Below are 72089 nucleotides of genomic sequence, written 5' to 3'. Positions count from 1 at the left end.
CAGGGATGTGACCTCCCACAGTCCTTTCACCTCTTCATCTGTGAAATGGGGCTGAATACCTTCCCGTAATGGGTTGTTGCAAGGGTCGGAAATGACACAATGGCCAGTGCCCCACACTGTTTAACAAGGAGTGGCTACGTGGCTGGTACAAGGACCTCAGCTCAGCTGTGATGATGTATCAGGGACAAAATCAGCAAAGTCCAGAAGAACCAGTTTAGGGGCGCTTGGATGGCTCAGTGGGTTAAAGCCTCTGCCTCCCAGGGTCCTGGGATCAAGTCCCTCATCCGGCTCTCTGCTCAGCGGGGAGCCTGCATCCTCCTCTCTCTCTGCCTGTCTCCCTGCCTACTTGTGATCTCTGTCTGTCAAATAAATAAATAAAATCTTAAAAAAAAAAAAAAAAAGAAAAACCAGTTCAGCCATTGTCTGCTGCACAGGGACTCTGCTATGTGACCTTAGGCAAGGTCCTTCATCTCTACCTGCCTCAGTTTCTTCTTTTGAAAACGAAAGTAATAACACTTCCCTGGGAGGGTTGCATAAGGATTACACAAGACATTGCCTGGCACATAACAAATCCTCAAGAAATGGTGGATCCATGACTCTGTCTACCTTCAAGTTTGGCTCCACCTGAAAGCCCGCCCTCCAGCCGCCATTGAGCAGGCAGTGGCTGACTGTGGATTTCAGCATGTAATTCCCCAAGGAGCCCACATACCCTGAATTTTTTTCTGAATTACTCTACTGATTGCCCTTCCTGGTTCCATCTCAGACTTCTCCCAAGTTGGTTCAACTTGTCTTAGAAGATAGATAGGGGAGCAGAGCCTCCATCAGGATGAGCCCCCCCCCACATCTGGTGGGAGGAGGGGGAGACCTCCCCCAGTGACCCCCAGCCGGTCCCCTGGATGACGGATAAGGTCATGGGAAAGTCCCCTCACGATCCGTGCTGACACCGGCTCCTCTTCCTCAGGCCGTCCCTCACAGCGGTAACAGGGCTGGTGTAGGGGTGGCTATCACCGCCCCACTTCCTGCGCCAGGAGTTGGGGGTAAAGATAGGAATCAGCCTCCGGACGTATCACAGGGAGCGTTAATAGCCTCCTAGCCCAGTCTCCTCTCTTGACTCCTACCCCTCAGGCCACCACTGTCAAAGTCGTCTTCCTACAATACAAATTTCAGCATCTCATTCTCCTGCTCAAGAACACCCACTAGCTTCCAATGACCTTCAGGGTAAAGCCCACCAGTGAGCACAGCTCCTGAGGTCCTTTGCACTGATCTCTGCCGACCCCCTTGGATTCACGGACGCCACTCCCTGCGCTAACAGCTTTCCCCAGACTTGCTGCACAAACCGCTGGGCATGCATATGCTGTTCTCTTCCATGCCTCAGGCATTTGCACCTGTTCCTCGCTCTTCCTGCAAACCCACCCTCCCTCTCCATCTGGAAAATTCCTGCTCATCCCTTAAGACCTAACTGTCATCACTTCCCCGTGTGACTCTCCTTCCCCTCCCCAGAGTTAGCTACTCCCTCTGCATTTCCATATATGCTTTGTGAATCTTCATTCATTCTTTCTCTCTCTGTTAATTGAGCCCCTGCCATGTGCCAGCCACTGAGCTAGACCCTGAGGTCAGAGAACAAAAAAGACCAGCCCCTGTGCCACCAAGCCATGGTCTGGTTGCTGGAAGAGTCTAGCAGAAAAGACAGGTATACCAATGAGTCATGTGGGGTGAGGATGGAGACATGCAGGGCACTGGCAAAGCCTGGGAGGAGGCTGCCAGGTCCAGGGTTCAGGCTTTCTGCCTGTGGGTGTCCGAGGAGGAGTCCAGCAAGCCCCCAGGGTAGAGAAGTCTTTGCATATATTTTTCTGGCACTTGCCTGGATGCTCACCAGTAGAAAGAGAGGGGCCTCAGTGCTGCTTTAACTTGTCGGTTTCCCTTTCCAGCACAACTGCTGCTCACTGTCCCCCGCCACTCCACAGTTATGTCAGATGCCACCTCTGTGTCCCACACAGCAGAAAGGGAGAAAGCCCCCTCCTCAACTCACTGTTGAACAAGCCACTGCAGCTTTGGGTGGCAGTCTTAAACACTAAGTATCCCAAAATGGACCCTTCAACTGGTACCTCTAACTTCTCTCTACCAAAGAGACTCTCAGGCCAGCTGGGAAGCAGAAGCAATGGGTCACCCACCCAACAGCCATTTCTCCTTCCTCCTTGGGCATTGAATGTAGCTTTTGTTCAGGTAGCAGCGTGCACAGCACCAAGGGAGATGCGATATCAGTGTAAGCCCATCACTGTAGTCCTTTTCCACTTTGCCAGTAAGTGGTCCAGGTGGCTTCTAGTCAGTGAGCTGTAAAGGGAAGTCTGTAAGAGGTTTCTGAGAGACATTGCTCCCCTGATAAAAGAGAGAGTCACAGGAGGAGAAAGGCTTTGGTTGCCCTTCTTACCTTTCCCCCTTGGACCACAATACAGGCAGATGTGATGCCCGGAGCTGCAGCAGCCATTCTGTGACCGTGAAACAATAACTCTAAGAATGAAAATCCACCCCACAGAGAGAGGTAGAGTTGAAGTACAGAAGCATACTGGATCCTGCAAACCACAGGACCATCTATCCTAGGAAATAATGGCTGATTTATGATTTCAGCTACTGTTGGTTGGGTTTTCTCTTACTTTTAGCTGAAAGCCATACATCCAAGTCTCCATTTATCCACCTATATTCATGGATCTCCTTTTCCGTCCCCATAACCATTGATCCATCATTTCACAGACTAGAATACCAGATCCTTGAGAAGAGATTTTTGTCTATCGTGTGCCTCATGCTAGGAGAGTGCCTGGCACACAGAGGGCACTCAGTAAGTGTTCAGTGTATGGGTAAATCTCTGGATCCATGCCTGATCACCAGTCTCCAGGCACACTCATGTGGAGAACCAACACCGTAAGCACATCAGCTCAGGGGAGCACTATGACAGTATTGCCGTTTACTGCTGATCAGGCATGGGGACCGTGGTAACCCTTTCCATGCACCATCTCTTTGAATCCTCATGACAATCCTGGGAGTAGGTACTGTTGTTATCTTCATTCCACAGAGAGGGAAACTGAGACTCACAGAGGACAGGAGACAGACCCAAAGGCTTCCAGCCGGAAGAGCTGGGATTCAAACCCAGGCCATTCCCTCCAAACCTTGAGCACTGAATTGCCATGCTACATGGCCTGCTAAGTCAGCGACAGCCACGAGTGCCCTGGAGCAGCTGAGACACAGAGTCGAGGGGAGGCACAGCAGGGTGGAGGTCCAGAGGTGAGAAAGGAATGTCCCTTACTCCGCCAGAGTATAGTATTGGAAGGAGGTGGTGGTCAGTATCATTAATTCAAAGTCAGCTGGGCATTAAGGGAAAGCAAGGAGATCTTGGGTTTGGGAGAAACAGAGAGAGAAGGTAAAGACACCCTCCCCCCCCCGCCGCCAGCGAGGGCCCCAGGGTGGGCTCCACACTCCCCAGGTACTGCCTCTCTCTACCCAGAGATGTCTTGCCCAGATGTCTTGCCCAGGCATCGTCAGGGTGAGAGTGTCCCAGGGCTTCTGTGACGTAGATCACCTGAGACTGGTGATCAGGTTTTAATTGATTTGGGGTTTAAGCATGGTCAGGGGAGAAAGGTGAGGAGGTCCAAGCTCTTGCTCACAGTGGGGTGGACACAGACAGTGGGGGGAGGAGGTGTGAAAACCCCGTAATGCACATCTCCATCCTGTGGGTGGCTGTTTAACTAGCCCAGGCACAAAGCCTGAGTTTAATAAACAATGTTGCCAGTATTTTTAAAACTGACTGGGCCGCGTGATGCATGGCACGTTGTAGGAATGGCTCATCACAGCCTGGGCAGCATCTGAACAAGATGGAATTGGTCAGCGAAAAATTTCAAACCGGTTAGATTTACATCGTGGAATCAGATAAACAGACCAGAGTTCACACTCTGATGAACTTGGAATCGCTGCAGATAATGAACCACACACCCTTGCCTCCTTGGCATGCTGAGCTTGCTGACCTCTGAATTATTTAACAAGGAAAGGGTTGGTACGATGTGTCTTGGTGTCCCTGGGAAACAGTTAACTGGAGGTTTTCTGAGGCCAACGGCAAGGTCTAACTCAAGTTTCAAAGGAAGCGCAGAAACACTGCTTCTGTGCCCCGACTGCTTTACCCTGTCCTCAAAGTGCTTCCAAAAACAAGGGAGGGTTCCACATCACAGTTCCCATGCTTTTGATTTACGCTTCCCATTGACATGCATTCAAAGGAGAGAGACATTAGGTACAATGTGAGCCGGGGCAGCCTGCTTTCCAGCTGGGATCCCCCACTCGCTTTGCCTCCGTGGGTTTTATCTCCCACTGCAGTGAGCTCCATTCTGGGCTGTCAGGGACCCTCCTTGCCCCCCGATGGAGTCATGTGTCATCAGACATACTATACCCCACTCTAGCCACACTGCCCCCAATTCCATTTCTGTTGACACTTACCTTCTAGAAGAGAAGGGAGGGAGAGAGGGAGAGAAGGGAACCAACACAGGTGAGTACCTACCAGAAGCTCCCACTGGCAGACGGTCCTTACTTAAGGACCATAATAAACCCGGTGGGGGGGGGGAGACAGAATCATCCCTCCTTAACAGACTCAGAAACTGAGGCTCACAGGAGCAAATTCTCTAACTGGGATACAGACCTGGGTTTGCATTCTGTCTCACACCCGAACCCCTTCTCTTCCTCATTTGCCAGGGTGCCTCTTCTGACCATAAGCTGAGCACTTTGCTCTCTCCATGCCCTCCTGGGATTAACAGGACACAGATAAGAATCTTCAACTGGGAAATTAACACTGACATGGCAGGTATAACACGACTAGTGGCTGAATAAATGAGTCCAGAGGAAGATGACCATAACAGCATTTTGTATTTAATGCCATTATTTTATCAAAAAGTGTATGGGATTAATAAGATTATTTTAAATCACTGCAATGAATCATCCAGTATATTTTGAACACATAAACTTATGAATACTACAAAACGTTACGCCCTCCAAAGAGCATATACGACATAAGTGGGACACATTACATGAGCAACACAAATTACCAGCAGGTAAAGTCCAATAAGGCATGATGAACGCAGCAAATCTGACATTGAAAAAATATAAAAAGAATTTTAAATAAGTGGAAAATATTTATTTATTTATTTATTTTTAAATATTTTATTTATTTATTTGACAGAGATCACAGTAGGCAGAGAGGCAGGCAGAGAGAGAAAGGAGGGGAAGCAGTTCCCCACTGAGCAGAGAGCCCGATGTGGGGCTCGATCCCAGGACTCTGAGATCATGACCCAAGCCAAAGGCAGAGGCTTTAACCCACTGAGCCACCCAGGCGCCCCTAAGTGGGAAAATCTTAAATAAAAATTATTTGATTCTCTAAGTGCAATTATTAAAAATAAAAGTATAAAATGATGTGATAGTCGAGTCCCAAGCATTTTACTATGAACGTTATTCCAGATTTTAAAAATGCTTGTGGGGCGCCTGGGTGGCTCAGTCGGTTCAGTGTCTGATTCTTGATTTCAGCTCGGGTCATGATCTTGGGGTTGTGAGATGGAGCCGAGGTCGGGCTCCACACTGGGCATGGATCCTGCTTGAGATTCCCGATCTCTCCCTCTCCCTCTGCCTGCCCCTACTTTCTCTCTCTGTAAAACACAACAAGACGAAAACAAAAACAACTTGGGGGAAAAAAATGTCCGTGCCCGTGTACATGTCAGAGGAATGGAGAGAAGAGAGTTAACGAATCCAAAATCTCTCCTCTGACAGCCTCATACTCAAATAACTTTAAGGTCTCTTGGAATAAGTTTTTCTTCCCAGAGAGTGCAATTTTAATTGAAAGGAGCCTGGGGTTTTTGTCTTAAGGAAATGCTCCCAATCCGTGTTCTTTCGTTTTGTCAATAGGGTCCCAGGGTCATGCCCGGCACCTGCGACCGTGTCACCTGAATCCGTTTCAAGACTGTCATAGGCAAGTCCCACTTCCATGGAGAATTTGGACTAGCATTATCTTTGCAACATAAGCTTTGCCTTGTCAAATATAATTCCGTTCTTTCTCTTGAGGATAACAGAGATGAGAAAGATGTGTTTTAAGGGATCTTTTGTTCAATTAGAATTTTTAATGCAGCAAAAATTTCTCTTGGAATGTCTCAAGATGTAAATGATTCAGCTTTCAGACTTCTTAAAATACCACAATAACAGTATTACATTTTTTAAAAAATGGTATTTTGGTACTTAAAAATAGCATAGTATACTGGAATAAAAAAAAAAAATTACTGCCATCATTAGGCTGGTTGCTAGGAAACCTGTGAGCAAACCTAAAGCCAGGATACAGGTAGGTAAAAGGGTGCTTCCACAGGCAAAATAAGAAAAACCAGAATTGATTTTAGCAACCACAGTAATAAAGAATGCAAGATGATAAGATGATAGTCAATTGTCTTAGAGGTCGGTATTTCTTTAGAACATGCCCTTCATTTCATCCTCTACCGAGTTAAGTATGCAAATACTAATCATTAGAAATAATTAGACACACTTGTTCTTCTTTTTTTAAAGATTTATTTATTTGAAAGAGAGAGAGAGCAGGCACCTGAGCAGGGGGACAGGCAAAGGGAGAGGGAGACTCTCAAGCAGACTTCCCGATGAGCAGAGACCCCAATTCAGGGCTCGATCCCAAAACCCTGAGATCATGACCTGAGCCGAAACCAAGAGTCAGATGCTCAACCGACTGAGCCATCCAGGGGTCCCACGTGCTTGTTATTTTTTTAAAGATCCTCCTTATTTTTAAACAGCACACTGATGTTTTCATTTCCACGGTTAAATAAAAACTGTGTGGTTGGGTCCCACCCCACGTGGATCGGGGAACAGCAGCCTGAACTGCACTTCGGAGATGCTAGCTGTGGGCATCCTCCCCAATAACGCATGACAAGTCAGAGAGGGACCAGCTCTCGACAAAGAGGGCAAAGCTGAAATGTTTTTAAAGGATTGATCTTTGGAGTTCTGCTTATTGGGTTTTTTTTTTAAGATTTTTTTTCATTTGAGAAAAAGAGGGCACAAGCAGGGGAAGCAGCAGAAGGAGAAGCAGCTGGTGCAGGACTCGAAGCCAGGACCCTGAGATCATGACTTGAACCGAAGGCAGATGCTGAACCGACTGAGCCACCCAGGTGTCCCTGGAGTTCTGCTTGTTGTGGAGCAAGCTCCTATGGGATTGGTCCCCCCACAAAGAGCAACTGCAAACTAAGGGTGCAGAGGATGGCAATAGCTATAGGAAGGCACTGGAAAGTCAACCGAAGCAGGCAGGTTCAAGGGAGGAGGCGACATGTGGAAGAAAGGAATGGCAGGAGGTTGGCTCCCGGCATTTTATGTTTCTCAGTCTGAGGTCCAGCTCCAGTCCGTGCTGCATGGGCAACTAAAACTCTGTTAAAACCCCACAATCATTCTGGCCCGAGCCACCAGAAGACAGGGTTCCAAACAGCTACAGCCACTGGAAAGTGGAGGGTAGAAGGAAATTCTGAAAGGAAGAGATGCAGAGGGAAGGCCCTCAAATTCTGTATGTAACCTTTGCACAAATCTCCATCTAACCCCTGAATTATATGGGGAAGATTCCAAGCATCCAGATACTACTAAAAAACAACAAAACAAATGAACTGAGAAATTAGCTGCTACTCAGAAGACAGAATTTGTAGTTTTAGTTCAACCAAGCTAATTGCCTGCTTAAAAAAAAAAAAAAATCAACATTCTGGGTACCTACGTGGCTCAGTCAGTTAAGCATCTGCCTTCGGCTCAAGTCATGATCTCGAGGTCCTGGGATCAAGCCCAGAGTAGGGCTCCATGCTCAGCAGGGAGTCTGCTTCTCCCGGGGCCTCCCTCCATTGCTCGCACTCTCTCTGTCTCTCTCTCTCAAATAAGTAAATAAAGTCTTTTTTAAAAAATCAACATTTCTTGGAAAAGTAGAAGAATCTAAATCCCATGATATAATATTCACAATGTCCAAGATATAAACCAAAATTACTCATCATACAAAGAAATGGGAAAATGTAACCCATTCTCAAGAACTACTATAACTGCTTGAAGATGTAAAGAAAAATACGCTCATGAAATAAACAGATAGGAAATCTAGCAGGGAAAGGAAAAATGCAAAAAAAATAGAAATTATAGAACTAAAAATACAGTCTATGAAATAAAAAACTCAATGGACAAGTTGTCGTTTTTTTTTTTAAGATTTTATTTATTTATTTGACAGAGATCACAAGCAGGCAGAGAGAGAGGAAGGGAAGCAGGCTCTCAGCTGAGCAGAGAGCCTATGAGGGGCTCGATCCCAGGACTCTGGGATCATGACCTGAGCTGAAGGCAGAGGCTTTAACCTACTGAGCCACCCAGGAGCCCCTTCAATGGACAAGTTTAACAGCAGAAGGGAAATAACAGTTTACTTTGCAGATGGGTCAAGAGAGATGATCCAATCTGAAGAATAGAGAAAAAAATGATTCCTAAAAAACAAACAACAATAACAACAACAAAAAAAAATCAACAGTACCTCCACAACTTTTAGGACAATGTTAAGGGGTCTAAGATCATTCAGGCAGCAAAGGGTCAAAGAACCCAGAGCCCAGAGAATGGATCTCACAGCCATGTGGGCACAATGCCCAAGATGTTAACCATGCATCTATAGAAAGGGAAGACCAGATTCAAGAAATATTGGGAAAAAAGGAAACATCAAGTCTTGGTAATTCATTGAATAAAGACATGCAAAAGAAAGAGAAACCTCAAAATTAACCCTAAAGTTATGAGATTATGAAAACCATGTATTAATATGAGGAACTATGGCTACATTAAAAAAAATACTCAACCTTATTTATAATAAGGGAGATGCCAATTAAAACTACACTCTCCTGGGGACACCTGGGTGGCTCAGTCAGTTAAACATCTGACTTTGGCTCAGATCATGATCTTGGGGTCCTGGGATTGAGCTCTACACTGGGCTCCCTGCTCAGCTTCCCCTCTCCCTCTCTCTCTGCCCCACCCCCCAAATGCCTCCCTCCTCTGCCTCTCAAATGAATAAATAAAATCTTAAAACAAATAAACAAATTATACTCCACACTCCCCTATCGAATCAGCGCGTTCAAAATTCTGCTGGCAAGTCTGCGGGGAAATAGGTACTTCATATATTGCTTGTAGGAATCCATAATGGTACAATCCCTAAGGAAGGACCTTGGGCAATATCTAACAAAATCACATATGCATTTCCTCTCTGACCTACCAATCCACACCAATTCCTTCATTTCTTCACACAGGAATATCTGCTAATAAATGTTACATGAATGACAAAATTAGAAGATGGTAACTACCTGTATTAGAATTGATTCAGGCGAGGATGCTAAAAGTACTGAGAAAAGGCCTTTGGGAACAGAATGGTCATGCGGCCTCAACTGTTAATTAGAAAAAGAAAAAAGTAACTTTACAGGGAGAGAGGGAGAGGACACAAGCTCAGTGCTCAGATGCGGCATTCCCGATAATGGATCATGACTGACATTCAGCGCCTCCTGGTGTGACATGGTGAGAAGTAAAAACCATCCCCTGTGTATTACACTTGCCAGAAAGGCTTATCCTCAATCTAATCATAAAGAAATAATCAGACAGATCCAAGTTATTGGACTTTCTAAAAGACAATTGGCTGGTTCTTCAAAAAGGCCAATGTCATGAGAGAGAAAGAGCAACAGCTAGGGGAGGAGGATGGGGGGAACATTCTAGACCGAAAAGCCCTAAGAGACATGACAACTAAATGCAATCTGGGATCCTTGACTGCATACCTGATCAAAAAAGAAAAAGAAAAAAAAAAAACTGCTTCAAAGGACAATATTGAGATAATTGAGAAAATTTGAGTATAAACTCTACTTCAGAGAAAATTATAATATCCATTATTAAATTTTTGAGCATGATAATGGTATTGTGGTTATATAGGAGAACGCTCTTGCTCTTAGGGGATACAGAACGGCAGTATTTGGAGATGAAGGATCATAATGTCTGTCTGCAATCTACTTTCAAATAGTTTGGGGGAAAAAAATGAAAAACATGGCAAAATGTCAAATTGCCAACAATTGGTGAATCTAAATGAAAGGTATAAAGAGGGTTATTATACTCTTCTTTTGCCTTTCCTATAGATTTGAAATGTTTCAAAATTGAGATTGGGGAAAATGATGAATTGGGCCTGAAAACCCAATTATGTTTGTAGATAAAGGGAGCCCTCCTTCACCAATAGGTGTGAATGCGCTGAGAATAACAACAGGCAAATTGTTAATGCCTCTGTTGTGAAAAACTGTTTACTCAGCTGCATCAGTGGAGAAACGCCTGTTAGTTTATTTGGAGGATTGGAGAAGCAGGAAAGAAAACAATGTTTGACCAATTTATGCAGATGAATAAAACGCCAGCAGTTCCTACTCAGACAGAAAGTAAAAAACTAGATCCTACTGCTATTTGATTTCTGGGAAGCCACTTGGCAAAACTTTTCAAAGCCTGTGTCTGTGATTATCTGCAGTCACCCTGGCTCTTGAAACATAGACAGCACAGCCAAACTTGTGAAGGATGGCACAGCTGTCCTCGGTGTCTTTAAGGCATGATAAAAGCTCAAGGCACAGGATAGAGAGTACAGTTTGCTGACATTTGTCTATACAGATATGTTGTGTATGGACAACAAATTACCAAGAAAACTAAAAGAAACTAATAACTTTTTTCTAGGGAAGGAAATCAAGTAATTTTTTTCCATGTGAGTGTGTTAACTACTCTAATTTTTTCTTTTTATTAATGATAAAGGGAGGGATGGGAGGATGGATGGATAGATGGGTGGATGGATGGATGGGTGGATGGATGGGTGGATGGATGGAGGATGGATGGATGGATGAAGGATGGATGGATGGACGGACGGATGGACAGACGAATGGATGATGTGTGGAAGGATTAATGATGGATGACTGGATGGGTGGGTGGATGGCTGGAAAGATGGATGATGGATTGTTGGATAGGTGGGTAGACAGAAAGATGAGCTTATCCACAACTCCCATTCCAAACATTTGCCCATGCTGCTTCCCCTTTTCCACACCACAGTTACAATGATGGGCTGTTCCCAGGTTAATCTCTGATTTGAGGATTGCTGGCTCTGTGCCCTTTTGGGGTCTTTAACTTATAGGGCACAACTTCTCTCAGCTTTGCATCTCCCCTGATTCCAGGGGCTCTCCTCCATCCCCTATAGCTCTGAGACATTTCTTCTCACCCTCTGCTGTAACATCCCTAGCTTAAAGGGACTTCATCTGTCCAATTCTAATATCCATCCACTTTATCTGCAAGGACAGAACTGAATTGCAGCAAATGCTGTGGACAGGAATTACTCAACCTCAAGCACAGAGAAGAATTCTATTCACACCCCTGTGAAGCTTTCTGATGAGTTGCCAAGGCCCCATGCTTCCCTAGGGACTGCTTGGTGACATCCTGTTCTCTGTCTTTGTGGTAATGTGCTTTTTACAGCAATTTCTCTCACATCAAATAGCCCCCAGGATCTCATCTCTCTGGCCTCTGCATGGGCAATATTTCTGGCTGCTTTCATTTCTAGCAGAGGGCAAAAAGGACTGTGCAAAGGGCAGAGACCCCTCATTTCTGCTGTCCTACACTGCCAGGGCTGTGGAAATGAAGAAAAATCAACTCCAAGGAGAGAATACCACTTGGAGGGCTGAATTGATCAATAAGCCCACGGCTACCTCCATCACGAGCCATGACCTTCCAAGAGTTTGCACAGAAACAGCAAGGCCCGCCATGCCTCAGTCCTTCAGGAATGAAGAAGGGGTGTTGAGGGTCCCACTGGTGCCCACCCAGCTCCCCTTTACCGGGCAGGTACCCATCCCCACCTCCTGTGGATGTGTAGGGATTGACTTCTAATGGCTCCTACATGTCCCCTTCTCTGGCAAGTTGCCTTCTTCCACAAGAGACCCCCAACTTCTACCCCAGAAGGCAGCCCAGGAACAACAATAGGCTGACCGGGTTACAAAGGCTAGTCCCTTGCCTGAAGGTGGGACCACCTCTATGCAATTGACAGGTGCAATTCACACTCCAGAGCCCCACCCACCTGCCCACCAGTGGAATCACACAGAAGCTCAACTCCAGCAGAGACCAGAGCCTTGTTCCTCTCCTCCCCTGTCCCATCCCGCCTCCCTCAGTCCCTTTATCACGAGGGCATGTCCTCAGGAAACCACAGGTGCTGCAGTCCCCTGCAGGCTCTGTCTTCAGAGGGCCTCGCTCAGGGACAACATTCTCTTCTCACTGCCAGCATCATTACTATCAGCTGAGCTCCCACTATGCAACTGACACCCCGCAAAAGTTTGAGAACATCATCACACTACCCCTGCATATGGGGACAATTACTGACCCCATTTTACAGATGAGGACACAAAGGGGAGGGAGGTGAACCCACTTGCCCAAAGGCATACAGCCCATGGATGGTGGAGCCAACCCAAGTCTTAGAGCCGGGAAGGGGCTAGAGACCCCGGCAACTCGTTTCACACATACAGAAACTGAAAGAATAAGACAGAATGTCTGACAGCCTCAGACCAGATGTTCAGATGCCCACTACAGTGCTCTTTCCATCACATCACACCTTTTAGTCAGAATTATATCTTTAGGCACAAAACAAAACACACACAGACACACACAGACACACACACATCAGATTGGATCTTTCATCTCGAACGACCCAAGACAAGTACAAACCAATCTGTAGTCCCCTTAATCCCCAAACAGGGATTCTACAAACTGGATCCTGGAGCATGTCAGGAGCACAGTTTAATAACCATCAATTAATATTGCCCCTCATAGAGAGCAGGACAGCGATGCTCCGATTTTTAGGAAAGCCCAAGAGTTGGCATTCCGAGGAGGACATCCCGCCTTTCAGGTAAGCAGAGTGAGATCCATGAAGTGATCTCAGGGGATTATAGGCTTCTCCTATTCCATCATCCCCAACTGTCCCCTACCCCAATCCCCACGAGCAACAATATTTTGCTGAAAATGTCAGATTGCTTAGTGCATGCCAGGAATTATGCCAACTGATTTTCCAGCATCACCCTTTTTAATCCTTATGACCACCTGTATGGTGGGTACTACCCTTTGACAGGTCAGAAAACCAAAGCTCAGAAAAATCAAGTCACTGCCCAGGATCAGCCATCTAGAAGATTCCAGCACCATATCCTAACTCTGATGGCTGGTCTTGCCTAGGTCTGCACAATCCCTCTGCCACTGACCTCAGGGCATGTTCTAACAAAATGGCCCCAGGAAGCAAAAGAAATGGAGAGAGCAGATGGGACCATTGTGTCCATGCAGAAATGTGAAAACAAACCCAAACTCTCAGTCTGCAAAGTATGTCCCTTTGCAATCCTGTGGTGGAAATACAGATAAACAGAGCCGAGGCTGTTCGCAGACCTGTCAGCTATTTCCATATGAAGAGAAAGAGACGGGAGGGAGCAAGCCTATTTTTGTTACTCTTTTCCCCCTTTTTCTGGAAGGCCATTGGTGGATGCTTCTGCCCTCGCTGGCGATATAATGTTCCTTTAATTATCAGTTTGGGACTGAGACCAGAAAGCTATTTTCTTCCACTATGGTCACAAGGAAATGAAAGGCATCAGCCTCCCAAGTGGCTCATTTGGGGACACAGGTGGTCAGAGATAGGCTGCCGGCGCGGGAGAGTGGGCTGTGTGCTGTGATCGAGCCCACTGCAGTGACTGTCTAAGCTCAGACAACGTTACCCTCCTGCCTGTTACTATCACGGAACACAGTCCTGGCACCTGAGTCGGCTTTATACTGCTCCTTGCCTTCCCTTGGGGTCTCAGGCCCCTTCAGAAAACCATGATAGAAGGATTAATTCTTCCACCTCTGACCATCAGCTCAGCTCTGGGGACTATTCCAAGATCTTGCCAGCATGATCCAGATGTTCCGAGCCCCAGGCTAGCCACCACAGGCTGGAGTCTAGACGTTGCACTCAGGAGGATGTGGGCTTTCCCTTACCCCACATGGGCCCCAGAAACTTTGAGTGGCTTGCCACTGTTTTCTTGAAAGAGGCCATCCTCCTGCAGCCAGCATTTTAGGCAGCTGTGGTCTAGACTCTCGAGGAACAGAAGTGGGGATAAAGAGAGTAGAGCTGAGGGTTCGTACACCGGGTTTGGACTCTAAGCTGTGTGGCCTTCAGCAAGGCTTTCCGCGAGCTGCCCTGTTCCTGGAGTAGTAATCTATTGCTGCATTTCAAAATTACCCCAAACGTTAGATGCTGAAAACCACACATTTGTTATTTCACAGTTTTGGTGGGGCAGGAACCTGGCTGTGCCTGTCCTGGCCCCTCGGCTTAGGATCTGTCACAGGCCACAGTCCAGGTGTTGTGGTCTCACCTGAAGATTCAGCTGGAGAGAGGGGCATGTCCAAGCTCACTCCTGTGGTGAGAGTAGCATCCAGTTCCTCCGAGGCCGTTGGACTGAGGATGTCACTTCCTTGCTGACAGCTGGCACGAGGTGTCTTTGGTTCCTAGCCACAGGGGTCTCTCCTGCTCACTTCATCAGAACAACCCACTTGAAGAGCCAGAGAGAAAATGCCAGAAGAGGGTACCATTTAGATGATTAGGTTATAAACAAAATCCATCTTTATAACCTAGTGATCTCCCATAGTGATATCTCATACCCTCTGCCATATTCCTTTTATGAGAAGCAGGTCACAAGGTCCAGCCCAATTCAAGGGGAGAGGCACAAAGCCAGAGGATGGGGATCACTGGGGACCATGTCAGAAACCACCTACCCCAGTTTCCTTCTCCCTAAAATGTCGAGGATACAGGGTTGTTACAAGATTGAATGATAGGATGGATACAAAACGCTTAACACTTTAGCCTGTAACGCTGGGCGTCTGAGAGGTTATAAGTATTCAAAAAAGTTTTCTTTGGCTTCTCTAGACCAATATTTCTTGACTTCTTTTTATTGTCCCCCCCAGCCCAAGGATATGGTTGGGCAGTTTCTTCGTAATCAACTGAAACTCTCCTCATGAAAATTAAACATGACAGATACGCCGTATAGGGTTGAGTTCTGGAGAACCATAAATCACGGGGAAATCTAAGATTTTTTCACTCCCCACAAGAACCAATTTTTCTCCCTGTTGGTAATATCACCCATGTGACAAAGGCATGCTCTAGATTTATGGCTCTTTTCTCCTGTCTCCCTGTAACCACAGATGTGTGCGTGTGTGTGCATATAAGCACATGTGTGTGTGTGAGCGTGCGTGCGCGCGCACACACACACACAATCTATGTGCTGGTCACATAGAGCACTGCTTTCCCCCAATGCAACAAGGGTTCTTCGGTAACTGTGCCTCTGCTCACCTGCTTCTCTGCCTGAGAACTAGCCCCTGGTGCCTCTTACTCACCTAATCAGCTCTTGGTCACCTGTAAAGGCTGAAGTACCCATGGGATCGCAGCCTCTAGGATGGCCTTCAGCAATCCCCCTTCCTGGTGTTCATGCTCTTGTGTAATTCCCTCCCCTTGAGTGGAGGCCGGACCCACTTCTAACAAATTGTCTCACTTCTAACAAATGGAATACAGCAAAAGTGATGGGTGTTACTTTTAAAATTAAGTTATAATTTAACTTTATTTTTATTTTAATTTTATTTTAAATTATTTTATAATTTAATTTATGGCTTCTACCTTGTTCCTTCTGCCTTGTCCTTGCTAGCTCACTTGCTCCATTGGAAGCCAGCCGCCATGGCGTGAGATGTCCCGTGGAGAGGCTCACGAGACAAGGAATAATTGAAGGGGGGGCTTAGTCCTATAGCTCATGAGGACTGAGTCATTCTCATAACCACGTGATGAGCCTGCAAGCAGATGCGTCCCCGGTTGAGCCTTCAGATGAGATCTGCAGTCTTGATGGTGACCTTGTCAGAGATGAGGCGGGGACACCCAGCTAAGCCCTGATTTCTGACCCACAGAAACTGGGAGATAGATCGAGGATTGCTGTTTGAAGCCACCACATCTCATCATTTGTTACCCAGCAACACATAATTAATACAATCTGCTCCTCCTTTAGGAAGACGGTGCTGACACTACCATTTAGCCACAAACACACACAGGCAAGCACACGTTCGTTTAAACACACACCCTCCCACATGCAAACCTGCACATGTGTTCCTACTTCCACCTTCTCACACACATACTCACCTGTCCCCAAGAATGTCCTTGTACCCACACACACTTTCTCACACACAGTCACACATGCATGCCTACTCACACGTTCTCGTAATCAGGAATGCCTACACACACTTTCCCACATCCACACACACTCATACACACTCACACACGTGGATACTCACAGCCCATGAGTATGAGGAATCCCTTCTCTGCAATGACTTGACATTAGAATTTATCACATTTTGTTGTCCCTGGGGTTTTACCTCCCAGTCCCCCCACTGTGAACCCCTGAGGCCAGGGACTGTGCCCTTGTCTGCCTATCCTGAGAGTCTGACACCTACAGGTATCAATATATTTTCAATAATTTAACATTAATCGTCACTCCCTTTTCAAAGTGAAGGTCAATGACTCATTCAGCATCTTGAGTAGGCTGTTGTCTTTAGAAGTCTTTCTCCACCAGCTTGCTTCCGCTGAGGACAGGAAATTACCTACCCTCTTTCCTGGAAAAGAGCCTGCGGATTTGCTCATCGAGGGTAATGAGACAAAGACAAGAAACTTTCTCCAAGCACCTGCTGGGTGCCTAAAACATTGGAAAAGGAAAAGACATAGCGCTCTTGAGAAGGGCACCAACCTTGTTGACACCAGAGACGGTGCCGGGTGTTTTATAATGATGTGACAAAGAGAAGAGTTCAGACAGCAATGTGGCAAGAGCAGGAAGGATGATGGTGTCAGTTTCAAGATCCCGTAGTCTAACTGCTTGAGCTTGGAACCAGCCCTGCTGTTGGATAGCATGGTACCTAGGGACAACCTACTTCACCCCTCTGTGCCTGTTCCTTCCCCTACAAAATGTAAATAACCATACTGTATGCCTCACGGGGCTTTTGTAAGAAATTTTTTCCAAAGATTTATTTATTTATTTGAGAGAAAGAAAGACAGAGAATGTGTGGGGAGAGGGGCACAGGGAGAGAATCCCCAAGCAGACTCCCTGCTGAGCACAGAGCCCCATGCAGCGCTCAGTTTCATAGTCCATGAGATCATGACCTGAGCCAAAGGCAAGAGTCAGAGGCTTAACTGAATGAGCCACCCAGATGCCCTACTTTTGTAAGAATTTTGCAAGAATATATGGCACCTGATGCAGGACTCAATAAAGAGTAACTATCATTTATTCTTATCATCATTATTAAGTTCAGAAAAAGGAGACACAAGAATGGGTAGGAGTAAGCATAGAAGGCTTCCTGGGAGAGGTGGCATCAAGGCAGGGATAACTGATGGATGGGATCATTTAAGCAGAAAGTACTGAGAACAAAACCCTGGTAGAAGAAACTGCACAAACCTAAAGAAGGAAGAACCACTGGGCTGCTAGCTTCCATGACTAAAAGAGGGGGCTTCCCCTGAAGCCCAGGTCGCAGGGACTGCATTTCTGTCTCTCAGTGGGTGACAGCAGGGGATGGGGCTGCCATGGTCTGTGGGGAGTCTCTGTGCACAGCGAATGTGACATAAGATGCGATCGCGGGTGATCTCACAGGAGACCAAGCCCTAGTCCCGTGAAATTATGCAAGTTCATCAAGACTATCCTCAACCCCAGCGCATGGATTTGGTCAGTGTTTACCTTAGGTAAATAGTTCTGTGTGCACCTGAAGACACCTCCAAAGATAGTCCCTGCAGCACTGATCGCTGGTGAGACCAAATGGAGTGGAACACTATACAACAGTGTAAAAGGATGAGAAAAGGAAATAGTGTGAGACTCCCCAACAAATTAAACACAGAGCTACGCTATGATTCAGCAACTGCACTTCTAAATACACCACCCCCAAGGGGTGAAAGCAGGAGCCTGAAGAGAGATTGGTCTACCCATGTTCATCGCAGCATAAGACACAAAAGCCAAAGACAGAAACAACTCAACCTATTCTCAGTTGGAATATACAATGTTCCATTGAGTGTGTGTGTGTGTGTGTGTGTGTGTGTGTGTGTGTGTATACACAATAGAATATTACTCTGCCTAAAAGAGAAAGAAATTCAGACCCAGACTACAATATAAACGAACCCTGAGGACATTATGCTAAGGGAAATAAATCAGACACAAAAGAACAAGTAGTATATGATTCCATTTCTAGAAGGTACCTACAGTAGGCAACTCATAGAGACAGAGAGTTGAATGGCAGTTGCCAGGGGCTGAGGGGAGGGCGGGAACCAGGAATTATTGCTTACTGGGCATGAAGTTTCAGTTTAGGGAAAGAAAGCTCTGGAGACGAATGCTGGTAATGGTTATGGAACAACGTGGATATAATGTCACTGAACGGTACACTTAAAAATGGTTAAAATGAGACTTACTATGAAAAAAATAATTTTTTAAAATGATTAAAATGGTAAATTTTATGTTATATATATTTTACTACCACAACACAAAAAAGAATGGGCTGGATCTGGGTGTATTAATATGTGAATGTATTTTAAAGAGGAAAGCAGAAAAAAATAGGTAGTGTATGATACTACTGTCTGGGTTTCTGTGTTATACACACACATGCACATGCGCGCACACACACACACACGTACAGCTAGAGGGCCTGGAAACAAATATCCTTGTCTGATAATAGACATGACCTTGAGAAAAAGAACAAATCTGATGGGCACAAGGCACGCTGAGCCAAGGGCACAGGCTTTCAAGCCACACTATCAACATTCAAAGTCTTCTGAGTGACCTTCACTTCTCTACGTCCCTTCTTTCTTCATCTGTTAAAAAAAAATAGTAATAGACTTATCTCTGAGTTCCTAGGATTGTTAAATAAATTAAAACCTATAAAGCCCTTAAAATAGTGCCGGGTCCATAATCCCTTAATAAAAATTAGATGATGATGATGATGATTAGCCTGGGTACCGAACTGCAGCAAGAATAAAGAAAACTGTTTCAGGAGACGGGTCTGCTTGGAAGAAGGGCAGGTAGCCTAGGTCCCCAAACGCCAGGATCGCCAAGAGGATTGCTCTCCAAGACGGAAGTCAAGGCAGGTGCTACACTGACGGCCTCCCTAGCTCCTATCCCTGTGCAACAGCAGCAATCCCAGATCCCGTGTTTGTGGTCCTCCTCCCCAACCCAATTAGTTATTCTCACGCTGCTGTCACTTTGTTCACACTTCAAGACCCACTAATGGTGCTTAATTGTGTTTACCTTGCCTTTCCCCGGCCCCTTATCTGCTGGGCTCCCGGCTTCCCTGACTGTTTCAACAAGCCTGATGAATCCAGATGGGCTACATCACTCTCAGAAGCCCTGGGCCCAGAAAGCAAGCCCGACATGGGGCTAACCCAGCACAATGGAGATGCGGGTGGAACGAAGATGGCTTCGTGTGCGGACTCTGTTCCCAGCCAGCAGTGCCATGGGGGTGCAGCTCTCCTTTCCTCGTGGTTCAGTCTTATCTCCAACAGGGGAGCGTGTCACCAGCCCTGCTTACCGTACAGCACCACCTCAAGGTCAGGACGAGGGAAGCCTGGGACAGCAGTCTGCAAAGAGCCATGAAAGCACAGTGTGGTCTCAGAGGCTGTCCTGCAGGTGGGGTGGCAAAGCGGCTTGACGCTGCTCCGGACCCCGGCTCCCAACCCTGGCTCAGCACCAGGCAAACCGTGTCTGTCACCTCATTGGGGTCACTCGGCCCCTCCATGCATAATAGGAGTGCCTGCCTCCCGGGGCTGTCAGGCTGCTGAAATCAGCACATTCCCCTGAAGGACCTGCAACTGGGCACAGCCCGGAGTGAGCACTCCGGAACTAGGACAGCTACCGTCCCTGCGAAATTCAATACCAGCAAACCAGCGGGTCACACGACACAGCAGCTTGTGGGGTGAGCTGGTTTTCCTTTCTGAGCTGTTCTGTGTCCATCTGTTCTCTCACTAATGTACTTGGCGGGGGCGGGGGGGGGCATAAGGTACCACAGCAGGATGTCAACAACATCAAACCAGAAGCCGCATGCGGACTGTAGCCCATTCTATGAGGTTTCACAAAAACACTCAGATTTCAGGCTTCTCTGAGAAAAACAAAGGCTCTGGCTGGATTCTGCTGCGGCAACAATTTTCCCCAAGATGGGCATGCCCTCTCTAGCTATCCGTAGCTCCCTATCGTCATCTCAACCAGACCCTTCCCCACGCACAGTATCTTGTCTTGCCCCGTGGTCATGCAGATTCACTACTCTTGTAATCACAGCAAGACAGACAGACATGAGTCACAGGTGCCTCGTGCACCCGAGAAGCCTGGACACCAGCGGGAGAAGCACTCACAAGTACACAGATGGTAACAGTACAGTGTAGCAGGTGACCAAACTGATCGAAAGCAGCAAACAGACTAGGAGCCCAGGGGTCTCCCTGCAGGAGGGGCTATTCAAGTGGACCCATAAGGATGGACAAGATTGAGAGGGGAGAGTCCGGGATGAAGGAGTGACAAGGACAAAGGCCAGAAATGAGAAAGTGGGGCTGAGCACAGAGAACATTTCGTGTTCAGTTAGCAGTCACATGCAAAAGATCTGAGGGCACCAATGCTAGGGGGTGGCTTAGAACCACAGGAAGAACTGTAAATGCTAAACAGCATTCAGACTGTCCTCAGAGGGAAACAGAAGTGAAATTTGGGGAGAAGAATCAGACTGTGCCGTGAGAAACACATTTGATTCCAGGTGGGGAGGAATCAGGGAAGCAATTAAAATAATCCAGTAACAAGTTCAGGGGTCTGGACATGTGGAGAGCTAGAGTAACAAAGACGTAAGCCCCCAAATCCCAGGGAAGTCTTTTAAACCCAGACAGTGTGGCCAAAATCAGCCACCCATGAACGGGGTTGTCTTCCCTGCTGGCCGAAGGAGACATCGCCTCCTAGCCCTGACTCCTCAAGGGAATGAGCTTTCTAACTTTAATGCACTCTGAAATCCAATTTTCTAGCTACCCCAACCATTGAAATAATGGCCGGCCTGTTGGCAGGTGTGATGGTGATCATACCTGCACAAGCGTGCAGAAGACAGCCCTGGCTTACCTAGTTCCAGACATGAACCCTTCCATCAAACCTTCCTGAGGCCCCAGCTGGGTAGAGAGAAGTTTCTTTCCTACACAGTAACTGACATGCTTCTAGTCTGTAACCATAAAGCAGAGTCGTATTTTCTCTGATATTCAAGGTTCACTGACCCTAAGCCATCACTTGCTCATACTGGCAGAGAGACCAAGAATTTCCCGAGGGAAGCTTCCACATTCTTTTTGTTTGTGATTATGGTAAAATCATGTAACATAAAATTTACCATCTTAGCCATTTGTAAGTGTATCATGTTAAATACATTCTAAATACATTCGCGTGATTGTGTAGCCAATCTCCAGAACTCTCTTTACCTTGCAATTCTGAAACTCTGTATTCATTAAACAACAACTCCCAGCAATCCCTGGTGAGCACCATTCTGCTTTCTGTCTCTATGAACTTGACTGCTCGCTCTAGGGACCTGATCTAAGTGGGATCTACAGTATCTGACTTTTTGTGACTGGTTTATTTCCCTTAGCGTAAGGGAAACAGCATAACCTTGTTCTCAGGGTTCATCCATGTAGCAGCCTCTGTCGTTTTGTTCCTTTTTTAAATTTATTTTTTATTAACATATAATGTATTATTTGCCCCAGCAGTACAGGTCTGTGAATCGTCAGGCTTATACATTACACAGCACTCCCCATAGCACATACCCTTTTAAAGGCTGAATAATATCTATTGTATGAATATACCACATTCTGTTTATCCATTCCTCAGTGAATACTTGGAACGTGATTGATGGACATTTGGGTTGCGTCCATCTTTTAGCTATTATGAATAAGGCAGCTATGAATATGGGTGTACCGATATCTTTTCCAGACTCCGCTTTCAAGTCCTTTGGGCATATACCCAGAAGTACAATTGCTGGATCATATGACAATTCTTCACTTTTTTTGAGGATTCATCACACTGTTTTCTGTGGTGGCTGCACCACTTTACATTCCCACGAACAATGCACGAGGGTTCCAATCGTTCCACATCCTTGCCAACACTTGACATTTTCTGTTTTTTTGGCAGTAGCCCTCCTAAGGGGTGTGAGGTGATATCTCATTGTGATTTGGATTTGCATTTCTCTTGCGATGAGTGATGTTGAGCATCTTTTCATATGCTTTTTGGCTATTTGTATATCTTCTCTGGAGAAAGTTCTTTGCTCATTTTTAAATTAGGCCCATGTTGTGATGAGCACTGGGTGTCATATGCAACTAATGAATCGTTGAACACTACACGATGTACTGTATGTTGGCTAACTGAACAGAGCACTAAAAATAAATAAATAATAAACCAACAAGTAAATAAATAACTGAATAAAGCTGTCCTTTTGTTGTTGAGTTGTAGGAGTTCTTTATGTAGATATTAACCCTTTATCAGATATATGATTTGCAAATATTTTCCCTTGTTCCATAGGTTGCCAGTCTGACCACATCCTTAAGGACCACCATTCCCAAGATGTTTATATCAACCTTTAAATCCTACCTATTTCCAGGGACACTGACTCAAGATGATAGAGGAGTAGGAGACTTAACTATCACTGGGTCCGGGGAGTTCAGCTAGACGGTTATCAAACCATTCTGAACACCTACGACCTCAACAGGAGTTGAGAAGAGCAACAATTCTAGGAACAGACAATTGACCGCTTTCTGGACGGTAGGTTGTGGGGAGAAGTGAATCCGAGGCGACATATGGAAAGAGAGACCATGGGGGGAGGGGCCGGCTCCCGGCAAGCGGTACAGCAGTAGAGACAAAATCATCTTTGAGAACTTTAAGAAGTTGGCTCCACTGAGGGACGTGGCTCCAGAGGCTAATGGGGGGTGGAGCCCTCACTGGGACAGTGTGGTCTCGGGACCCACAGGGTCACAGAAAGACCTGGGGTCCCTGAGGGCGGCAGAGCTCCCAGGTATGGAAGCAGGGAAGCCGGCTGCAGAGACGAAGCCGGGAAATGCGCTCTCAGCTCGCGGTTACCTTAAACCGCGATCCAAGGCACACTCTGGCCACTGCTCTTTGATCAGGGACCCCACAAGTGGCAGATCCGGGGAGACTCACCGTCCTCCTCTGGGAGAAGCAGTGCAACAGGCATATGCTGGGTTTGGAGACTCCAAATGGGGGCCGTGGGCCAGAGATAGAAACGCTCGGTCACAGGCCAGGTGAGCTCGGAGCCAGGCCGGAGACCTGGGAGACAGGAGGGATTGGCTGCTTCTCTCTGAGGGCACACTGAGGAGCAGGCCCCTGAGCTTCAGCTCCTCCGGGAGGGAGACTGGGTGGCCGCCATTTTCATTCTCCTCCTCCAAAACTCTACGGAAAGCGTTTAGGGAACAAAAGCTCCAACAGCGAACCGGAGCAGATCTGCTCTCTGAACCAGACCACTTAGCCCGGCCCCTGGCAAGGACAGGGGCAATTCCGCCTCCAGCAAAGACATTTGAGAATCACTGCAACAGCTCCCCACTCCCAGAAGATCAGCAAGAACATCCAGCCAAGACTAAGCCCACCGATCAATGAGGACTGCAAAACTTCAGAGCTACGGAATACAGCCATAGAATTCATGGCTTTCCCCCCCATGATTCTTTAGTCTTTCAAAGTTAAATTTTTCAAATCTTATTTTTTTCTTGTTCTATTTTTAAAGGTTTTCCTCTTTCCTAATTTTAATGTTTTTGAACTATTTTACCTTATCAATACCTTTTGAAAAAAATCTTTTTGGGGTGCCTGGGTAGCTCAGTTGTTAAGCATCTACCTTCAGCTCAGGTCATGATCCCAGGGTCCTGGGTTCAGGCCCCACATCCGGCTCCCTGCTCAGCGGGAAGCCAGCTTCTCCCTCTCCCACTCCCTCTGCTTGTGTTCCCTCTCTCACTGTCTCCTGTCAAATAAATAAATAAATAAATAAATATCTTCTTAGATTTTCATTGTCATATTCATATTCTATCCCTTCATTGTATTTAACCTTATTTTTTTTGTATACAGACAGGTTTTTCTTTCCTTAACGTTTTGGGATACAGTTTCTTCCAATAGATCAAAATATATCCTAAATCTAGCACATGGCTTTGTTCTAGTCTCCAGCCTGATCACATTCTTTTCTCTTTTTTCCCCCTTTTTTCAACCAACTTCTTATAGTATCAATTCTTTTTTAGGCTCTTTTTAAAATTTTCACTTTTACAGTCATATTCCATCCTTCATCATGTTTACCCTTATTTTTGTATATTTATAAGTTTTTCCTTCTTCAAAATTTTGGGAGGCAGTTTCTTCTAAGACCAAAATACACACAAAATCAAGTGTGTGGCTCTGTTCTATTCACCAGTCTAATATATATATATATATATATATATATATATATATATATTTTTTTTTTTTTTTTCCTCCTTTCTTCTCTCCCTAGTTTCGAGTCTCTTCTGATTTGGTTAGTGTATATTTTTCTAGAGTCATTGCTAGTCTTTAGTATTGTGTTCTCTCATTCATCGATTCTTCTCTGGATAAAATAACAAGGCAGGAAAATCTCACCTCAAAAAAAGAACAAGAGGCAGTACCAAAAACTAGGGACTTAATCAATATGGACATTAGTAATATGTCAGAACCAGTAGTTCAGAATGATGATTATCAAGGTGCTATCTGGGTTCAAAAAAAGCATGGAAGATACTAGAGAATCCCTTTCTGGAGAAATATAAGTACTAAAATCTAACCAAGTTGAAATTTAAAAAGCTATTAATGAGGTGCAATAAAACTAGAGGCTCTTACTGCTAGGATAAATGAGGCAGAAAAGAGAATTAGTGATATAGAAGACCAAATGTTGGAGAATAAAGAAACAGAGAGAAAAAAAGAGACAACTACTGGACCACAAGGCGCAATTTTAAGAGATAAGTGATACCATAAGACAAAAAAATATTAGAATAATTGGGATTCCAGAAGAAGAAGAAAGAGAGAGTGGGACAGAAGGTATATTGGAGCAAATTATAGCAGAGAATTTCCCTAATTTGCAGAAGGGAACAAGCATCAAAATCCAGGAGGCACAGAGAAGCCCCTTCAAAATCAATAAAAATAGGTCCACACCCCATCATCTAATAGTAAAACTTACAAGTCTCAGTGACAAAGAGAAAATCCTGAAAGCTTGGGACAAGAGGTCTATAACATACAATGGTAGAAATATTAGACTAGTGGAAGACCTATCCACAGAGACCTGGCAGGCCAGAAAGGACTGGCATGATATATTCAGAGCACTGAATGAGAAAAATATGCAGCCAAGAATTCTATCTCCAGCTAGGCTGTCATTGAAAATAGAAGGAGAGATAAAAAGCTTCCAGGACAAACAAAAACTAAAAGAATTTGCAAACACCAAACCAGCCCTATGGGAAATATTGAAAGGGATCCTCTAAGCAAAGAGACAGCCTAAAAGTAACATACCAGAAAGGAACAGAGACAATATACAGTAACAGTCACCTTACAGGCAATACAATGACATCAATTCATATCTTTCAATAGTTACCCTGAATGTAAATGGGCTAAATGTCCCAATCAAAAGACACAGGGTATCAGAATGGATTAAAAAACAAAAACAAAAACGAAAAACAAACAAGACCCATCGATATGCTGTCTGCAAGAAACTCATTTTAGACCCAAAGACACCTCCAGATTTAAAGTGAGGGGGTAGAAAACAATTTACCATGCTAATGGACATCAAAAGAAAGCTGAGTGGCAATCCTTATATCAGACAAATTAGATTTTAAGCCAAAGACTATAAGAGATAGGGAAGGACGCTATATCATACTTAAAGAGGCTGTCCAACAAGAAGATATAACAATTTTAAATATCTATCTCTCACACATGGGAGCAGCCAACTATATAAACCAATTAATAACAAAATCAAAGAAACACATTGACAATAATACAATAATAGTAGGGGACTTTGACATGCCTCTCACTGAGATGGACAGATCATCTAAGCCAAAGATCAACAAATAAATAAAGGGTTTAAATGACACACTGGACAAGATGGACATCACAGATATATTCAGAACATTCCATTCCAAAGCAACAGAATACACATTCTTCTTCAGTGCACATGGAACATTCTGCAGAATAGAGCACATCCTGGGTCACAAATCAGGTCTCAACTGGTACTAAAATATTGGGATCATTCCCTGCATATTTTCAGACCACAATGTTTGGAAACTAGAACTCAACCACAAGAAGAAAGGTGGAAAGAACTCAAATACATGGTGGCTAAAGAGCATCCTACTAAAGAATGAATGGGTCAACCAGGAAATTAAAGAAGAATTCAAAAAATTCATGGAAACAAATAAAAAGGAAAACACAACTGTTCAAACCTTTGGGACACGCTTCCCTCCTGAGAGGACTGTATATAGCAATACAAATCTTTCTCAAGAAACAAAAAAGGTCTTAAATATACAACCTAACCCTACACCCAAAGGAGCTGGAGAAAGAACAGCAAAGAAAACCTAAATCGAGCAGAATAAGAGAAATAATAAAGATCAGGGCAGAAATCAATGAAATAAAAACCAAAAGAACAGTAGAACAAATCACAAAACTGGAAGCTGGTTCTTTGAAAGAATTAATAAGATTGATAAACCCCTGGCCACACCTATCAAAAAGGAAAGAGAAAGGACACAAATTAATAAAATCATGAATGAAAGAGGAGAGATCACAACCAACACCAAGAAGTACAAACAATTATAAGAACATATTATAATGAACTATACACCAGCAAATTTGACAATCTGGAAGAAATGGATGCATTCCTAGAGACATATAAATTACCCAAACTGAACCAGGAAGGAATAGAAAACCAAAACAGACCCATAACCATTAAGGAGATTGAAGCAGTCACCAAAATCTCCCAATAAACAAGAGCCCAGGACCAGACAGCTTCCCAGGGGAATTCTACCAAACATTTAAAGAAGAATTAATGCCTATTCTCCTGAGTCTGTTCCAAAAAACAGAAGTGGAAGGAAAACTTCCAAACTCATTTTATGAGGCCAGCATGACCATGGTCCCAAAACCAAAGACCCCATGAAAAAGGAGAATAACAGGCCAATATCCTTGATGAACATGGATGTAAAAATTCTCACCAAAATACTAGTCATTAGGATCCAACAGTACATTAAAAGGATCATTCACCACCACCAAGTGGGATTTACTCATGGGCTGCAAGGTTGGTTCAACATCTGCAAATATAATCAATGTGATACATTAATAAAAGAAAGAACAAGAACCACACAATACTAGATGCTGAAAAAGCATTTGACAAAGTACAGCATCCTTTCTTGATCAAAACTCTTCAGTGTAGGGATAGAGGGTACATACTTCAATATCATAAAAGCCATCTATGAAAAACCTACAGCGAATATCATTCTCAGTGGGGAAAAACTGAGAGCTTTTCCCCTAAGGTCAGGAACACTGCAGGGCTGTCCACTATCACCACTGCGATTCAACATAGTACTAGAAGTCCTAGCCTCAGCAATCAGAAAGAAAAAGAAATAAAAGGTATCTGAATTGGCGAAGAAGAAGTCATACTCTCACTCTTTGCAGAGATATGATACTTTATGTGGAAAACCCAAAAGACTCCACTCCAAAACTATTAGAACTCATACAGGAATTCAGTAAAGTAGCAGGATATAAAAATCAATGCACAGAAATCAGTTGCATTTCTAGACACCAACAGCAAGAAAGAAGAAAGGGAAATTAAGGAGTTGATCCCATTTACAATTGCACCCGAAACCATAAGATACCTAGGAATAAACCTAACCAAAGAGGCAAAGAATCTGTACTCAGAAAACTATGAAGTACTCCTGAAAGAAACTGAGAAAGACACAAAGACACATTCCATGCTCATGGACTGAAAGAACAAATATTTTGAAATCTACACATTAAATGTGATCCCTATCAAAATACCATCAATGTTTTTCAAAGAAATGGAACAAAAAAATCCTATAATCTATATGGAACCAGAAAAGATCCCAAATAGCTAGAGGAATGTTGAAAAAGAAAACCAATGTTGGTGGCATCACAATTCCAGACTTCAAGCTCTATTACAAAGCTGTCATACCACAGTATGGTACTGGCAAAAAAAAACAGACACATAGATCAATGGAACAGAATAGAGAGCCCAGGAATAGACCCTCAACTCTATGGTCTTCTATTATCTTCGAGAAAGCAGGAAAGAATGTCCAATGGAAAAAAGACAGTATTTTCAACAAATGGTGCTGGGGAAAATTGGACAGTCACATGCAGAAAAATGAAACTGGACCATTTCCTTGCACCACACATAAAAATGGACTCAAAACGGATGAAAGACCTCAATGTGAGACAGGAATGCATCAAAATCCTTGAGGAGAACACAGGCAGCAACGTCTTCAACCTCAGCCACAGCAACTTCTTCCTAGAAACATTGCCAAAGGCAAGGAAAGCAAGGACAAAAATGAATTTTGGGGACGTCATCAAGATCAAAAGCTTTTGCACAGCAAAGGAAATAGTCAACAAAACCAAAAGACAACCGACAGAATGGGAGAGGATATTCGCAAATGACATCTGATAAAGTGCTAGTACCCAAAATCTATAAAGAACTTATCAAACTCAACACCCAAAGAACAAATAATCCAATCAAGAAATAGGCAGAAGACATGAACAGACATTTCTCCAAAGAAGACATCCAAATGGCCAACAGACACATGAAAAAGTACTCAATATCACTCGGCATCAGGGAAATACAAATCAAAACCACAGTGAGATACCACCTCACACCAGTCAGAATGGCTAAAATTAACAAGTCAGGAAATGACAGATGTTGGCAAGGATGTGGAGAGAGGGGAGTCCTCCTACACTGTCGGTGGGAATGCAAGCTGGTGCAGCCACTCTGGAAACCAGCATGGAGGTTCCTCAAAAAGTTGAAAAGAGAGCTACCCTATGACCCAGCAATCGCACTACTGGGTATTTACCCTAAAGATACAAACGTAGTGATCCGAAGGGGCACGTGCACCCGAATGTTTATAGCAGCAATGTCCACAATAGCCAAACTATGGAAAGAACCTAGATGTCCAACAACAGATGAATGGATAAAGAAGATGTGGTACATATATACAATGGAATACTGTAGCCATCAAAAAAACCAAAATCTTGCCATTTGCAATGACGTGGATGGAACTAGAGGGTATTATGCTGAGTGCAATATGTCAATCAGAGAAAGACGATTATCATATGATCTCTCTGATATGAGGAATTTGAGAGGTAGGGCGGGTGTTGTGGGGGGAAGGGAGAGAGACAAACCATAAGAGACTCTTAATCTCAGGAAACAAACTGAGGGTTGCTAGGGGGTGGGGTGGGAGGGATGGGATGACGGGGTGATGGACACTGGGGAGGTATGGTGAGTGCCTGTGAAATGTGTAAGACTGATGATTCACAGACCTGTACCCCTGAAGCAAATAATACGTTGTGTGTTAATAAAATCAATCAACCAACCAATCAATCATACCTATTTCCAAAGTTGCTCTTTCAGAACAGCTCCATCCTAGAACCAGTTCCGGACCTCATTCTCAGCTCTTCTCCCAGGACAACTGACAATGAGGGTGTATATTCCCTTTAAAAGATCTTATCCTACCTACCGTAACTTTGACTGATAATCACAAAACAATCAAAAGTCAAGATACTTCCCCTAGGAGGAGTGATTCAGGTTCAGATTTATTCAAGAGCAATTTATTATGCATATATTCTTATGCATTATTATATATTATATATGTATATTATTATACATATGTTCTTATATATTATTATGTATACACATATAATGTATATATAACAATACAGATAATATACATAGGACACAAAATATACATATAAAATACATATAACAAATACATATACATATATTCTTATATATTATCAATAAATATTTTATTACACATATAGTCTAGAAATTGTGCATGGGACTTGGGTGGTAAGGGAGTGAACTTTTTGTCAACAATTTGAAAAGTGTTGGAACTTTAGGCTAAATTTTGCACAAACTGCAGCAGTAAAAAACTGCAGCATTAAGAGTTTTCCAGAAAAAGGAAAAAACAATTTATAACTCTGGACATAAACAGACTGATTCAGTAACATTGATTTTTTTCAGAAAATCCTTAATTTGCAAAACTTAACTAAATGTGAGTGCTGACCGCAGAGTAAATTAGAGTTAAAGATATTATTGGATCCCTACATTCACTGTGAAATATTTGGGGGATGATGATAAAGAGATGGGCGCCTTGGTGGCTCAGTGGATTGAGCCGCTGCCTTCGGCTCGGGTCATGATCTCAGGGTTCTGGGATCGAGTCCCACATCGGGCTCTCTGCTCTGCGGGGAGCCTGCTTCCTCCTCTCTCTCTGCCTGCCTCTCTGCCTACTTGTGATCTCTCTCTGTCAAATAAATAAATAAAATCTTTAAAAAAATAAATAAATAAATAAAATTAATAAAAAGGGGGGAAATGTTGTTAACCAAAGTCACACTATATTTCTAGTGATGTTCCTCTAGTATGATAAACTACTGAGGAATAATTAGTTATAATAATCATATTATTTATGTCTAACTCCTATGGCAAGACCCACTGCAGTATTTATGAATCTTAGGTAGTTTTTTTTTTTTTAAAGATTTTATTTATTTATTTAACAGATAGAGATTACAAGTAGGCAAAGAGGCAGGCAGAGAGAGAGAGGAGGAAGCAGGGCTCCCCGCTGAGCAGAGAGCCCGATGTGGGGCTCGATCCCAGGACCCTGAGATCATGACCTGAACTAAAGGCAGAGGCTTAACCACTGAGCCACTCAGGCACCCCGAATCTTAGGTAGTTTTTAACGTTAAGTTTCCTTCAGCAAGTATGATTGTTCTCTTTAGTGTTTCACTGAGTGCAGTAAAGGTAGAGCTGTAGTGTAAATGAAGATTTTAGGTAGCGTGCAAAATATTAATTTTAATTTAGTAACATTAGAGAATCTTGCATTGCATTTGAATTTTGGCTGTTTTTTGTTTATGCCAACCGATTTTGATTTTCCATTTACCACCGTGATATAAAGTTTCCATTTAAAATAAAACTATTTAACCCAAAAGAGTAAGTTGGCATAAAGACAACCTTTAAGTCAATAATAGCATGGGTATTGTACTACAGCATGGATGTGGTAAATAGATATGACAAAGACAGAAGGCAGGAAACTAAAGTTTGCAAAATATTGCTCTTAAATGAAAGGGAATTTTGATGGGATCTAAGACAAGTTCTTGGGTATTGCTTCCCTCTAATTGTATTCTTTTAAAATAATTTCCTACCATTGCACTATCTTAGCATGGCAGGCTTTAATGCATATTCATTGGGTAATTGAGTGAACTATCCATCAGCAGAAGAAACTTACCAGAAGACCCACAATATCATTCCTGATTAATTTCATTTGTAGAGACAGTAACAAAAACATTCCAATATATTAAATATTTATTATATGTTAAGCACTTAGGCAAATGTTTACATATATCATATTAAATCTCCACAACACTTTATTCAGTAAGTATTTATTCTCCCCTTCTTACACAAGAGTAAGACCAAAGTCTCTTGCCCAAGTGTATCAAGTGTAGTCTGAACCTCAAGGACATTTGTGGCTTATTTAACAAGACACCTGTAGGTAGATAGTTCCAGGTTCATTCAGAGGCTCACAGAGGTCAGGCATCATAGGATTCTCCTAACTTACCTCATGGTTGCAAAATGGCTGCCACAGGCCCACACATCACATCCTCACATGAGAGCTCCAGGGAAGGAGGCTGTGGGGGTTGACACCAGCCATCTCTCCTCTCCAGAACACCTTATTCTAGGAGAAATCTCTTCTCCAGAAGCCACTACCACATTTCCCTGTGCATCTCATTGGCCAGAAGTGTGTCACATGGTAGCCTCTTGCTGCAAAGGAAGCTGGGAAGGGGCCAGTATGTAGCACTGGGTTGTGGGCATTATGAGTCACAATTCATGTCTGTTAAAGACTAAGTTCTTCGAAGGGAGAGGTACCCGAGGCAATAACAAGAATAGAGAGGAAAGTAACATTCACAACAACGTGAAGGGAAGGAAAAGTGGTCCCCAGATGAGGTGGTCAGAGCACTGAAGGCTGGGAAGAAAGAGTTTTGTGAATCTTTAAAGGCATTGTTTCTCAATCCAAGCACAACCGACACTTGGGGAAGGATAATCCTGTTTTGCGGGGAACATCCTGTGGCTGGAGGAAGTTTGGCAGCGTGCATGACATTACCCCCTGCTGAGGACGAGTATCCTTGGATGGTTCAGCGGGATACCCAGCCTCGGTGAAGATACCTGTGCCCCAAACATGGGACAGAAACAAGGGGTTCTCATTGTCTTGACAATTGTGGGGGAGACAGAGAACCCCATTAATGACTGGCACTGAATTTACCACCAGACTGAAATGCATGCCCAATTTTTATGAGCTAAGATTTATACCTACTCAGTTTGTACCCCTGAAAGGTCAAGGCTAGACATATGCCAAATTCCCTGGGCCAGTGGGAGCACCCCAGCATCCCATGCGAATGACTCAACATCCCTCAGACCACCCATCACAGCTCCCCGGTTTGTAAGGCCGGTCACATCAGCTCCTGGTTGTTCACCTGCCTGTGCATTTGGCCCAAGCAGCTCATACCCTCCCAGGGACATGGACCAGGCTCCCCAATTATGAATCCAGGTGTAAGCAGCAAACTGGACACAGGCCCGTGTGAGGACAAGTCTTGGCTGCGAACGTGACACTGAAGGACGGTATTTACAGTGATGTAATTAACTAATGTTCTGTGTGTGTGTTGGGTGGGAGAGAAGGGCGTTCTTCTTTTGAAAGGTGTCGGAATCTTGTGCTGAATTTTGCAGGAAGCTGTGTCATTAGGAGTTTTCCAAAACGAGAAAGAGAAGACCGTTTATAACTCCGGACATGAACAGGCTGGCGCAGTAACATTGATTTTTCAGGCAATCTATAACCTGCCCAAGTTAAGTATATAGGAATGCTGAATGCCAAGCAAATTACTGTTGACAGGCATTATTATTATTATTATATAACTAATAATTAAAGTAAATATTATGTGGAGACTTTCCTAACCCCACCTGGGCACGCTGGAGTTCTTGGTCAGCCTGAGTCCCAAGTAACCCTATTGTGCAGTCCCAGCCATGAAGATTTTCAGGGTTCGTGTTGGGGTCTGCTCATCAGACCTCAGGATTTCCCTTGGGTCTTCGGAAGAAGGCAGGAGGCTGGCACGGCATCCAGAGGGAGCCCAGGAGCAGATAAGGAGGCAGAGTCCAGTCAAGACCACTAGGGCGCCTGGGTGGCTCAGTCAGTTAAGTGTCTGCCTTCAGCTCTGGTCATGATCTCAGGGTCTTGGGATCAAGCCCTGAGTCAGGCTCCCGGCTCAGCAGAGAGCCTCCTTCACCTTCACCCTCTGCTGCACCCCCTACTTCTGCTCTCTCACTCTCTCTGTCAAATAAATAAATAAAATCTTAAAAGAAGAAGAAGAAAAAAAGACCACCAGGGCCAGCTGCATGGGTGTGCAACCTGTGGGCACCCCTGCCTGCCACGTTCACAAGGTCCCTGCACTTGGTTGAATGTTCCGCTGTTGCCATCTTAAAATTCTTTTTTTTTACGATTTTATTTACTTATTTGACAGACAGAGATCACAAGTAGGCAGAGAGGCAGGCAGGGAGAGAGAGGAGGAAGCAGGCTCTCTGCGGAGCAGAGAGCTGGACCTGGGGCTCGATCCCAGGACCCTGGGATCATGACCTGAGCCAAAGGCAGAGGCTTTAACCCACTGAGCCACCCAGGTGCCCCGCCATTTTAAAATTCTTAATATATATATATATTTTTTTTAACAAGGGTCCTGCTTTTTCGTTTTGCGCTGGACCCTGCGGAAGACACAGCCAGTCCAGAAGACCTCTCAGCACAAAGGGCAAAGTCCTCGGAGGGGCCAGATGTGGTTCACTGGCATCCAGGTGAGGCCCAGCATGGCGTCTGTAGAATTAGCTACTGAGAGCAAGGCAGGGGAGCACCTTGGCTCGCGAAGAATTTGCGAGGCAATTTCCTGCCTCTGCCATTCAGTAGATCTGAGGCCTGGAAACTTGACTAACCTCTGTCCCTCGATTTCCTCATTTGAGTGAGAGCAGTGATCATGGTACTACCTTTAAGGGCTTCTGGAGGAATAAATGAGATGGTACGTAAAATCGCATCGCCCCAGGCATCTCTTATACTAGGAATGCAGGAATCCGTGACACTTACTGCCATAACCAGACCTGCCAGATATACACTTCACAAATATAATTTCATGAACATTGCTGAAGATAAAATTACCCACATTTTGCGTGGAGCATCAGAGCGACCCAGCAGACTAAAGGACTCACCCTGTCCTCAGACCTAAGAGAGTGCTGGAACCAGGGTTCAAACCCTGGGCTACCAGGCTCAACGATGGTCATCTTTCCACCATGGCTCATTCCCTCTGGACTCTTCCCATCCTGGCCAACAAGTCCCATCCCTGGATCAGGTTGGTGGGTATAGAACAGGCACAGGAATCACCAGGGGGGCTGCAGCTGGGGGCAGCTCTTGGCCAAGGCTGTGGCTGCTACAGGTGTGTCTTGGGATTGTCTGTCCGAACATGCAGCTGGGGCTCAGCTTCCCAGCCCCAGCCATCCACAGCAGAACTGCTGTTATCAGTTTACCAACTGCTCATACTCACAAGCCCGCTCTTGCTGTTACCTTTATTGAAATGCCATCAGACTTGACTTCCCCTGATAAAAATTAATGTTTGCCAAACACCAGTAAGGTGCCCCTGGAGTGGTCCTGGGTGGCTGATGGAGGGGTCGGAGATGGGAAACAAAGAGATAGCAGACTGATGGCCCTGTCTCAAAGAGCTCATCTTCTTCCTGGAAATTCTTATCGGTTCACTCTTTCACTCATACATTCGTCTGTTCAGGTTTTTCACTACAAATGTTATTGAACAATTCACAAAAATGATATGCAAATGTCTATTAATCATACAAAAAAGATGCTCAACTTCACTTATAATAAGAAAAATGCAAATTTTAAAAAAGATTTTATTTATTTACATGACAGAGAGAGACACAGCGAGAGAGGAAACACAAGCAGAGAAGCAGGCTTCCTGCCGAGCAGGACTGTGGCTTGAGCCGAAGGCAGACACTTAACCATCTGAGCCACCCAGACGCCCCAAGAAAAATGCAAATGAAACCACTCTCCCGTTCAGATTGGCTAAAGTGCAAAGATGTAAAAATGTGTGGATTTGACCGAGTTTGGAGGAAAGCAGCTCTCTTGAACGTTGTAGGAGGTGAAACGAAACGTAATAAGCCCATGAAGGACATTGACAATATCTACAAAACTACGGATCATTTATGCTTTGATCTCAGAATCTACCCTAAAGAGACACTGGCCAAAGACATACACACTGCGGCCCTAGTTGCAGGAGCAAAAAGCAGGAAGCAACCCAATGTACCAAGGAGAGCGCTCATGAAAACTCAGCACTGCAACACAGTGGAATTCCGCAGGGCAGTAAAAGAGAGTGAGGGCGATCGAGCAACGTGCCGCTGCAGGGCGAGCTCTGTAATCCATGCTTAAGTGAAAGAAGCAAGGGAAAGACCGTGTATACAATGCTATTGATCTAAGAAAAGGACAGATATATATAGATGCACTTGGTTATGTATTCATGGCCGATAATACGTATCTTTGATCTTTTTTTTTAAGATTTTATTTATTTGAGAGAGAGAGAGAGGGAGTGTGTGTGTGTGTGTGTGTGTGTGTGTGTGTGCATAAGCAGGCAGGAGGGACAGAGGGAGAGGGAGAAGTAGACCTCTGCTGAGCAGGAAGCCTGACTAGGGGGTCGATCCCAGGACCCTGAGATCATGACCCGAGCTGAAGGCAGAGGCTTTAACTAACTGAGCCCCCCGAGTGCCCCTATTCGATCGTATTTTGCAAAGATGAAAGGATAAGCCACAAACAGACCCTAAAGATTATAATGGAAGGATAGACGAGAGTGGAGGTGGCAGGAATAAGGGACGGACCCAGTTTGGGGACCCAATTTTGCACAGCCACTGTAACTAATTACTATAAGTGGTGGGGCTTAAAACAACATAAATTTTTTCTCTTACAGTTCTGGAGGTCAAAAGTCCAAAAAGGGTTGTCACTGGACTAAAGTCAAGGCACTAGGGGGCTGCGTTCCTTCTGGAGGCACCAGGGCAGACGGGCTCCTAGACTGCCAGCTCCGAAGGCTGCCTGCATCCCTTGGCTGGAAGCCCCATCTCCATCCTCGAAGCCAGCGAGGCAGCAAGCACCCTGTCTCCTCTCGGAACTCTGCGCACACTACCTCATTGCCTCTCTGGATCTGACCCTTCCGCTTCCCTATGATTCCGTCAGGCCCACGTGTTCCATCAAGGTAGTATTTGAAATTGCACAATCACTCATGTGGTCACCTGAATATTGTTTCTCTCTCCCCAAGTCTCTAGAACATGGGCTTTGTGTGGGCAGGGACAGATCGGTCTTATTCGATTTCATGTTCCCAACGTCTGGCTCGTAGTAAACAACTGATCAACCAACCGATTGATAGATAGACGTGCACACAGTAACTGATAATGATAACAAGTCACCCTCCAGAGTAATACAGTGGGGAAATAGTTCCCAGAAACCACAAAACCGTCAGCCTACACTCGAGATCGGTAACTGTCCACCTGGTGCAATTTTGCTTTCTGAGGGATTTCATTATTTTTTATCGAAGTGGTTTTTTTATTTGTCATGACTTTAGGGGTGGGTGCCACTGGCGTCTAGTGGGTAGAGACCAGGGGTACCGCTGAAACCCCTCCAGGGCACAGCAGCCCCTCATGACTAAGAATGATCCTGCCCCAAACGTCAATATTGCCAGTTTGAGAAAATGTGCCTAGGAACACAACATTTTCGATTTGGAAGCAGCATCTCACATCAAGAACAAGTTGCTCGTCCAACGGGTGGGCAAACTGAGGCCTAGGAGAGGAAGAAACGTGTCCTAAGAGATGGAATAAGGAGGTGACCGAGCAGGCTGCTGAGCCACGGGACCCTGCGGGAGGGAAATGAGAATGTGTTCAAAGCTGCCATACCGAGAAAATGAGGGCCTCTTTCCCCAGCCCCAATAACAAACATGGCTTGGCAGCAGGCAGCAGGGGCTGGCTGAGTCCCACCTCTAGCCCTTGCACTTGGCGCAGGGAGCTGTACTCAGCACCGAATGCCAAATCCCAGCAATTAGCTGCGGCAGGCCCACTAGCCGATTTCACACTGGGCTAGTGGCCCAGACAGCTGTAGACACGTGCCCTCCACAGCTAGATGCCTTGGCAACCAGGGGCAATGTTCTTGCCATCCCTGGAGCCGGGACCACAGGGCTCTGGCCATGGGATGTCTCCCACCTGCTACTGAATGGCCTGTGGGCCCTGGAATGAGAAGGGAAGATTACCGTTTCCCCCCTCGCTCTTCCTGTGGCTTTGTTGGGAGCACCCAGCCCTGCCCAGGATCCTGCCATCCTCCCTCACCTCCAGAGAGGAGCTCCCTTTGGTGTGAGGGAGAGAGGAACGAGGGATGAGAACAGGTCTCTGCTTGAAACATCTATCAAGCCGGAACCAAGATCTTGTCCTAAGCTCCCAGAAAAAGCTGGGTGTCTTGTGTATTGATGGGTAACAGAACACCTGGGATCTTAAGAATTCTATGGACTTTTTCATCAGAACCCAATTTCAACGGACCCGTTGGGCTGAACACATCTGTCACTCCCGGGTCCTCACAGTGACCAGCAACACATTTTTGCTTCTAGACTTGGAACTTGTGAGTCAACAATGGAAGCAGGCACTAGCAGCGGAGACTAAAACAACCAGTCTGTCCAAGATTCTGCCATGTGCAAAGCACTCCCACATCCTGAATCATACTGGTTCTTCACAACCATCCAGAAAGGGATGTAGAGGTGGGATTTTTAGCTGTGTTTAGCAGATGACTAGCTGGGCTCCGAGGGCACCGTGACTTGTCCAGAGTCACAGACCTGCTGATTGGGAGAGCTGACGTTCAAATTCAGGCCTTGTGATTCTGTCTTCTCTCCACTACACACAAACTGGTGGAAATGTTGGTGACCAATCGAAGTCCAGTTCTTTGGGTCACCCGTCAGCCCACCAGGATGTCCCTGAAACTCTTTAGCCAAGCCCTGGGGCTCCAAACAACAGTTTGTTGGATCACTTTCTCCCAGCTTCTCCGTACCCTTGGAGGCTGACGGGTACTTGTCCCCATCTTCTGACTGGGCCTGGCCAAGTGGGAGCCTCTGTAAGATCAAACAGGGGAGGGGAATGGGGTTCCATCAGGCTGCCTGGGTCCCTCAGTGAGAGGGTCACCGGTCCACTCAAGACAGCTCTCTGTCCCCACAGCACTCTCCCTCTGAATTCCAATAACTGCTTCCTCCTCTCACTTCTGACCCAAGGGTAATAACAGCTCATCGAAATACACAGTATATCAAATGACGACAAAAAGCTAAGGAGAAAAGGAAAGCAGGATACAGGAGGAAGAGGTCTAGAGGGATGGGGTTGTTAGAATTTTAAACTGCGAGACCAGGAGAGACGTCACCAAGAACGTGACATTGGAACAAAGACCTAAATACAAGCAAATGCCCAAGCCATGCAGATATCCCAGGGAAGAACTCTCCAGATGCCGGTGTATTAAAGCAAGGAAAACCAGAGCAGGTGCACAAGGGGTGGCCCAGGGCACAAGGGGACCGACAGACCCAGCGGAGGGACTGCACTGGGGGGGAATGCAGACAGGGCAGGAGCCAACAAGAATGGGGCGTGGGGGACGGTGGCTCAACACAGAGACCAGAAAAAGAACACAAGGGTCAGGCGACATGGACACAGCATCTATGACTCAGCTCTGAGCCCTTCAAGAAGTAATTGCTGAATCGGTTGAATGTGCTTGGCCCTGGACAGTGCTCTCCCTGGGCTCCCATATCTCTCACCCATGTTATTTTTCCACCCTTCGTTTATCACCTGCATTCCATATGGATCCATTTACTTGTTTAGTATTTAAAGTGCATGAAATAAAGACCTTACTTGTCAAAGCCATAGCCCCAAGATCCAGTCAAAGACTTGGCACACAGCAGGTGCTCAATAAATGCTTGTTTAAAGACAAATAGGTACATCGATGACCATGCAAACTACTCCTACTGCTGATGCTAATTTTTTTTCCTCCAGATTTTTCATTCCAGCCCACATGAATGGAAATGCAAGAACTACAGCTTTACCACTGAGAGCAAAGTATATCTTTAAAACAATCACGGTCCTTGAATCAACAAAGCATTTGGCACACAGTCGGTGCTTAATAAATACACACAGACTCAACCAGGGATGTCACCTGGAAGCCCTAATTCAGCCCTAAACCCATCCCACAATTCCTGAATGCCACAGTGTCCTATCTTAAATATGACCACTTATGTTTTTCTTGCCTTCTCTGCCCACCCTTCCCGTGGAAACTCTGCCCCAGTAAGTCCGAGGGACCCACATTGTGTGGAAGAGAATAGAAGCTGTTTCCACAGAAATGAAAGGAGAAAATGATAACTTCCCTTTGCTTTTTTTTTTTTTCTTACTTTAAAAGGAAGCTCTTGAAAATAAATGGGAGGCCCCAAGGGGAACAAGGCATTAAGTATACACCATAATGATGTTCTGAAAAGAGAACAAAGAAATTGCCAGAGACCACCATTTTGGGCAGCTGGAAGAGATTCAACTAGCTTGGGAGTGTGAGGGGACCAGACCTAGAAGGAGCAAGAACAGAATTCGAATCAGCACCAAGAGAGCCTGGGAAGACAAGGTTGCCCCCGCACACCAGCCACCGCCAGTGGAGTGACCTCCTGGGCTCTGCAGAGCCAGGTAAGGGCCCCCCATGGGCAGTTGCTCAGAGGCCCCCAACAATCCAGCTAAGCACTAACTGAAGGGTGAGGGTCAACCTTCTTGTCAACAGTCAAAGATACTTCCACACTCCACCCACCTCCAGCCTTCCTGACGGCCAGAGAGGTGCTGGTAGTCTATGGGAACAGAAGTCCCAGCACTTGGACCCATCTGAGCCTGGATGGTGAATGGCCAAGCCCAAGGAAAGGGTTACATGAGACCTTTACTTCTGTGAGCCTCTGTTTCCTCTTCTGGAAAGTGGAGAGGGTGATACTTGACCACCACAAGCCACCAGCTGGCAGACCGGAAGACGGGGGCTTTCCCTCCCCCAGAAGTGCCCTTCGTAGGCTTGGTGCAGGACAAGCTTGGGGGAGGAGGTGGGAAGAAGACGAGACCCAGCCTGGCACAAAGCAGAGAGGGCTGCCCTAGGAGATTGCCTCTAAAGGACAGGAAGCCAGGCCGTCTGTTCCAGAAGTGCTCTTCTGGAAGAAGAGACAATGGGACCAAGGTGACCAGCTCATTTACTGAGCCATCCAGTCATTCGTTTGACAAATATTTAATATGTTAATAAAAATTTCTGATGTGCCAAGTACACCATGTGAGACTCTGGAAATAAAGCTCTGAAAAAGGGAGTGTAGAGTTCAGTGAGGCTGACAAGTACTTAAAGATACTTGAAGACACATATTTAACATAGTTGTAAAAAGTGCTGCAAGGAAAAACAACAGAGATTGCTACTGTCAAGAACTGTGGAAGGTCGGAGATTGACTGTCCTTGCCGCTAGCGAGTTAGCCTGCCGCAGCTTTATGGAGGCTGGCAGAAGGCATGAGACCCCTGGGCCAGAGATGAGGGACAGTGTATTATTCACAGCACAGCAGTAACTGGAGAATCAGCATTTTCCTGCCCGCATTCCCCAAGTTCCAGTTCCCATATGGCACTGTAAAGACATGCAATGAGTCACCTTACAGGCTAGGATAGGAACTCTGAGCTTAGGGAACCCAAAGTGTGTGTGTGCACGTGTGTGTGTGTGCACGTGTGTGTGTGTGTGTGTGTGTGTGTTAAATGCACATAATTACTATGTTAACTATTTCTTTTTTTTTAAAGATTTATTTATTTTAGACGGAGAGAGCAAACAGGGGGGAGGGGCAAAGCAGGAGGGAGAGAGAGTCTCAAGCAGACTCCGTGCTGAGCATGGAGCCCAGTTCAAGGCTCAAGGTCAGGACCCTGAGATCATGACCTGACCTGAAACCAGGAGTTGGGTGCTTAACCAACTGCACCACCCAGGCCACCCTCTCTTAACCAATTCTAAGGGTACAGTTCAGCAGTATTAAATATATTCTCATTGTTGTGCAACAGATCACCAGAGCTTTTCCTTCCTGAGAAACTGAAACGCCATACCCATCAAGCAACAACTCCCCATTTGTCCTTTCCCCGGCCTCTGACGACTATCACTTTCTGTCTCTCTGAACTCAACTACTTTAAAGATCCTGTCTAAGTGGAATCATACAGTGTCTTTTTGTGACTGGTTTGTTTCACTTAGCATCATGTCCTCAAGGTTCATGCGTGTTGTAGCCCGTATCAGAATTCCCTTCCTTTTTCAGTCTGAATAATATTTGGAAACCCAAATCTTTCATAGCGGACAGTAAACATGCCTACCTCCCGCTCTGGAAAAAGACACTATCTCTGTCTTCCAAGGCCATTCGCTACACAAACAACTTCTAGAATGTAGTCCAGAAGGAAGGTAGTTAGTGCCTCCGCTTGCAAGAGAGGCAGAAATACAAGACACCCAATGAGAATTGTCTCCAAATGACTATCAATCCGAAACTATCAATTCTGCCCTCCACCTACTCATCGATGCTGGGTATGAGATACTAAACACCATGCTGTTTGCCCCTGGGATGGCAGGACTGGGAAAGGAAGGCTTGCCTGGAAGTGGGCAACTTGGGGGAACTTTCTGGGGTAAGGGAGATGTTCCATTCCTCGACAGGTGTGTGTTATTACACAGGTGCGTGCATTTGTCAAAACTGGTCACACCATACACTTAAGATCTGTGTATTTCAAGGGGGTATTACACTAAGCAAAATAAATTAATCAGAGAAAGACAATTATCATATGATCTCGCTGATATGTGGAATTTGAGAAACAAGGCAGAGGATCATGGGGGAAGAGAGGAAAAAATGAAATGGGACAAAACCAGAGAGGGAGATAAACCATCAGAGACTCTTAATCTCAGGAAACAAACTGAGGGTTGCTGGAGTCCACTGGGGTGAGAAGGATGGGTGGCTGGGGGATGGACACTGGGAGGGCATGTGCTATGGTGAGCGCTGTGAATTGTGTAAGACTGATGAATCACAGACCTGTACCCCTGAAACAAATAATACATTTTATGTTAATAAAAAAAGATCTGTGTATTCCACTGTCTTTGAATTATACAGTAATTTTTTAAGTAGCTTCGGAAGAGTGTGGGCTTTGGAATCAAGCAGATCAACCCCTAGACTTTTGAACCACATGACCCAATGGACTCTCCTTTGTGTTTAAGCCAATTTGAGGAGATTCCTGGTGAACCCTGCTTCTCCTGCTCTGTGCATGGCCAGCATCTTAAACAGGCACACCGTGGCCCTAGCGCTTAGCAAACGGCGTCAGTGTCATTGAAACATTTTTAGGAACAGACTTTGTTTCCACAACTAAAATCTTAACTGAAGCAAATGAAGGTGTTTCTGCAGATGTTTCGATTTTCATTGCTTACTGAAAACTCTTTCCTTGTTTCGGGGCCATTTGGAGTCCCCAGAATCCACCTAGCTAGGTTCATCCCTGCATCTCACTCGTGATTATGGAGCGCTCTCGTGTCCCAGGCGCTTGAGAAAGCATAGTGAGTAAACCAGCCTGCCCAGGGCACCTGGGGGGCTCAGTCTGTTAAGCATCTGCCTTCAGCTCAGCTCATGATCTCAGGGTTCTGGGATGGAGCCCCATCGGGCTCCCTGGTCAGCAGGGATCTGCTTCTCCCTCTCCCTCTGCTCCTCCCCCTGCTCACGCACTTGTCCTCTCTCTCTCAAATAAATAAATAAAATCTATTTTAAAAAATAAGCAGCCCGCAGTCCAGCCCCCATGGAGCTTGTGTTCTGATGGGAGAGATCATAACAACGCAAGCTCGACTTTGACAGGAGACCATTTCAGGTACTGAGCAGAGCTCTGAGTTGACAAGAAGTGGAGGCTATGAGAGAATGTGGTAGAGGGGCAGGTTGAGGGGGCGTCAGGGCAGCCTCTCTGAGGAGGGGACATCTGAGATGAGAGCAGACTGGAAGAAGGAGCAGCCTCTCAGAGAGCTAGGGGAAGAACCAGGTGGTCCATGCATCGGGAGGGGGGCCCTTGAGGTTTGGCCTTCTGAGATCTTCAAGAGGCAGACTGGGATAAGTCAAAAGGGCTGGGGCTGGAGCCGCCAGTGGGGCTCTGCCCCTCATTTGCTGTGCAAACCCCACAAGTCTCTCACCCTCTCTGAGCCTCATTTGATTATCTGAACCCCAAAAGAAGGTCTAACAACGCCATCTCTAGGAGCCGTTCCAACTAGGACCATCCAGGAGCATTTGACAGGACACTTGCAAAGCTCAGGCCACCTCTCTTAAGGTTTTAAGTCCCCAAGGGCAGAAGATGGAGGGACAGAGTCCACCAAGGCTGTGTCCTCAGGGGCAGAGGGGATGGACCTGAGACTCTAAAGCTGTGACAGATTTGCTGCTCCAAAATGAAGTTGTTCTCCTGTCTCCCATCGCTGTCTGCAGGAACAAAACAAGATGGTAATAACCCAGGGCCCTCCGTTTAGCTGTCAGCAGCCCTCCGACTGGCTGCAGCCTTGGAGATAAATGGTCCCGTCAGCTGCCGAGGAGGGTGAGCTCAGGATTTCAGATGAGAATGAAATAAGAGGGAACGCAGCCCAGAAGCAATGCAAAGTAACGACAAGGGTACTAAAATCTTCCACTGCAGCAAGACGGATGCTCAATGGGGCGCTGACCTCAGACGCAGGGACGCAGGCAATGAGCTCATGCGCAGGGGCTGGCTGGTGGGCCTCGTGCTTCCGGGATCCAGGCGCTGTCTGAGGGGACCTGGCCCCGGCTGGTGTGGGACCCCTGCTTTCTTGCCTCCCCCGCCCCTGTGCTTCCCTTTGCTTCTGAAGCCTCCCCCTGCTTGTCTCCAGATCTGACTTACCTGCAGGCCAGCTCACTTCAATCCCGTGCCAAGGAAAGAACGCCCCAAACCCGAGACAGGCTACATCCCAGAAAATGAGGCAACAACCCCAGCAAGAGAAAACAACAATAATGAACCCATCAACTACCGGTGCCTCCAATTCTGCCAAAATCGAGATTCCCAGGTGGTTCCGGCTGTGCAGCAATCAGAGCTTCGCGTCTCCTGGATGCATGATCCGGAGCTAAAAGTTACCAACCTGGGTCCCGGTTCCCTTGCTCTCAAATGGGGGAAACAATAGTACTGCTCGCAGAGGGCGAGAAATACACGTAGAAATCTGAGCACGGGAGGCTCTCCATAAGTTAATTTCAATTTTTAAGTGTATTGTTTTATATTCACACTAAATATAGCTCTACATGTCCAGATAAAGCAAAATAGTACCAGCCAGGTTCAAACACCCACGTGAGTTCACTGATCCCAAGAATCTATGGACTCATGGATTCAGAGCGAGCACCTGACTTTCCCTCCCCGCCATCTACCCAGCAAACCTTCAGCAGTCATGGCCAGATTCCCTCTAAGCCTTGCTAAGCATCTGCCAGGACAGAACGCTCTTGTGAACTGTCTCTCCTCTTAAAGAAAAAAGCTGAAAGCAGGGGTTAAAAGCTCAAAGGAGCCCCTGTTAGACATTAAGGAGTAGTGAGGACTGTGGCAAACCAAAGAACCCAAGCTCCATCTAAAGGAAAAATTGCAACCAGCTCCAGCCAATTTTTTCCAGGGAGGAATATAAGGTTCAGAGTTGGCACATCTTCTGTGTTTTCAAGGCATGCCAGAAATCCAGACTTTTATGTGAGATCTCCCGATTTATAAATATTGGCACATAATTCGTTATTTTTTAAAAACATGGAAGTCCTAGTAAGGTATATCTGTTTGCATCCTGGGAGCTGGGGGGACAGATCCCTCCCAGCCGTTACTGAGTACCAGACAAGTAGCCTTCCCCTGCAAAAATCACAACACCTGGGTGTACTAAAGCAACAAGAAACTCTAGGCCCATCATTAAGATCCAGGCAGAGCACCCATTAGTTGATAAAGGGTTTGGACAAGAGCGAGGGAGAGTCCCCCGAGGGCTGCTGGGGCAGTGGAGGAAAGCCAAAGAAAGAGGTGGGTTTTGAGACGGGGTTTGAGGGCTGTCAGGACTAGGAAAAACTAAGCAATGAACCACAATCCAGAGTTGGGATTCAGGGACAAGGGGAGCTAGAAGACACCAGAAGCTCTAGCTCAGAGCTCAAGTGTGGATCCAAAATGTAACCGTTCAGCACTCCCTCCAGGAGAAGCTATTAGGAAGGCAGTCATCCGCTGCGCTGGGCTGATGGCGTTTAGAGGTAGCACTGAGGACACAGGGTCCTCCCAGGAGAGAGGACAGCGCCGAGTTCTCTCGTGTGGCCTGAAGTGGGCGGGGAGTCCTCTAACTCAAGCGGATTGCTCACAACACACGGATCTGCCTCTGTGTGGTCTCCCTCACTAGAATGTAAGCTCGCCTAGGGCTGGAAATGTCTTTTGTTTCCCGAGTGCATGCTCGGAGCTCGGCTTATAGAAGGGTCTTAATGAATGTATGTCGCATGATCCAGTGAATGAAACCAAGGAACAAAAAGTAAAACATCAGGAATAGGGTGTAGGATCACACTTCCAAAACAGACATTTGCCCCCAGGCCAGGGAAAATGACCAAGAACCTCAGTGCTCATTGTTGACAGCAGCCATGAAGATTTGCTGTATGCAGAGAGGAACGGCTCGCTTGGGGTTCCCACAAAAGGACAGTGGCATCCCATAATGACCAGAGTTCAGCAAAGCCCTCAGAAGCACACAATGTACGATCCATCAGAGCTCTCCTGAGTGTCCTGGATGGTTCTGGAACTAAAGTCAGGTACAGCCCCTTCCTTGGAGAGATGGTACAGCTGAGAGGCTCAGGGTGCCACAGAGGGGACTTGTATCCATTCACACACCTCGTCTAGTAGCACAACCTGAACCAGAACCCAGCTCTCCTGACTGCCAGTCCCAAGCACCCCGGACTAGTCACCCAGCTGGGGGCCACTCACTTGGGGTACAGAATTTAAGAGGGCTCTAAAAAAGCCCAGCAATCAAGATAAATAATATCTTGATACAGTACTTTTTTTTTTTATTATTCATTTGACAGAGAGAGAGATCACAAGTAGAGAGGTAGGCAGAGAGAGAGAGAGAAGCAGGCTCCCTGCGGAGCAGAGAGCCCGATGCGGGACTCGATCCCAGGACCCTGAGATCATGACCTGAGCCGAAGGCAGCGGCTGAATCCACTGAGCCACCCAGACGCCCCGATACAGTACTTTTTTACATCAAAATTCAGCAAAACAAATCCATGATGAACAAAATACTAACTATAAAAATAAAGTCTTGAATACAGCCGCACCCTTGCGCTCCCAAACTCACCCTCCGCGCCCTGATCCGGGCCGGGAGTCCCAACGGGACAACTGAGACCGGGACAAACGGTTACCTGGAAAACTGGGGGCAGATCACTCCAGGCACGAGGATAGAGCTTGCTTGGGGTGTCTGAGGCACACAAAAGCAGAGTGCCTAGAGCAGAATGACAGGAAGTGGCCGAGGTGGCCCGTGAAGGCCCTGCACCCTGCCCCACCCCCACTCCCCAGCAGCACTCTTCCCACTGGGTGTGCATCCCGCAGACATCCAGGCAAGTCCCCTGCCAGGAGAGCCAGGGGAGAAAGATCCCACCTGTCACCCGCTCTCCAGACTCCTGTCCTGTTGCCAGTTGTCTTGCAAATCGAAGCCCTCCCATCTCAAGGGGTGGGGGGATGGGTAATAGAAATTTTGGACAGCTCTGGCTAACCCTTCCTGCCACGGAAAAACAGCCTGGAGCTTTATGACTTACTGACAGTTGGTTAAGAATGGGAAGGAAACCATATGCTTAAGCCACTGACAGTAACTCCCTTTTAAGGTATTTCTTGGGGCCAAGAAGGCCCCAGACTCCTGCCCCTGTCCTGACAGCAGCTTTCTGCCCATGACGGGCTTGGGCTTCTAGGTCAGACAGGCCTGGATTCAGATCCAGCTCTGCATTGACTGTGTGGCCCTAGACAGTCCGCCAGCTCACGCTTCCGGGGACCCGGTGGTTGCACAAATGACATGATGTGGGCTGAGGGGCCAACGGGCTGAGGCGAAGGGGTGTCCCCAGCCCAGCAGCAGCTCGCCACTCACTTGAAGGATGTCAGCCAGATCTCCCAGTATTTCACAAGAAAAAATATCATGTGAAATCTCCCGATTTTTAAAGGCTGGCAACTAATTCACAATTAAAAAAAAAAAAAATTAATCCCGCAGAGCCAAAGAAAACGGGTCTTCAAGCCAGAGCCAGAACCCATTTTGTGCCTCTGATGCCTACAAACAGCCCGGCAACCTGCCTGGCCCCTAGTAGGTAGTCAGCGAGCATCGATGGTTCATCTTTCCAGAAAAACCTTCCCTGGCATCATCAACGTGCCTTTCCACACAACAGCTTGGGAAGGAATGCTTCTTAGGAGGGAAAGGAAGATATGAAGAGAAGAGCTGAAAATCTGGAAGGCTCTAAAGGGAGGGAGGAACTGCAAAGAGGGAATTCCTTAAAAGGATTTAAAAGGATTTTATTGGACATAGTTTAGCACAAGTCAGGGATAAGATCAGGCAGTAATGTAACTCCTGGGCACAGCAAGTGAGTCTGTGTCGGGGGGTGAATTGGGGGGTGTGGGAAGAAAGGACTGTCCCTACTGATGGTCTTCGTCCAGTGATTTGGAGTCTTCTGTCCACAGGTCACCCTAACACTCTACTCAAGCACATAGTGTTCTGATAGGCCCAACCCCAAGGGACAGTACCCCTCTCCCAGGGGTGCTCATAAGTTCCAGCTGACCCTACACCCCCACTGGATCTCATAGATCATGCAGGGTTTGAAATCAGACCCAGCTGGGATAAGCTTCAAGTCTTCAACATCAGTGGTTCTCAAAGTCCAGACTAGGAGCATCAGAATGACCAGAGAACTTACTAGAAGGGTCCCACCCCAAACCACTGAGTCAGAAATCAGGCGGGGGTGGGGAGTAGCACTTCTGTCTTCGTCCTGCGCTCCCCAACAAGTCCTATGTGCCCCTGGGATGATCCAACCTACCCTCAAAGGATTGTCCTGAGTGTTCCTCCTTCAATAATTTCAGAAACCTGGTCTGTCTGTGCCTGGCAGTGTGGAAGATGCTGGAAAGATAGCACATAGATGGAGCTTCATGTCCAGTCGGGAGACGGACAATAAGCAAGGGGGAAAAAAAGAAAAGACATAAATGCCCATTTTCAGAGAGGAGAGGAAGACAGGGACCTAAGCCACCGCAGAGGGCTTGTTTCTCAAAGTGTACTCCGGGGACCACCTGACCGCCAAAGAACAAACAGATAGGAAGACCTCTCCTACACACCCTCCGCAGCACCTCTCTCTGCTGTCCCCACCGTCCCTCAAAGATGCGTCCCTCTCCTTCCTGCTGCAGGGTCATTGCCTTTGCCATTCCATCCCCCTGGAAAGCTCTCTTACCAGATCCTCCTTGTTCACGGCTGTGTAAATGTTCCCTCCTCAGCGGTCTACCGAAAATGGTCTCTCCCCTCACTCTCTACCCACCCCACCCTGCTCTGGCTTCTTCCTTGCCCCCCTCACAGGCTGCAGTCGTGCTTGTCAGCGGTTTTCCTGATTCAGCCAGAACGTGAGTTCTTGGGGACAAGTCCTTGTCTGTCGTGGTCATCTCCGCGGCCCCAGGAAGCCACCATTTGCTGAACGGACACTCGAATCCTATTTCTCTTGAGTCCCAGAAAGCGAGGGCATGCACCTGCAGAGGCTGCTCCCCACCCTAAGTGGGAGGTCTCAGGCCCCGCCCACAGTGGGGTTTCTTCACCGCCTTTCTGGGTTCTCCCACCGCCGCGGGAAAAGGCGGTAGAGACTTCAAGGGAAAGAGGGAAAGAGGGTGCGGGGCAAAGGACCCTAAGAGGCCAGCCCTGCAGTGACTCTGGATGGAGGAAGCCGTCCAACCCGACCCCCAGCAAAAGCGCAATTCCTTCCAATTTCGAAGCGAGCCATCGCTGCCGACAGGCTGCCCGAGCACCAAGGGGTGCTGGACCCCGGGACCCCAAGCCCGGGTGTGAGTGCCCCGCGTCGGCCAGGCGTGCAGGCGGCCTGGCCACGGGGACCAGGAGGGAAAGACGCCTGACGGGGCAGGTGCCGTCCCAAAGAAGTTGACGCTGCCAGGCGCTTGCAGCCCCTGGGCCGCAGTGGCACGAGGACCCCGCGGGAACAGCACACGACAGGCTGCGGCGGCATGTGGCCCCCAGAAGGCTGAAGGGCGCGCGGCCCCGGGGCCGCGGAACGTGGGGACTTCGCGTGGCACGTGTAGACCCGGGGCCGTGACGCGAGGGGTGCAGAGCCATTGGGGCCCCGGAGCGCGGGGCGGGGGTGGGGGGACGCACGTGATGAGGCGCGCGACCTGGGGCGGGGGGGGGGGAGGGCGCGCGGTCGGCTCCCGGACAGCGAGCGCAGGGGAGCGCCGGGGTGGGCAGCGGGCGGCCAGGCGGCCCCGGGCGTGCGGTCCGGGCCGGAGCGCTGCCCACCCGGGCGCGAGACCCGCCGGAACCGGCAGCAGGGCGAGGCCCGCGCGGCGCTCTCCGCCGCGCGCCCACTCTCCCCGCCCCGCGCGCAGTCCCCTCCCTCCGTCCCGCCTCCTGCCCCGTCCCGCCTCCTGCCCCGTCCCTCCCTCGGCGGCTGCGGCGCGGCGCTCCCGGCGCACTCGGAGCCCGGCGGGGACCGGGACGCGGAGGCGGGGTGGCCGAGGGTCCGAGTGCGGGAGCTGAGCCGGGCCCGGGGGCCGAAGTTTGCCCGCGGCTCCGGGAGGCGGCCCGGGCGGCTCCCAGCCCCTGCTCGCGCCCTCGCCCGGAACCCGCCGGCCGCCCGTGGGGACGGCAGCCGCGGCCGGGCCAACTCCGCCGCGGGGACGCCGTGACGGGAACTTGAGGTGGGAACTTTGCGCGCGGCGGCCTCCCCGAGCGCCGCCGATCGGCCCCCCGCGCCTGCACGCTCGGGCTCGGGACCTGGGGGCTGCACGTGGCCCTGAACCCTCGGCTCCCCTGCAGGGGCACCGAAAGCCGCGGGGCGGGGAGGCGGGGGCGACCGGGGACCCGGGAGCGGCTGCGGGCGGCGGCGTGGGGCGCGCTCGCCGCCGTCACGGTGCGGGTCCGGCTTCAGTTTTTTCTGAGCCATCTCCGGGGTGCGAAGTGCTGGACGTGCTCCGCCGAGGTGACGGGGCGGGGGGCGCCTCCTGGTTGTGGCAGAGGTTTCTGAATCCCGGGGGGGGGGGGAGCGGGGGGGGGGGAGGAGGGAGTGTTGGGGGGAGGTGGAAGAGGGGGCGCCCACCTCTGGCTTATTCACTCCATCCTCGGGCACAGAAGAGCATCTCCACCAGCGGGCTTTATTCATTTACTCATTCATTCATTTACTCAGCTAGCTTTTATGGAGCGCCCACTGTGTGCTAGGCGCTGGGGATTCCAAGGCAGCTGTGTTCACTGGAGGCTCCAGCATCTCCTGGGAAAAGTGGGTGGCCGCCTCCTCAGCTTCAGGGGCTCCATACCCGGGAGGGGCTCACAGCCTGGATGGACCAGAGTGTTTGGGTAAGGAAGGAAAAGAGAGAAGTTCTTTCATTCATGGATTGGACAAAGAGGGGTTGAGCACCCACTATGCACAGTTCACTGTGCCAAGGGCCCGACATGCATTATTTCATTCATTTAGGGAGCAGTTACTAAGGCGTTGAGCTGGGACGAGAACACTGAAGCAGAGGGATGGGATGGGAGGGAAGCATCTTGCAGCTTAGAGAGGAGTAGGGATCAAGCCCAAGCCCTTGCCTTGAGGAGGTCCGGGGCTGCCGGGTGGGGTGGCTGACTGCGGCAGCAGTGCATATGCAGAAGCAGAATGGCCTTTCCTCCGTTCATGGAATGCAGTCCTTCCCAAAGAGAGCGGGACAGCTGGACTAGGTTCTCGGATAGGACAAAAATGTCTTCAAAAAGCTCCTTAGGGGAGGCTGATCGTGGAGAGGCGGTGTTGAGAAATACTGAGCTAACCCGACCGATGAATGCAGGCTCCCACCGAGAAGGGTTTATTAAAGTTGTCTGTTCAGCAGGCATTTTCTGAAGCACTTACAGGGTGCCAGGCACAAAGTCATCCAGAGGATGACAGACAGACGCCGACATCTCTGTCGCTGGTACCTTGAGATAAGGACAGGGGGAGGTGCCATTAGGGAACAGGAATTGCTCTGATTCATTTTGGGGTGGGGGGTTCCTGCCTCAATGAATCTGACCAGAGGTTTATTCACTAGGGTATGTCTGATAGCCCACACATGACTGCAGTCAGAGTCCCTGTGGGGATGCAAGTCTCCAAAGGAAGTCTGGCCTGCTGGGGCCCAGGGACGCTGTGGGCCATGTGACCAGGGCCCTTTGTCTTTCTTGAGTGGATTTCTTGGGTTCTCCCAGACCTGAGCTTGGCCCTGGTGTCTTCTGTCTTGGACCTCTGCAGAGGCCCCTGCTGAGTGGGGAGTGAAGAAAGGTGTGTCCAAAAGACAGGCTAGGATGACCCCTGGGGACGGACCTTATGGGTCATTCCCTAACACAGCCCATTCCAGTGGAAAAATGTCTGTCACACGACACGCTCCAAACCCGTGGGGAGCTGAGAGTGGGCTGGAAACCAGGCAGCCTTGATCCCTGTCCCAAAGTTTAAGAACCCAGGCTGGGGGCACCCTGGAGCCTGATCAGGACAGATGTGGGAGCCCAGCTCCAGTCCCACTGCCTCTCAGAATTCTCTGCATTGGACACACAGCGGGACCCCTGCAAGAGGCTCGCCAGATGCCCCCGGGGAACGTGAGAGCAGAGAAATGTGTCCTGGATGCAGGACATAAACACTCCAACCAGAATGAAGGAATTAATCCCCCGCACCCCGAAAAAGCGTCCTGACTAGACTGTCCTTTCTCCACCTCCCTTTTCTGAATACATCAGCACTTCTGGTGGCCAAAGACATGGGGGTCTGGGAATCCACTCTTGGTTGATTTGTTAAACCCAGAAATGGAGTCTCTGGGTGGGAAATGGTGGCCACATAGAATGAACGAGAAGGGGTAGGCAGTGTAATCTAGCGGCAAAGCACTCAAATCACTGTGGGCCGTTTTGATGACATAGACAGTATGTGGTTAACAAAATCGGGCCACAAAGGAATGTGACACAGACAGGACCTGCATTTGGCCTCAGATTTGTCCCTGCTCTCTGGTGACTTTGCCTCACACCTGCATCTCCCCAGGCAGGCAAGTACAGCTAGGCTCTCCCTCCTTCCTCACCAGGCCGCCACAGCTTACCACACATGCTGCAGCCTTAATGCTTTCTGAGAGCTGGAGGGACTGAGAACGCAGGTGTCCCCCTCCTGCTGCACAGGGTCCTCGCTGCTTCCCCCCGGGCTGGTTCCTCCACTGATGCCTGCGCTCCCAAGTTTCCCCGCTGCAAGGAGGCAAATAGAAAAGGACCCTTGGCTCCCACCCCAAAACACCTCCCTGTCCAAGGCAAATGTGCATTTGCTGTTATTTTGCCAGAAGCAGAACAAGGAGGCTCCAGAGGCCACTTGGTCTTTTTATGGAGACTCTGGTACATTTCTGGGGTGGGGGGGGCAAGTGGCGATGGAGGAAAAAGCCCGGCTCCCAGCAGCTACATCACTATCTCCAGCATCTTCCGCCCCAGCTCTCGAAGCAGGGCTGAGGTCCTTCCGGCGCGGTTGCATGGTGATGAGGATGGACAGCAGGTAGCTAGGCAAGACAGATTCCCCATGCGGGTGCCGCATCTTGAGGCGGTCCAGCACGCTGGGCCCCGGGCCAGCCTACTGGCTGGATCCATTTTGATTAACGTTTTAATTGGGAATTAATGCAGCATGACCCGCCTCTGAGTCAGCCCACCCGGAGCCCTAACCCTGATAGATGAAGCCACACTGGCAGGAGAAGGGCATCGTGGGGAGCTCTCAGAGTGAGGGTATGGCACAGGCTGAGATTCATGATGGGAGAGGAAGAAACCAAAGCCCGAGTTGCTCAGGAGAGAAACGCTTTTCTTTTAGAAAGTTGCCTTTGAGCTTGTGTTCATTCCCGCCTGCCACAATATTTCCTCCAAGTTAGTGGCTTAAAGGAGCACAAATTTAGCATCTTACAGAATAGGGGATCAAGAGTCCAAAATGGGACTCCCTGCCCTAAAATCAAGGGGTCGGCAGGGTTATGCTCCTCCTGGGGGAGAATCCATTTCTCTGCCCTTTCCAGCTTCTGGAACCTGCCCGCACCCTTGGCTCCTGGCCCCACATCCCTCTGACCGCTGCTTCCACCATCCCATCTGCTTCTCCAACCCTGACCCTCCTGCCTCCCTCTTAAAGGGAGCTTGTGACTACATGCACCCCTCCCCGATAATCCAGGATTATCAAAATAGTCATATTTTATTAGTCTCCCCAGCAAAATCTCTTCTGCCACATAAGGTCACATTCTCAGGGTCTGAGGATTAGGACATAGACCTTTTGGGGGGGCCATTATTCTGCCTACCACAGGGGCATGCCTCATGAACTTATGTTACAGGTGGGGAAACAGACTCAGCTGAGGGGGTGACTTGACATCAGTACCAATGTGAGAGGAGAGCCAGCACCAAAGCTCTGCTCTGGAAAGTGTTTTCCACTTTACATGCCTTCTTTTTTTTTTTTTTTTTATTTATTTGACAGCGAGAGACAGGAGATCACAAGTAGGCAGAGAGGCAGGCAGAGAGAGAGAGAGGGAAGCAGGCTCCCCGCGGAGCAGAGAGCCCGATGTGGGACTCGATCCCAGGACCCTGAGATCATGACCTGAGCCGAAGGCAGCGGCTTAACCCACTGAGCCACCCAGGCGCCCTACATGCCTTCTTTAAGAAAGGAAATGTGAGGGGAGGTGCCGAGCTTGCTACCCAGAAGCCATTCGAGCAAACACAGAGCCCTAACATGTGCAGACACAGCTCCAGGTGCTCGCAGAAATTGTGATGATGACTCCAGTGTGTAGCTGAGAACACACAGGCACAGAGAGGTGAAGTCGTTTTTGCAAGGGTGCACAGCTAGGAAGTAGGGAAGGAGGTGCGGGCCCAGAGGCCACACCCTCACCTCCAGCAGTGTTTACGGCACCAGGAGAGCTCTGGAGAGGACAGCGCAGAAGAGCTCTCTGCCCGGAAGCCAAAATGGCAACTCAGAATTTGACAACTCAGGGGTTTTGTTGATATCTTGCCCTGCGGTGTGCAAATACACACTAGCAATCAATGTGTTTCCTCCAGCCTGTTTCTCCCCATCACAAAAGATTTTCCAGAAGCTCGTCCATAGACACAGAGAAGAGAGATCCAGTCCCTAGGTTGCGGCAGGAGGTAGAGACCTCCCCCTTCCCCTGGGAGCCAGTCATCCAGGGAGATGATCAGATGCAGAGGTCAGAGAGTCCTACAGGCATAGACTGGTTCTGGCTTTGTCACTTCTATCAGCAGGGTCCTGAGTTTTTATTTAGCAAAGCCTCGATTTCTTCATCTATAAAATGGGGGTGATCGTGGTCATGCCTGAAAGGCTCACTGGATGAAGGCTCTTAGCACAGCGCAGCACTTAGTATGCAACTAAGCGTGGCTGTGGTTGTCTTCATTACAGCACGGTGAGGGAGCATCCCCCCTCCCACTCTCAGAAGAGGGACAGAGAGCTGCGTCCCCAGGGAGGGGCACAGGGCAGGAAGAACAGAGTCAAGAGAGACCCATGGTTTGTTAAAAACACCAGGAGGTATTTTAGCAGTTCGGATCAGTGCACACCAGTTTATGGAACCCGCTCATGACCTTGACGGGAGGTGGCGATGGGGTTCAACGATCAGGCGACAGTTCTAACCCCTGCAGCAACCCTCCATTCACCAGAGCCTCACAGGAGCACTGTGAGCTGGTCGTGCTTCTCCTTTAGGGAGAAAAGAGGCCCAGAGAGGGCCGGCCACTCAGTGGGTGCAGATGGCTGTCTCAGGCCACAAGGTCATTAGCAGGAGCAGCTGCGGTGGCCAGACCAGCCTGACCTGGACCTTCGTCCCATCCCGCTCTCCCCTCCCACCCCACCCCCAGGTCTAGCCCCTCCATTCGCAGCAGATGCTGACCACACAACGGCCTCTGCCGCCCAGAACTCCTTACGGTTTCAGGGACCGTTAATCTTGGAAACGAGTACTCAGCCCTCCGGCAGAGCTCGGGCACATCATCTTTCCCCCAAGAGGAAGGAAAAGAATTGCATGGGGAGTTTCGGCAGTTCCGTGGGCTCCCAAAGGGGAATTTGGTCAAGGCAGCCCCAAGGCGGAAGGAAGAATTTTCTCTTAGAGCGGAAGGGTTTCTCCATCTCCAGTGAAGTTCCCCACGATTGGGACCCACAGAGCTTTCCAGAACCCCCAAAGGGTGGAGAAGTTGGTCAGGGGGTTCCCCACCAAAGTCCAGGGTTGCTCTTGCAGCCCCTGGCCCTGCAGGGGGTGTGGGCTACGGGTATTCAAGGCGCACTCTCTTTTTGTCCGTCTTGAACTTGAGCGTGCACGAGCATCCGTAAGGGAGCCTGGCAAAAATGCCAGTTCCCGGGCACCCCCCACACTCCGGGACTCCGACTACGAAGGTCTAGGGATGGTCTTCCGAATCTGTGTCTCCCCTGAGCACTCGGGCAGTTTAGAGCCTGGTGGCTTGGTTGGTTTCCCACTCTTCATTTTTCTTTACCTGGATTAAACCCCGGGGTTGTGTTAACCACACTCTTCACTTCATGCTGCTGTTCCTCACTGGCCTGTGCCAGGCTGTTTTATTCATTGTTCCCTCGCTCCACTCCCCCCCCACCCCGCTTCTCCCCTTCCCCTGTCCTGCCAGCCACCCTCTCCATGGTTGATATGCATCCTTCCTTGTGCTTGAGTCTCTGTCAAATTCGTAATGTGTGTGTGTGTGTTCATTTACATAAATAGCATGGTTCTATAAACTTCTGTTTCTTTTGCACTTGGCATCATGCTTTCAAGATCTAAATGTGTTGCTAAACCTACATCTCGTTCAATGCTTCTAATTCCACAGCGACGTATAGGAGTCCACCATCTGCGTCTACCACGACTCACTTGTCCGTCTCGCCCCACCCCCATCCCTCACCTGCCCACCCCCGCCCCGGCCCCAGGATGGACACCAGGGGACCCCAGGCAACACAGGACCGGCATTCTTGTACTTGGGTCCTCTCCTGGATCTGAGTCCCCAGAAGCAGACCTCGAGTCAAGGTTCTGCGTACAAATGATATATTATTGTGTCCCACACCCCCTGTGGTCCCAGGTCTGAGGAACACACCCAGGACTGGGATTGCTGGCTCATACAGCAGCAACGCCCTTGCACCGGGCAGTGCTTCCTCCAGCAGGGAGCTCTGGGGCTCGGACCAATGCCAGGTTCCAATCCCACTGGATCAGGTCAAGAAAGGAGTCACCCTCGGCAGGTGGAGAGAAAGATGACAGACCTCCCTCGTGGTTAAAAATACAGCAGGTGTGTGCTGAGGGTCCACTGTGTGTCAGGCATTAGGCCAAGCACATAACCCAGGTCATCTGCCTTGGTCTTCACCATGACACAGGGAGGTAGGAGCTTTTCATATCCCCATTTTACAGATGAGGACAGTGAGTCTCAGAGGTAAGACATGACTTATCCAAAGTCAGAGTGACTGGCCTTGAATCCAGGTCTCCGGGTTTCAAAGCACGTGGGCTCTTCTGCTTCCCGGCTTAGAGCAGTCAACAAGCTGTCCACTAAGCTGGAGTAGGACCTGCTTTTTCTGAATCTCCCCAACGTTGCTATCCTAACTGAGCACCTGAAAACAGCACAACCTCCTTACCTCACATTTTGGGAGACAGAAGTCTCAAATGGGCCTTGCAGGGCTAAGATAAAGGGATCCACAGGCTGCGTTCCTTTCTGGAGAGTCCAGGAATCAGGCCTTGCCTTTTCCAGCTTCTAGAGGCTGCCCGCTGTCGTCGGCCTGTGGCCGCTTCCATCTTCAAAGCCAGCGGTGGCCGGCCACGTCTTCCTCACACCACATGGCATCCAAAACGCTTTCCTGCCTCTCTGTTCCATCTTTTAAGGACCCTTATGATGGCTTGGGCCCCCAGAGAACCCAGGATCATCTTCCCATCTGAAAGGCAAGCTGACTGGCAACCTTAATTCCTCCTCGCATGTAATCTAACCAATTCACAGGTTCCAGGGACTCGGATCAGGGCATCTTGGTGGGGCACAGCACTCCTTCAACACGTCCCCCCAGTGGGATCTACCTTCACTAGCCAGGCCCGGTGTGGAGTACAACTTCCACAAAGAAGTGGGTGCTGAGTGCTGGGTGCTGGGCACTGGGAGCGCTTCAGTCTCTGGGTTCTGCCATTTCTCTGCTAGCCTGGCCTTCCTGCCCTCTGCAGCTCAGCCAGGTCAAAAACTACCAGCTGAAACTACCACCACACACACACACACACACACACACACACACACACACACTCATCAAGACAGCTTTGGTGTGGTCGGACTCTGTCCATCCATCCATCCATCCATCCATCCATCCATCCACGCAAACCACGCTCATCCCTACTCTCTCTCCCTGATTTGCCCATCCGCCCTCCGGTCCACCATCCCACAGCCAGCAAATGCTGCCTCTACACGAGGCTCACCAAAACGCCACCTAGTGTCTCCTCCGTGAACGGCACCCCTGGAATCCATTCTCTCCCCCTCGCCACACTCCCCTCCCACAGCAAGTCTTAGCAGCAATTCCTCCAAAGTCCATCTGGAATGCAACCAATTCTCAGTACCGCTTCAAGCCTTAGCTGACTCCAAGAATGACTACAGAGAATTCCAGCCTGTTTTGCCCAGCCCACCCATAGTCTACTCTTGAGGACCGCCCCCCACCCAACCCAACCATGGAGACTAAACCCCAGCCCCTTGTCATGGCCCACTAGGCTCTGTTCCATCCGGTGTCTGCTAACTTTCCCCCACTCAGCTTCTCCCATCTTCCCCTCACTCACTGCATCCAGCCACTCGGCCTTCTCTTGGCTTGACCACTCAAGCCCACCCCCAGGTCAAGGAGCAAGCTCTTCCCATTCCTCAGCCTTAGACACCCTTCTTCAGGTCCTCATAGGGCTGGCTCGTTCCCATCCAATCTCAGCCCCAATGTTGTCTCCTCCGAGAAGCCCTCCCAGACCACTCCAGCTCCTCTTGCTGTCATGTTCTTGCTCTGTTTCCTGAAATGATCTGTGTACTTACTTAGAGATCACCTCCACCACTGGAATGTCCACCCCCGGAGGACAAGGGCTGGGTCAGTCTTGGTCTCTGCTGTGCCTGTAGATCTGGCCCAGACCCAACACGTGGCAAGTGTTGAATGACAGCTCAGGACTCCTTGTCATCTTCAGTATCACAGCCCCTTTCTCAAAGGGCTTTCTCTTCCCGAGCGTCCATAGACCCTCAGAGACAAAATCACTAAAATCCATCATGCACTAGGACTGACAGACCCAACACTGTAGAGAAATGTTAAAAGACCAAACTTCTCATTGAGGGTATTGGGCTGGGTGAAAAGTGATGTTGTTTTCCAGAAGCAGGGCTTTGGGACCTGTTTGATTTTTGAACTTCGCCTGAGACTCTAGAGTCTAGCATGCAGAGCCATCCCCCCCCTACACACACCCATCACACTGGGTGTCCCCAAGACCCAAGGCCAAGGAGAAGTATGCCCATTCCCCATCTAACAAATCCCAGCACCTGGCATCCTGTGTGCAAGCAGCCTGTGCAACGCGGGTTTTCTCCTTCTCCATGCTAAACGGTATGCTGGGACAGGATAACTTTGCACACAGGAGATGCTGAGGCTTTGACTCACAACTGATAAGGGTCATGACAGAAAGAAATGAGGGATCGCTAATTGGGGGAGCTTTGTGCCAGAGGGAGAGCTGGGAGCTCAAAAGAAGACATTCTGTCTGTAAGAGGTGATTACAGCTGAGGGAGTTTCACAAGGGCTCTTCCAGGCTTACAGGACCACAGGAAGGTTCCCTTCCCTCTGTCACCGTTCTTGCCAAACAGAATGTCACTTTTCCTCTTGTCTCTGGTGGCAAAGATAAAGCAGCCGAACTGAAAAGCGGCACCACTCATGTGAAGTGCCTAAAAGGGATTATTCTCGCTCCTCCAAGGGATTCTGGCAGGCTGCGCCCGAGGAGACGGGTTCCAATTTTAGGTGCAGTTAAGAAACATACTCAACACTCTAAAATCAGATCATTTTCATTTCAAGCGCAGGTGTACCTAGTTTTCTAGAACCCAATCTGTGAAACCGTAGCTTTCCCCAGAGATAAATGAGTGGAGGCATGATTTGCTTTATGTACAAGAATTTCTGTTAGGAAAGATCGTGTTTCGATGGACCCCACCCACCCTGGCTCCTGTTGAATACTTTCTTACCCATACGGGTGTGTGTGTGTGCACACGCGCACACATGTGTGTCCTCATGCATTTTCCCTGCACGTGTCCATGGCACAGATCAACACTCAGGTATTGGAAATGGAATTGATAGTCTTTGCTGGTACCACTTGCTTCCATGGGGGACTGGGCTGGGGGAAGGGATGATGAATTTTTAAAAAGTAGAGTATTAGAATCTTACTGCCTTTCTATGGATCAGCTTCATTCTGGAGAGCTCAGTGGCTATAATCTGGGGGTCTCAAACTCAGATGCCTACAGGGGCCAGGAGTGGAACATCCAAGAGTGAAGGAGAGTGGGTATTGGGAAAACAACTGGGAAGGGGTGGGGATTGTGGCAGATTTCGTGCATGCCCTGCCTACGGGGAGACAGTCAGTCCTCAGCTGGAATGTAGGCCACATGTTGCCTAATAGTCTGATTTTTCAAGAGAAACCGAGAATATACATTTTTACAGAAAATTCCTCAATTTTCAAAATCTCCTCCAAGCCAGGCAGAATATTTGTGAACCAAATTCAGTCTGCGAGCTATGAATGAAAAAGCAACGTCATTCTAGTGGCATGTACCCTTCATTAGCTTTGAGGGTTGGGAAGGAAGGAGCCCGTGTAAATGGGTATTTTGACCTCAGGTTTTCAGAAGTGTCTTCCTCGTGTTGGCCTCATTCAGCAACTCATTCAGCAGCTACTTCTTTGAGCTTTTACAGTGCTGGGCACAGAGATTCAGAGCTGAGCAGAGCCCGGTTCTTGCCCTACAGAGCAAGCAATCTCATACAGGAGTCGGGCTTGCATAGCTCTAGTAAGGATGATGATCCAGATACAGGGGTGGGAGGACTTGATTGAGATGGAAGAGCCAAGGAAGGCTTCCTAGAGGAGTGGGCAGGCCTGTCCAGCTCACCCCTGTAGCCTCAAGACGTTGGATGATATATGGGCAACTATGGCACTGTTGTGATAATTGTGCATTTCTCTGGACCCTGCCTCTTACTTACAGCCGATGATACCCGTTTTCTACGTACGGAAGCAGAACAAGGTGTCCCTTGAAGGTAAATACAAATAGTCATAATAGACAGCAAGGACCGAGTGCCTCCTGTGGGCCAGGCACTGTGTTAGTAAATGCTCTTAAGTACATCATTCATTCAATCTTCTCAACAATCCTACAAAGTAGGCGAAATGGTTGGACCCACTCTACAGACGAGGAAATTTAAGTAGATGTCCAGGCCATGGGGCTCCAGAGTCTGTGCTTGTAACCACAAGTGCTTGGAAGTCCAAGTTCAGGGTGCCGCTGGGGTTGGCTTCTGGTGAGGGCTCTCTTCCGGGCTTGTCGGTGACTGTCTTCTGTGTCCCCACTTGGTGGAGAGAAAGGGAGCTCTGGTGCTTCTTCCTCTTCCCATAAGGGCACTGATCCCACCCCTCATGGCCTCGGCTAAAACCTAAGCAACCTCCCCTCTGCCTGCCTAGACTGACCCACAGGGGTCAGGCCCTCCCCTGTTGGTTGGGAAGAGGAGAAGGCGGGGCACGGTTCTGTCCCCAACACCGACTGCGGCAGACTGGGCACCGTCAGCCCAGACTCATGCCTCACTGAGGGTCTCTCTTCCCTTCTCCACCCCAGGCGCGAGGGGGATGTGAAAGCCCAAAATGACCCTCCTACCGGGAGACAACTCTGATTACGACTACAGCGCCCTGAGCTGCGCCTCGGACGCCTCCTTCCACCCGGCCTTCTTCCCGCAGGGCCAGTCCCTCAAGGGCGTCTTCTACCGCCGGGCGCAGCGGCTGCGGCCCCGGCCCCGGCCCCGGCCCCAGGACGCGCCCCGCCAGCCGGGCCAGCCGGAGGACCGGCGGCGCCAGATCATCATCAACGTGGGCGGCATCAAGTACTCGCTGCCCTGGACCACCCTCGAGGAGTTCCCGCTGACGCGCCTGGGCCAGCTCAAGGCCTGCACCAACTTCGACGACATCCTCAACGTGTGCGATGACTACGACGTGACCTGCAACGAGTTCTTCTTCGACCGCCACCCGGGCGCCTTCGGCACCATCCTGACCTTCCTGCGGGCGGGCAAGCTGCGCCTGCTGCGCGAGATGTGCGCCCTGTCCTTCCAGGAGGAGCTGCTGTACTGGGGCATCGCCGAGGACCGCCTGGACGGCTGCTGCAAGCGCCGCTACCTGCAGAAGATCGAGGAGTTCGCCGACGTGGTGGAGCGCGACGACGACGACGAGCCGCTGTCCAGCGAGGACGCCGGCAGCGAGGGCCCAGCCCAGGGCGAGGGCCGCCTGGGCCGCTGCATGCGGAGACTGCGCGACATGGTGGAGAGGCCGCACTCGGGGCTGCCCGGCAAGGTGTTCGCCTGCCTCTCGGTGCTCTTTGTCACCGTCACGGCCATCAACCTGTCCATCAGCACGCTGCCCAGCCTGCGGGAGGAGGAGGAGCAGGTAAGAGCCACAGCTGCGTGCGGGGGAGGCTCCCTGCCGGGAGGGAGCGTCTCTGAGTCCAGGAGACAAAGCAATCTGCTGGACCCCTCTCTCCGAAAGTCCACCTCCTTCACGCCGGCGTGGTCACCTCCTCCAGGAGGCCTTCCCTGACTGCGCTGGCTGAGCAGCATCCCCAGCCCCTTCTGACGTCCCCCTTACACGTGTGTTGTCCACCTCCACCTTCAAACACTAGCTCTGTGCCTGTCCTGGTCTGTGTTGTGCCCCCAGGGTCTAGAACAGTGTGGAGCGTGGACAAGGCTCTCAGCCGCTCTGTGGAAGGAGCAGATGAGTGAGTCCGTGAGTGATGTGATGTTTATTGTGCCTGCCTCCGAGCCAAACGCAGACTACATCAAGAATATTTCACCCACATGAGCCCTATCTCAAGCTTCCTAATTCCCTTGTTTAAAAATATCCCAGATGTTTTCTGGGTCTTGCATATATTTTTTCTTGACAGCTGTGCGTGTGTGCTCAAATAGCAAACATCTCTGTGTTAAGCAAGAGGATGTAAAATGTTTACTCCATGGTCTGGCCGAGGTGTGAGCTCCATTCTCGGGGTGGGCTCAGCAGGCAGCTACCAGCAGCCAGGGGCTGGGCCATGGTTCTCTCTACAGCTTATATTCTCAGTGACTCCCAGCAACCCTGTCCAGGAGGCGTTCTCATACCCAGCTGGCAGATGAGAACAGTGAGGCAGGGCAGCATGCCCAGATGCAGGTCTGCCTGAGTCCAAGGTCTGTGTTCTAGAACACAGAAGTTCTAGACGTACTTTGTTCTAGAACAAAGAAGTACGGGTCCTACATGGTAGCCTGGACTTCAGACACCCCCACAAAAGTGTGTGGTATATGTGGCCCACACTGTGCTCCCTAAAAATTTCACTTGGTTGCCAACATTCAAAAGTAAAGCATCTTGCATTTAAAAAATTCAAACTCTCAGCTTCTCAAAGTGCATATGGTCAGGTCCCCTGGCCTGCTGTCCACACAGCAGCTCTGGGTGGAAGCTGAATCTGTGGGAAATGTGTGCTTCCCAGTTCGGCTTCCTAATATATGAGGCTTTTGGGCATTTAAGTTGGGAGCCTTTCCCCACATGGGGGTGGGGGGGGGCATGGCAGGTTCTAGAAGCAAGTGTTAAGACAGACCAAAACATTTAGACAAGTACAAATTATATAAGCAATGGAGAAATAGGTATGGCTGTATGAACTCAACACGAATATCGTGCCAGCCAGCATTTATTGAGCACCGGCTGTGTACCCTGCATGTGCTGAGCGCTTCACAGGAACTCTCTGATGGAACATCGGAACCTCTCACCAGGCGAGGGTTTTTGCACATACATATGTCGTGCAGGAGCAGGGGGCAATGGCTATTGCATTTATAACACATGGAGAGGGGATGGGTTTCTGACACTTTTTTATACACGGATTTTTAAAGTGAGTATTTAAAAAGTAACACTCAACCAGTGAAATTAATTTTTGATGAGAAGGGGGAGTGAAGAGGAGGGCGGAGCTAGAGCCCAGTGGCCTGAATTTGAATCCCACGTGTCCACTCTGGCTGCACATCTGTGGGCAAGTTACCTACCCTCTCTGTGCCTCAGTTTCCTCACATGGGCCAAGGGGGCTGCGCAGAGTCTCACCTCACGGTGTTATGAGGATTCAGTGAGTGATTCCCCGGGAAGTGTCTGGAATAATGGCCGGCCCTGGAGCGTGCGGGCAGTGCTAACCGTAAGGGGACGTGCACCCGCCAAAGAAAGAGAGCGAGGAAATGCTTGTCTTTTGAGACCTTCTGGAAGCACCTGCACACGGTATCAATTTTTTCTTGGCTCCAGCATCGGCAATCCTGACTCTATCAGGAAAATACTAATAAAGCTACTGTTTTAGTCACCTTCTGACACTTGCTTTTTTTTTTTTTTTTTTAAGGACACTTGGGCTTTTTCTTGATTCAGTGATAATGCTGTTCTTTGACTTCATTTTGGAGACCAGTGGGGTTCACCCTTTCACTTGCTCCTTGAGCACACGTTCGAGGACCCGCTGTGTTCAGGCATCTCCTGGCATGCAGGGGGACCAGAACAAGTTCCAGCTGCAAGGACTTCAGGTCCCATGGAGGAGGGTCAGTGACACCCCTGTGACCATAAGTGTGAGTCACAACCGAAGGGGGCTCTTATGAGAGGCCCGTCAGCTGTGTTGGGGATACTTGGAGGAGGCCCACTCCAGGAAGGCCTCCTGGAGGAGGAGGCTTCCGATCCCAGAGGGCTGAAACCTCATGGCCCACTGAGTGCTAGTTCATTTCTGCAGCCTCTGACTTATTCCTAGACAGAGCTGCTAGCACGCATCTTACAGAACCCAGCTGTGCCCAGGAATGACAGATGCCCCAGGCTGAAACCACGTGTGCCTTTCCACTCTGTCACAGGCCGCTTTGAGATTGAGATCCAAAGCCACTGGGGACGGCTCCCATCCAGTTCCATGGCAGACCAGAGGGACAAGCAGGCAACCCGCATGCCAAATGCAGCACACAGACATGTTTGAGTGGCCCACAGAGTGTTCTCTTTGTATTGATTTAAAACCCAGGAGATTTCATGCTAAAGTCCAGACTTCCAGGCTCTCTGAAAACTTCAGCGTGGCAGCAGCCTCTAGCCTGAATTGTCCTGGCACAGCCATCAGGAGGTACCTAGCAGGACAGCTGCGCTCTCTGGCTGCCCTCCACCCCACCTGGCCCAGCTCCCTCGGGTACCCTTTGCCCACCAGCCCTGAGTGGGCACTCCCAACTAAACGTCGGTCCCATGAGCTTCCATCCATCCCGGTGACAAACGCAAATTGGTCACTTGTCGCATGCGGGGCTGCTCCAGGCACTGGGGTCCTGAGAGCGAACAGCACACGAGCTGCCCCTCCCTGGGGGGCTCTGATCTGCTGGGGCAGAAGGGCAGGTGAGGCAGAAGGTGGAAACATAATAAACATGATACATGAGTAATTTATAAAGCATTTGAAGAGATGAGCCCTCTGAATAAACAGAGTAGGAAACGGAGAATCAGGGTGGAGGATAAAGGGAGAGGGGACTGGTAATGGAGGGGGTCATGAAAGGCCTCCCTGGGGAAGCCATACTGAAGCAGAGAGCAGGAGGAAGGGAAGGTAGAGCCATGTGGGTATCTGGGGGAAGAGGACCCCTGCAGGGGGAGCAGAAAGTCAAGGCCTGGCTTGGAGGTGAGGGGAGCCTGGGGGAGTGGGAATTGGCTGGAGAACACGAACAAGGCAGGCAAGGGGCTAGGAAGTGGGAGAGGTGGCAGCCAGGCCGTATGTGCTCTCGGAGGACCCAAGCGATCTCTCCCGAGCCATGGAGGGTGGCGAGCAGAGAAGGCACAGGATCTGATTCACGTTCTCAGCATCCCTCTGGCTATGGGCGCAGAATCAACCGTAGGGACCAGGGATCCCGGAAAGGAGGTGCCTGCTGCTGTCCAGGCAAGAGAGGATGGTGGCTGGACCAAGGTGAGGGCAGCAGACATAGGAGAAGTGGTTTGATTCTGGAATCATTTTAAAGGAACAACCAAGGTGATGTCCTGAGGACGATATGAGAGGTGTCAGAATGAGGCTGAGCATCCCATCCTGAGCAACTGGAAAGATGGGATTGCTAAGAAGGGAAAGCACTGGTGGGCGGGTGTGCAGGAGACACCGAGAACCAGAACAGGCTAAAGCTTAATTGTTTCCACCCCGAAAAAAGAAATAACTATGTGACATGACAAAGGTGTTAGCTTAAGGCGACAGTGGTAATCTTATTGCAATATGTAGATGTATCAAATCAACATGTGTACCTGAAACCAACACGATATCATATATCAATTACATCTCGGTAATAATTTTTTTTAAAAAACCAGCAGCCCGGGTTGGGGCATGATGAGTTTGAAACACCTATCAGACACCCTAGGAGTGACATCCAGGAGGCAGGAGGGTAGCAGGTGTGGGCGGGCGAGAGAGAGAAGAGGGGTCGTGGCAGGGGCCTCAAGCCCTTGGCCTGGCCACGCCCCCCTCCCCCAGGCACGCGAGCCTCACTAGGGCGAGGCCAAGACCAAGCACACCTGTCCGGCCGCTGGGACCACTGACCTCTGCCCCGACCTCCCCCCTCTCTCCCAGGGCCAGTGCTCGCAGATGTGCCACAATGTCTTCATCGTGGAGTCGGTGTGCGTGGGCTGGTTCTCCCTCGAGTTCCTCCTGCGGCTGATCCAGGCGCCCAGCAAGTTCGCCTTCCTGCGGAGCCCCCTGACGCTCATCGACATGGTGGCCATCCTGCCTTACTACATCACCCTGCTGGTGGACGGCGCGGCCGCGGGCCGCCGCAAGCCGGGCGCGGGCAACAGCTACCTGGACAAGGTGGGGCTGGTGCTGCGGGTGCTGCGGGCGCTGCGCATCCTGTACGTCATGCGGCTGGCGCGCCACTCCCTGGGGCTGCAGACGCTGGGCCTCACGGCGCGCCGCTGCACCCGCGAGTTCGGGCTCCTGCTGCTCTTCCTCTGCGTGGCCATCGCGCTCTTTGCGCCCCTCCTCTACGTCATCGAGAACGAGATGGCCGACAGCCCCGAGTTCACCAGCATCCCCGCCTGCTACTGGTGGGCCGTCATCACCATGACCACTGTGGGCTACGGGGACATGGTGCCCAGGAGCACGCCCGGCCAGGTGGTGGCGCTCAGCAGCATCCTCAGCGGCATCCTGCTCATGGCCTTCCCCGTGACCTCCATCTTCCACACCTTCTCGCGCTCCTACCTGGAGCTCAAGCAGGAGCAGGAGCGGGTGATGTTCCAGAGGGCCCAGTTCCTCATCAAGACCAAGTCGCAGCTGAGCACCATGTCCCACGACAGTGACATCTTGTTTGGAAGTGCCTCCTCCGACACCAGAGACAACAACTGAGCCCAGGGGACATGCCCCGTCGCCACCCCCACCGCCAGGAACCGCCCTCCCTGCCCCCTCCCCCCAGCTCTGCCTGCCCTCTGCGGCTTGAAGCTATCGCCGTGGCTCCCAGACGCCTTCAAAGGCACGTGCGGCTCGGAGCGCGGCCCCGGCATGGGGCCGGCTGGAACCACACCCCAAGAAGGAAGTCCACAACAGCCACAGAGGGGCCCCCACCGCTCCGCCTCCACAAGTGAAGCCGTAGCGGGTCTAGAGCCCGCACACAACTGTGTTGCCCCCCACCCCCGCCCCGCCCCATGTCGGTTCCCCCCAAAAAGGAGATGACTTTGTTCTATCTACCATGTAAATAACATGCCCAGCAAAGACTTGCTTTGTGGGTCCACCCGGAGAAAAAAGGACAAATGACAACAGGAACGTGTGTGTTGAGTGTGGATCGTGTGCAATTAAAGAAAACGATGAAAAAGAGAAAATGCCTTCTGTGGGGCTCCAAAGAAAGGAAGCTGTTTGCCAGCAAAGTCAGCCCCCGTGGGTACTGGGACCACAACTGGCCTGTTTGCTTGGATCGTTCAGGCCTGGTGGGGCTCAGTGGGGTTAGAGAACAGGGAGAGAACAGACACCTTTGGGGAAATTGTCAGTAAACACCGCATTCCCTTTCTGCTTTTCTTGGATTCCTCCCACCTCCTGGTCTCTCTTCCTCCCTCTTTCCTTCCCTTCTATCCTCTGTTTGCTTCTTTGGTGCTTTAGGGTTCTCAGACTTTTCGCCCAAGGCACCCCAGTGGTTCAGTGGACACCAAGGGGCCTGTCCACATTGCCAACTACAGGGGTGAAATCACTTCATTTTATCTTTTAAAAATACCGTGGATTTTCTTCTCTACTCCACATTCATTTTAACATTCTTTAAAAAGAAAAAAACATGCTTTAAATCACCTCCCTGGATGTAAATCTAACTCTGGAGTGGGGTTGATGCTTTGGGAAGGTGGGTCATGGGCCCCCGGGCAGTCTGAGAGCCACTGTCTGGGGCCCCCTAAGGCCTCCCCGTGCCCTCCAGAAGCCTCCCGAGCACCCTCCCAGCACCCTCCCGGCTGGGATCTGCTCCTGATGCACGTTAGAGAGGGCCCATACCCCCCTCACCCCCAACCCCCGCCAGCCCACAGATTTACTCAGCCCAAGGGCTCCAGAGCCTTTCAGTCCTAGGACAAGGAGGCGGCTTCACCCACAGCCTGGCTTCACCCTCATGGGTACAGCAACATGGCTTTCTTCATCCCAAACCTGCTGCTGCCTCGGCCGTGACCCCTCCCTTGGGCCGGCAGCAGGAAGCACACTCTGACACAGATCTGACCATCTGACCTGGTGGTCTGCGTCCACCAGGGGCCGCCCATTATATGGAGACTAAAACCCAAGTGCCCTGAGGAACCTGGGCCCTGTCCTCCTCTCTAGCTTCATCCCAGCCTGTCTGCTTTGCTCACTCCACACGGCCACAGGGCCCTCTGGCTCTGCGGACACACCCAGCCCCTTCCCATCTCCGACCTCACATCGGCAGATCCCTCTACCTGGAATGCCCTTCCCGAAGAACCCTCCACAGCTGGCCCTTCCCTCACTTCCCCGACCAGCTCTCTAAAGGAGGCACAGCAGCCCCTCTGTCTAACTCCTCCTCCCCAGCTTCGTCTTCATCGCCAGGTCAGCCTTCCAAGATGCCCCGTGTGTTCCCTGCCACTCGCTCACGGTCTGTCTCCTGCACAGGGTCAGTGCTACTCTGGTGCTGTGAGTCCCTATGGGGCAACGTAGCTCACTGCTGACTCCCAGCACCGAGCCCTGGACCCGGCACCTAGTAGGTGCTCCCGAAATGTCTGGGGAGCGAATGAATGCAGGGAAACGGGAAAGACGTCCAGGAAGCAGAAAGGCCTTCTGAGCATGTCTTCTCTCTGTCTTGGATGGGGAGGCCTGACGATCTCAGCACCATGTACCGCGAGGTAGAGTGGAAATATCCTGTGAGTCACGAGGGCCTTGTTAAAGGCTCCCCTGACACCTGCTTCCCGTGACTCATGCCTGAAAAGGAAGTTTTCCAACTAATTAGCTCTACCTTCCCCAGCCTGGTGGGTGTCACAGCAATCGGGCCCTGCCGTCATGGTAATAATACCTTAGATTTGTGGGATGACCTTTCTTTCCCCCTCCAAAGTGGCTGTGAGAGGCAGGAGACAATTGAAAATGCTAAACAGAGAGAAACATGACAGAGGGCCGTATACAACGGAGCCCATGAAAACTCAGTGGAGTGGAAAGCAAATACGTTTCGGGGTGGAGGAGGGAGCCCCAAATGGGCCAGCACTGGCGGGGGAGCTGGGCCCCCTGCACGTGGAGGACAGAGTCTAGGGCTGTCCAGAGGAGGAGCTGGGGTCACGGAAGGGTTGAGACTTCTGCACCTTCTTGCACAGGTTCTGATGGGCCCTGGGTGCCCAAGACACCCAGACGTAGGCACACTCCAGACCTCCCCTGAGGGACTGAGGACCTCTAGACACCTGCACACCCAGAATGCGGCGTAGGGTCTTTGGCCCTAATTAAGAATTAAGAGGCCTTGGAACTCCTAACCAGCTGCTTCTAGGGCAAAAGGGACCAACTCAACGATGACCGCTTTTGCGGTTTTTTCTGGCAATGTGGAATCTGACGCAGAAAGCCCAGCTGGAAATCACACTGAAAAACAACCCCGCTCATCGAAGCATGGAGGCAAATTCCTTGCCCCTGCCCTAATGCGGCTTCCCTTTTGACCCTGGTACAGGCAACAGACCCCATACAGCTGGGAAGGCGGTGTGCGAGTCACGGCTCTAGGAGAAACACCAAAGCAAGCCTTTCCAAATTTGTTTTATTTCTTAGGTCCCATGGTTATCCTCCATCTCCAATTGAGCTCTCGGTGCCTGCAGAACTCACTGCGGGGGGGGGGGGGGGGGGGCTTGGGAAGGCAGATTTAACAACCCGGATTCTGGGGCCCCACTCCTGAGCAGGTTCAGAACTTCTCTCCTTGCACACAGAATGTATAGGGAAGCCAAAAAAAGACGCAGTAATCAAGATCAATCATATTTTAATGCAGTTTTTTTTTTTAATCAAAATTAGGGGCACCGGGATGGCTCAGTCGGTGGAACATGGGACTCTTGATCTCAGGGTTGTGGGTTTGAGCCCCACATTGGGTGTAGAGATGACTTACAAAAAATTAAATCTTTAAAAAAGAAAAAATATCAAAATTAATGCCCCAAGTCCACAATGAACAAAATATCAGAATTTTAGGTAAAGACGGGCTCTGCCTTTGCACTCACGTGATTTGGGCCCATGTGTTGCTCCCTGGTTCTGAGTTCGAGTCCCACATGGGGTATAGAAATTTCTTAAATAAATAAAGTGGAGGGGAAAAAAAGAGGGTCAGGGAATGTGTCTCTGAGGAGGCAGCCTTTAAAGAGGATCTGGAGGAGAGGTGTGGACAGCAATCCAAGCCGAGGGGACAGCCCAGGCAAAGGTTAAGAGGTGAGAAAGCTGGAGACAATGTCCAGTTGTCAAGGGAGCACGTGGGCATGGAAACTCATCCCTGCTGGGCACATCCTTCCTCCCAGGGAGAAAACGCAGATCTGCAAAGTGGACCCTGAGCAAACATTTCCAGCGAACTTCCTCTGAAATAGTCTTTGTTACAGCAGCTGGGGACAAGACAACCAAAAAAACCAGAACTGGACCCAGCCCCTGCCCCAGAGGTGCTGATAATCTGATGGAGAAAAAGACACGTGAGTAGACATTTCCAGACACGTGGAAGGATGGGTGTGTGGGCACGGGGGCTGTCGGAGCGTGGAGGAAGACGTCAAAGAAAGCCTGGTTTTCACGCAGATTTCCGTTTGCTAAAATGGCTTCACGTCTGTTTTCCTTCAGAAACAAATAAAGTGTTCCTCCCTACGCAAGTTCTGTCTCTCCCACTCTGTCTCGGACCTCTCCCCATCCGGGCCTGTCAGCTTATAAGGGGAATCTGTCCACTTAGGTCCCGCACTGGGGCAGCCCCCAGACTTTCGGTCCTGGATTGTTGCCAGAGCCTCCCCCCTGGTGTCCCTGCTCTCCCACCTCCCCTCTGCACGGCAGCAGAGGAGCCCCGTTAGAACCCCAGGCAGAATCCTCTGCCTCCAGCTCGGGTCATGATCTCAGGGTCCTGGGATCGAGTCCCACATCGGGCTCTCTGCTCAGCGGGGAGCCTGCTTCCTCCTCTCTCTCTGCCTGCCTCTCTGCTTACTCGTGATCTCTTTCTGTCAAATAAATAAATCTTTAAAAAAAAATTTTTTTTAAATAAAAAAAAAAGAACCCCAGTCAGACAACGCTCCTCCGCTCAGAGCACCACGCTTGCCTCAACATGGTGTCAGTTCACCCACACACTCCCAGCCCTACCTCCCTGACCTGCTTCTCTCGTCTCTCCTGTAAGCTCTACCAACCTCTTCTCTAGTCCCGGAACAGACCAAAAAACGGTCCCACCTCAGGGCCTTTGCTCCTGCTGTTCCCGCCACCAGGAAGGCTCTTCCCTAGGTTATATCCGCTCGCTCCCTCTCGTCATTCAGTTCTCTGCTCAAACATCGCTTAAACAGCGAGACCTCATCGGACCTCTTCCCCCAGGCCTGTGGAAAGACCACAGTCCCAGAACGACCCTCCATGTATTAACCTTGTCTTTGATTTTCTGTGTTCTGATGCTTTGATAGCTGAAGACTTGCAGACCTTAGGAGGCCTGCCCCTCCCAGGAGTCCACAGTTCCTGGAGATGATAAACCCTGCACCCGCAAATGTGCTTTTCACATACAGAACAGTCCAGAGCCTACACCCAACCACCTCCTTTCTTGGGCTCTCATACACTAGGACACTCTCCACCTGCCCTAATCACCCCAGGGCCAGGTACACAACCAGGA

General features: G+C 49.2%; 1 protein-coding gene across 1 annotated transcript; it reads left to right on the top strand.

Annotated features, from left to right (window-relative positions):
- Positions 1-50131: 50131 nt before the first annotated feature.
- KCNG1 (potassium voltage-gated channel modifier subfamily G member 1) lies at positions 50132-68192 on the top strand. The gene is made up of 3 exons (XM_045980287.1): positions 50132-50355; positions 61445-62262; positions 66410-68192. Exons 2-3 carry the CDS (start codon positions 61471-61473, stop codon positions 67178-67180), a joined length of 1563 nt encoding a protein of 520 aa, XP_045836243.1. The 5' UTR covers positions 50132-50355; positions 61445-61470; the 3' UTR covers positions 67181-68192.
- Positions 68193-72089: the final 3897 nt, after the last annotated feature.

This window comes from Meles meles, chromosome 16 (genome assembly GCF_922984935.1).
Source record: "Meles meles chromosome 16, mMelMel3.1 paternal haplotype, whole genome shotgun sequence".
Lineage (NCBI taxonomy): Eukaryota > Metazoa > Chordata > Mammalia > Carnivora > Mustelidae > Meles > Meles meles.
The sequence above is the reverse complement of the archived record's forward strand: the minus strand, read 5'-3'. Positions and strand labels throughout refer to the sequence as shown.

Bases quoted from the DNA above. Each gene is read 5' to 3' on its own strand.
- KCNG1 (XM_045980287.1), top strand. From the start codon at position 61,471: ATGACCCTCCTACCGGGAGACAACTCTGATTACGACTACAGCGCCCTG. The intron at 62,263-66,409 runs GTAAGAGCCACA...CCTCTCTCCCAG, and splicing joins TGCGGGAGGAGGAGGAGCAG to GGCCAGTGCTCGCAGATGTG.